Below are 72089 nucleotides of genomic sequence, written 5' to 3'. Positions count from 1 at the left end.
ATACATGCATAATCAAGCAATGAGCTGTAAACCTAGTTTGAAATTGACAACGTCAACAATTTATTATGCTACATTTTGCTCCCACTTTAATAGGGGTAAGAAATTATGTTCATACACATGGTCAAGTATGGAGGAGACAAAGATCATTTCAAGAAAATAGTGAAAAGACAAGATGACTCCAAGATAGGAATGAAGTAGTCCTTAAGACTTAGGGTCTTATCTAAACATAAGTTGAGTTTAGAATAATGCTTCCAATGCTAATCAAATTAGGAACTTAGTACATGAAAAAAATTCATACAAATCCTTAACTATTATAGTTTAGATGCACATTCATAAGAGAATTAACAAAATAAATAAAAATGCAAACCATAACACTAGATTTATGTGGGAAAACCCTTATAGGAAAAAACCCACACTCCAAAATAGAGAACTCAAATATATTGATAGAGAAAAGTGTTTCAATACAATGCACAAAGTCAATGCTCTATAAGAGTAATCACAACAACAAAGAATTCAAGAGAAATTCCAACATCATAACTGCACCTTAGAAAACATTAATCTATCATGCCAAATTTTCTAAGGCACCAAGTATTTACAGAAATCACACATGAAGAGTAGGTTCTAATGGTTAAAAACTTATCTCTAATGCCTAGGTAGTAAAGTGGTTTCTAAAACATAAAACTTTCATTAACAAAGCATATTAAACATAGCAATTTCCAAAACTAACACATTCCTCTTTACCAATGATCAACTTTCCACATGCGAGTCACCATCTACTTAGTGATTCCTAAATTGAATAATAGGTTTCTTTCTTTGTACAAAGCTACTTATCAAAGATGAACTCAACAATAAATGTTAGCTACTAAAATTAACTCCTCTTCACTCTTACAATGAACAAGTTACTATCATAGTCATAATATGAAATTGTCATTATCTCATCATAGTAGCTGACTAGACTTGCAACCTAAAATATAGGTCCTACAAGGTGGTGCCAATTTCTTAGAAAATAGGATCTTTGTCATAGTCATCACTTGCCATGTATGATACCACCTCACTAAGAGGTCCCACAAAGTGATATGACAAAAGGAAGTTAAAACAATTAAGATATAAACAATATATGCATCAAAAAATTACCATCATTAGGATTTTAAGGTTGACAAACCTTAATCCACTTCTTAAGGCTCCAATGCCCATGAAATTAGAACAGTATCTGAACTTATTGGTGCTCACTATGTTTGATAGTGCATCTATAATATTGCCAAAGTATTAACCTTCTATAAATTCACTTTTTCATCTTCTACCATATCACTAACAAAATTAAATTGTACATCGATATGTTTTGTTCTAACATGGAAGGTAGGATTCTTTGCTAAACAATGACACTTTGACTATCATAAGCAATAGTAATATGTCCTACATCAAAACCAATGTCTAGTCACAAATATCTAAGACAAATTACTTCCTTACAAGGATGAGTAGATGCCATGTAATCTACTTCCATAGTGGACACTGGACAAAGTGACTCAGCCTATCACTTGCTCATTTAAATGGAACTAATCACACCATCAAACATTGTAAACAAATAACCACTAGTGGATCTTCTACTATCAATGCCACCCGCCTAATGTAAATCCACGTATCGATGAATGTAAACTAAATGTTGACATCGGATGGGCTAGTTATCTTAAAACACAATTAATACTTGAATTGACTTTATAGATATCTAAACATTCTCTTCATCGCATCCCAAAGGAGGCCCATGAAGGATTAGCCCTAAGTCAGCTAAGGACTCCAATTACTTGGGCAATATCTAGTCTCATATAGATCATAGCATACATCAAAATTCTTACAACACTCCCATTACAAAAAAAAGTCATTTCCTACACCTTAGTAGGATATTTTAAGCAATTCTGAACTGATAATTTTGTTCCTTGTAAAACATTAACTGCTAAGGATCTACAAGATGTCATATTAAATCTCTCAAACATAGAGTTTACATACTTACTCTAGCTTAACCAAAAAAAAATTCTACCTCCATCTTTTTTTATTTCCATTTCCAAAATTTTCTTAGTTCCACCTAGATCTTTCATTTCAAACTATGCTAATAGATAAGATCTTAAGTAAAAGATCATACTTTTACCATTCCCTATAAAGAACAACCATCTACATATAAAACAATAATGAAAAGGAAACCATTCTCAGATTTCAAATAAACACAATTGATAAATTTTGATCTTTGAAATCCCAAACTCAACATGTAGTTATTAAACTTTATGTACCACATTCTAGGAGATAGTTTTAGACCATAAAAAGATGCCTTCAACTTACAAACCATATTTTTGAAGAGAAATGGTAAGAAAATCATATTTAGAGTTGTTGTATATTGAATGTTTAAATATGGTTGTAGGAGAAAATGCATGTTGTGGTTGTTATATCTATTGTTGATAATTGTTACCTACAACGAACAATATATATATACAAAAGTCTCTTATAACTAACAATGCAATAGAAATAGCTATTTTGCTAACATTCCACTCCTTAATACATTATTTCCATAAATTTACTATTGAAATCTCAAAATTCACCTTGCCAAGGTACCCCTCAAAAAAATTACATAACAAAACTTGATGATTACAAAAATGAATACATTTATTTTAGAATATCTTTCCTTGAAGAAACAAATCTTGAATTAATTGGAAATCCATCAGGCTGGCTCATGACCCTCGTAAAAGTGTAGCTTTAAGATAAATTCTTGAGTTCTTAGTCTTCAACCTCAAATCACTGATACTGAATTATTCGACTTGACAATCCATATAAACCACTTACTTGTCTCCAAAAAGAAAACCACATAATACATGTATACTTCAAATCTATTAGTACCTACAAGGAAAACTAAATTGAAAGCAAGAAACCAAAGCCAAAAACTCTTCTCATGCAAAGAATCATGTCAAAGTGAGAAGCTAGCTTGAGATGATGAAAGTTCATCCATCCTCCAGTATAACTAGCCTGCAGATTGACCTTGTTACACTTTTCCCATTTGATGACTCATGTGAGTCCTTAGAGACCTTGTCAAGTGTAGAAAAGCTATCTCTAAATGTCCAATCATAACTGTTTAAATATCTATTTTTATCAATTATAAAATAGATGGATCCAAAAAACATTCCAAAATTTGCCTCTTTATAATCAGATGGTCCAAAAGTCACATATGGTTCAACCTATTGAAACGTGTTCATTGTTTCTTTCTTCATACCATAAAAAATCTACCTCAATCATAGAGGTTGTAAATAAATTATTGTATTTGGATGCATATCATGAATATCAATTTGTGTGGAAGTTTCCATATACTTCAATGGTGGGAGGCATAGGCAACTAATATGTAGATCTTAATAATGCAACCCAAATGTCAAACAAGTCAATTATGAAATGTCTACACACTAATTTTATTCTTTGTACAAAACTCAAGCTTTAGCCACCATTATTATTATTTGCTAAAAAATATAGATTTTCAATAAAAAATTATTTTCTTTCCAACATTTGCTAATTTTAGCTTGCTTTTAATACATGAATTAAAACTTTCTTAATGTTTCTTTTTGCTAAAAAGTTTACTCCAAACTAACGAGAACAAAACTGCACCTTATGTGTATGTGATCTTTTATTACTTTTGCCCAACTACTCAATATTTGATTACTACCAAACAATAATTAGACTTTCCTTACTACTAAAACATTGGTCATTTTTTATTTTTATATCAGCTGAGAGTAGTCGACTCATAACAAGTTGAAAGAATGAGAGAACAATAGTAGCAACAACAATATGCAAGAGGGCACATGGTATTGGAAAGAATCTATAATTTTTTGAAGGTAGACTGAGTAAGATAGAGAACAAATTCCAAAAAATTAATGAAAACCTGATATCTCTAATTACCTTCAATCACGAAGTGGTTAAGAGTTCGGTTGAGAGTATAAATATCATGATTGGAAAGCTTGAAGCCACCCAGTAGGAAGGAGATACAGTGGATGTGGAGGCACTGGATACAAAGATAGAGGATACAGTGGAATCGTGCAAGAGAACTAGGGCTAATCTAAAGAAGAAAACTGCTAATCGGGACATTCAAGAGCTGGAGAAGATTGCATTAAATATGAATCAACTGGAAACAGAGGTCGCTAAGGCTCTTAAGAACTTTTACTAGTTTCTGTCCTTTTGCTATTTATGCTAATTTTTTATTGTCTTTGGGTTACAATAGAATTGTTTATTTTTATGCATCTTTTTGATGTAATTCTCTATTAAAGAATTTGAGATCTCTTCAAAACCTATTTATTCTGTAATAAACAACAAACAAGGACACATATAGTTAACTATAACATTACTGTAGCCAAACTTCCTAGAATACAGTTCCAATGTGCACATAAAAAAATCTATCTTCGTGTATTTTGTTAGCTTGGCTAAGAAAACAATTAATTCTTTGACCTCGTTTCTTCGTCAATGGTAAGCCTTTGAGGAATTGAAAGCAGAAATATGGTGCGTAAACATTGACAAAAGAATAAACTTTTCTATATCTTCCAACGCAAAGATGAAATTTGTAAACATATGCTCTGGCTTTCTGTATGTGGACATTATTTTATCTTGTTTAAGGGTTAATCATCTTGATGGGTTAGAATGTGTCGAAAGTCTCAATAATTTTATTTCTGAACATTGGCCTTAAACAAGAAAATAAATCAGTTGTAAACATCAATATCTCTCATTATGGCTGTATGCCAACACCTGTCAATCATTAAAAGCGACTTTGAGGTTGCCAAGCTGGCCAAGATCAGTGAAGATGAGGAGGGGGTTTATCCGTCTAGTTTCTTCTTACCTCAATGGGGAAGAAGAGAAGATTGAAAGGGAGAAGATAATGACAAATAGACCTGCATCATGATGGATGTAGAAGACTATTTTTCTCTCTATCTACCATGAACTTTCATCTTTCTCATTCATTTAGCATCGATTGTGTTAAAACTATAGTTGCTGGTACGCCAGATTCTATACGCCTATAAAATGGTAGGGGTGAAGTATAGTGCGAATAGTAGGGGTTTCAGATTCTATATGTAACATGCTTCTGTACGGGGTACATTATCTCAACAATCTTGATTGAAACATAAGATTATGAGGGTCGTGCCAATCTCCAAGAACAAGCAACAAACAATCAAAACTCCACTCAAAATTCTAATTGTAAAATTTCTTTGTTGGATTAATATGACCTCTGAGTGGGGATAATATTTGACGAAGTTTTTAGTAAGATATGATTTCTTATATTAAAATTGAGAAAGAGTAAATTTATAGATATTTTTTGTGAAGAAATGAATAGTCAAAGATTAAATTGATGCAATTTGGTTTTAGGGTTATTTATTTTCATTGATAATTAATGCAATCAATTGATTAATCAACTAAATTAATTGACTTGACTTGTTAACACTCTTTATTAGTTATTCAACTAACTTAACTAATTAATTAAAGAGTATGTTTGACTAGTCAAATAACTTGAATGTTAAGCCAACCAAATTGTTATGGGAGAGAAAAAATCATTTTATAAATTTATATTAATGAAATTTGTGCATAGAAGAATTAAGTTAATTGAGAAAATAATTAATCAACTTGTAAAATATGGGGAGCAATTAGGAGGTTTAAGTGGGATAAATTAATAAATTAATCAATATGATGATTTTCATCTCTTTGGAATTCTTTCATCTTGAATCACAGAATGTGATTCAAAACGTTGATGGGAAAAGAATACACACAATCAAATCCATAACATTTCTAAAGAATATAACATGGGTTGTGGAAATCTCATAGCATTAATATTAGAGTGGTGAAATCTAATAGGCTACACTATGAAGGATTGATATGAAACTTGGAATTCCGAGAACAATTAAGAAAATTCCTAAGAAAGAAAACGAATAGCCTACAATAAAAAATAATATAAAAACCTAGGATTATGAATAAGTTAAGATTGATTAATGTATAGAAAGATGGGATTAACTCAAATTGAGAATATGAAATAAGTAAGAAATATTCAAACTAGGGTGTAATTCAAAATGTGATGTTGACTTTGATTCCTTTATTGTATTAAAATTTTGTGCATAAAAATAGAAACTAAACTAAGATAAGTGCTTATAAACTTGTGGTAGTAATGATCCTAACTTTCTATGGCCTAAGAATAAATCACAAATGCAATTTGGTCTTTTGACACTTATATCTATAACATTTATGTTCACTACTAATTTTTATGTTTATGAACTATAGAACCTTGTTGCCTATTTTTGGATTTCCATATGAAAAAATGGTTATGCTGACAAATAGATGTGATGTGTTACTGTAGATGCAAAGAATACTACTCACTTCCTTTTTATAAATCAACCCCCATGGTTGAAGTTAGAAGATTGAATGAATGTTAAATCAAGAATTCTAATACTAATGTAAGTGAGAAAGATTTATGAATAAGGAAAAGTGATGTAATTGAATATAGATGTTTGATTCTCTTAATTTGTGATTAACATGACCTAGGATGGTGTCCTTAGTAGATGTCCTAGACACACAAACCAAGACCTCTTTTTGTAAAAAATTACATGTAACAAGTAGATTCCTAAAACGATAATCTCAAAGGTTAAAGCTTCAAAATTTTGATGTTTAAGAGTTTTTAGCGAGTATGATATTCTTCATGAGATAGAACTGTGTGGGCGACTTAGTCCAAGTGGACATAAACCATTTGAAAATGATGAAGTAAACAACTAAACATGTAGAGTGGTAGTTCATGACTAGGAGCAAGCATTGCACCAAAATGTGTGAATTAAATATCATAATACAATAATGATAGTTTCCATGAATTATGTTGAATAAAAATAAATAAATATTTGAATGCGCATTTTATATCCTACACTTTGAAACAAATTCTTACCACAATATTTTTAGACCATAATCATGACCAAATAATAATAATTTTTTCTTTTATTATTTAACAAACTAATCAATAATAATATCTTTATACTTTTATTTTATGGTCTAAATATTATTGTGTTTCTTCTTATGTTTTCAAATTATTTTTATCTTAAAGAAATAAAAAATTATGGAAGATTTTTCATCCATATTGTTCATACAAGAGCACAACCTTTGAGCTGAACCTTTTCAACTAAGAACCAAAGACTAAGAATATCCATTAAACCAAATTCACCAAGAAGTTCTAAAATTAAGAAACATTTTCTTACAAAAATAACTAATTCTAATCACAATGATAATGTAGAACTAAGAAGCTGAGGATTTAGCTTGATTGGTGAGAACTTCTAGTGGTGAAGCACGAGATCACGAGGTGCTATATCAAATTTTTTTTAAAAGCAACATTGCAAGACAATCGTGATCCGCTTTAAAAAATCACGGGGCGTACACTCAATTGTTCTGTGTTTTGAAACGGAATTCAAAGGCGTTTGGTGAAGGAGCTCACATAATGGATGAGTGTGAGGCCTATATTCATCCTCGAGTCCAGGTCATTCTCACCTGCGAAGGCAATGGAGAATACACAGCCAGCATTAAATGTGATTTCTCATAGATTCCGTAAATAATCCACGCTCCTCTATTCATTTTTCATAAGAAAGATAAGTTGCTCAACAAGTATTTGTTTGGCGCGCAATAGCATATCTTTCTGTGGTGGAAAATCTTGGCTGTAGAATGGCGGCCAGTCGTGCTGGTGCAGTGCTGGGGTTGATAGCCCTTATAGCAATGTTAATGGGCCAATCTAGTGAAGCACTGGTTTTTGCATTTTCTAATCACGCGCAAGGAACCACCGGCGGCAACAGATTCGACCAAGAAATTGGGCAAAGCGGGCCTTTGAAATTATGGACTCTTCAACAAAATTTATCTGGAACACCTTCCACCATCAATCGGCTGCAGATAGGAAAAATATAGAGAGAGTTACTCTGATCGTAGAAAGCATAAACAACCCGGGCATCGCTGCATATACGAGAGAAAACGAAATTCACCTGACTGCACATTATGTGGGCAAATTCCAAAGGGACGCAAAGGCACAGATTCGAGGAGTTTTGTACCACGGAATGACACACGTGTGGCAGTGGAACGGGCAGGGAAAAGCCCCCGGTGGGCTCATTGAAGGTATTGCAGACTATATGCGCCTCAGTGCAGGTTCCTGTTAGTTTAAAATGAGCAAAGAAAACATATAATAATGAACATAAAACAATGGAAAGAATAATAGACACAACAAAGAACTCGAGACACAAGATTAACGTGGTTCACCACTAAGTGGTTACGTTCATAAGAAAGCAGGGAGAATTCTTATTAACCAATATTCAATTACACAGTACATTATGTATGGGCTACACACATCCATTTATATAAACATATCAAATATGAAATGAAGAGTCTTTGGGGAAGACAAACAGCCATGTGACTGTTGGGTTTCATATAACTAGCAATCTCCCCCGTGAAGTCCAACCGGCACAGCCTATAACATTCCCTGCATCTCCATTCCAAGGCTCCTACTACAACCAGCTCTTGAGAAGATTTTAATATCATCAAACTCTGTTCATGAACAGTGCGAATTAATCTTCTCCAAGTCAGATCAGAGTTAAAAACATATTCTCTAACTACTTCATCTGGTAATCCATAATCAGGAACACTACTATCAACAGATGCATAATACACTCCTCCATCAAAATCTCTTGCTTTTGTGCTCCCCCATAATAGAATATCTAGAAGATCACCATTATCATATTTTAATACCCAAATATAAAACTCTTGTATATGTGTGAATAGCCTACAAACATCACTCCCAATTCTCATGGTTGCCTCACTGCCCACATCTGGAACACACCGACTCTCATTCGACCCCACAACATCCAACATAAACAAATCAAATGAATCATTACTACTACCATCAAACTGGCCAGATTGGAACCCATGTTCTCTCTTGATTTGACCAACACCAGATGCAATAATCTTATGCAATTGGGCTACCACGAGATATGATTTTGAGCTTCCAGCTACAGACCTTGCACCAACGGGCTTCATATCAATTGAATTTGTTGTATTTTGTGCAGAAACTTGTGCAGTACCTGCAATTAATGCATTCCACTTCGCCTCTATTTCTGCAATCTGGAGCAATAAATCATCACTCTTTTGTTCTTTTTGAAATTCATTTTCCTGAAAGACCTTATCCTTGGCCTTTCCGAAGTCTTCTGGATCTTACGCAACCTTGAGCCAGAGGATCTCTTCTGCCTTCGTGAGCTCTATAATCCCTACGCTCCTAGGATATTCAATCTCTAGGCACCTCGAATCCTCTTGTGGATTCTTTCCACCAAAGAAAGGCTTTCCTATCAACAAGGCATACATTTTTGTGAGGAAAGAGTCCTCTGTTAGGAGCTTCCCATCACTTTCCTCTTGCCGAAATACGGTCTCTTCAGAAAAATCTCACTCTTTCTCAAAGTTATCTTTTCCAATATTCATGATGCAACACAAAACCATCAACTTCTGGTCCATACAAATCAGTTTGTTGGTGAGTAGGATATTCTCTTCTTTCAACCTCATAAATTTTTCTTTTTCATAATCCTCCCGAGTCTTGGTCTCAACCTCCTCAACTTCATCCTCACTCGCTTTAGCATCCTCCTCTTCAGCATCCTCTTCTTTAGTCGAATCAAGAAAATCTTCAAGCAACGAATACTTCAAACCCTCTTCTTCTTCAACTGAAGTCTCTTCCTTTTTCCAGCCATCCAACCAATGAACATGATGTTTTGTTTTAACTTTTGCTTGCACAATTTTACCCTCCACCGAGTCTAAATTTGCAAGAAAATTTTCTATGACTAAATCGGTGTCTTCATCCTTTGGCTGCCTTTTAGCCTACTCGAGAAACCAACAATTTCTTTTTACATGGCCATGCTTGCCACAATACTAGCAACTGATTTCTCTAACTTCAAACTTTTGCAACTTCTCGAGAATTTTCAATCCTTTATCTATCGAGCTTTCCATTTCTGCTCAATCACTTCACCTAAGCTCTGATACCAATTGCTAGTTTTAAAACGAGCGGAGAAAACACACACTAGTGAACAAAAACTAATAGAAAGAATAATAGACACAACAAAGAACTCAAGACACAAGATTAACGTGGTTCACCACTAAGTGGCTACGACCACCAGAAAGCAGGGAGAATTCTTATTAACCAATATCCAATTACATAGTACATCATGTATTGGCTGCACACAACCATTTATATAAACATATCAAATATGAAATGAAGAGTCCCCTGAGGAAGACAAACAACCATGTGGCTGTTGGGCTTCATATATCCAATAGCTTCTTCCCACTGGTTTAAGCCAAGTAGTGGAGATAAATGGGACCAAGCTTATGATGTTACTGCCTACTTCTTGCAATATTGTGATGGTACTAGATCTAGATTTGTCGCTGACATAAATGCTAAAATGGCTTTCGGATGGGACTTGGGCTTCTTCAATGACCTCACTGGTAAGTTTGTTTATCAGCTTTGGAGTGATTACAAGACCAAGTATGTTTCCCCCGCTTAAAGATCACTATTCTCTGCTCTTATGATCTACCTATTATACATAGCTATGTTAAATAAATGAACTGGAAATGGGAATTATAAATTCGTACCCACCTTAAACTGAGAGTTACGTCTAGAATGCAACCATGAGTGAGTTATATGAGCACTCGTATTCTAAGAAATGTAAACCTTATTTGTTCTGATCGCCAGTTGGTGTTTGTGACTATGTGAAGAGATCTTTTTTGTTTTGTTGATATTTTGCCTTGTTGCTGCAAACTTGGCTTGTTTTGATTCTATTCTATTGCATTCCCATGGAATGACACACGTGTGGCAGTGGAATGGGCAGGGAAAAGCCTCCGGTGGGCTTATTGAAGGTATTGCAGACTATGTGCACCTCAGTGTAGGGTTGGTTCCTGTTAGTTTAAAATGAGCAAAGAAAACATATAATAATGAACAGAAAACAATGGAAAGAATAATAGACACAACAAAGAACTTGAGACACAAGATTAACATGGTTCACCACTAAGTGGCTACGTCCATCAGAAAGCAGGGAGAATTCTTATTAACTAATATCCAATTACACAGCACATCATGTATGGGCTGCACACATCCATTTATATAAACATATCAAATAGGAAATGAAGATTCTTTGGGGAAGACAAACAACCATGTGACTATTGGGTTTCATATAACTAGTAATCTCCCCCGTGAAGTCCAACCGGCATAGCCTGTAACATTCCCTGCATCTCCATTCCAAGGCTCCTACTACAACCAGCTCTTGAGAAGATTTTAATATCATCAAACTCTGTTCATGAACACTGCGAATTAATCTTCTCCAAGTCAGGTCAAAGTTAAAAACATATTCTCTAACTACTTCATCAAGTAATCCATAATCAGGAACACTACTATCAACAGATGCATAATACACTCCTCCATCAAAGTCTCTTGCTTTTGTGCTCCCCCGTAATAGAATATCTAGAAGATCACCATTATCAGATTTTAATACCCAAATATTAAACTCTTGTAGAGGTGTGAATAACCTACAAACATCACTCCCAATTCTCATGGTTGCCTCACTGCCCACATCTAGAACACACCGACTCTCATTCGACCCCATGACATCCAACATAAACAAATCAAATGAATCATTACTACTACCATCCAACTGGCCAGATTGGAACCCATGTTCTCTCTTCATTTGACCAACACTAGATGCAATAATCTTATGCAATTGGGCTGCCACGAGATCTGATTTTGAGCTTCCAGCTACAGACCTTGCACCAACGGGCTTCATATCAAATGAATTTGTTGTATTTTGTGCAGAAACTTGTGCAATACCTGCAATTAATGCATTCCACTCCGCCTCTATTTCTGCAATCTGGAGCAATAAATCATCACTCTTTTGTTCTTTTTGAAATTCATTTTCCTGAAAGACCTTATCCTTAGCCTTTCCGAAGTCTTCTAGATCTTGCGCAACCTTGAGCCAAAGGCTCTCTCCCGCCTCCGTGAGCTCTATAATCCCTACGCTCCAAGGATATTCAATCTCTAGGTACCCTGAATCCTCTTGTGGATTCTTTCCACCAAAGAAAGGCTTTCCTATCAACAAGGCATACATTTATTTGAGGAAAGGGTCGTCTTTTAGGAGCTTCCCATCACTTTCCTCTTGCTGAAATAAGGTCTCTTCAGAAAAATCCCATTCTTTCTCAAAGTTATCTTTTCCAATATTCATGATGCAACACAAAAGTATCAACTTCTGGTCCGTACAAATCAGTTTGTCGGTGAGTAGGATATTCTATTCCTTCAACCTCATAAATTTTTCTTTTTCATAATCCACCTGAGTCTTGGTCTCAACCTCCTCAACTTCATCCTCACTCGCTTCAGCTTCCTTCTCTTCAGCATCCTCTTCTTTAGTCGAATCAAGAAAATCTTCAAACAACAAATACTTCAAACCCTCTTCTTCTTCAGCTGAATTCTCTTCCTTTTTCTAGCCATCCCACTAATGAACATGATGTTTTGTTTTAACTTTTGCTTGCACAATTTCACCCTCCACCAAGTCTAAATTTGCAAGAAAATCTTTGATCACTGAATCGGTGTCTTCATCTTTTGGCTGCCTTTTAGCCTTCTCGAGAAACCAACAATTTCTTTTTACATGGCCACGCTTGCCATAATACTAGCAACTGATTTCTCTAACTTCAAACTTTTGCATCTTCTCAAGAATGTTCAATCCTTTATCTATTGACCTTTCCATCTCTACTCAATCACTTCACCTAAGCTCTGATACCAATTGCTAGTTTTAAAACGAGCGGAGAAAACACACAATAGTGAACAAAAACCAATAGAAATAATAATAGACACAACAAAGAACTCAAGACACAAGATTAACAAGGTTCACCACTAAGTGGATACGACCACCAGAAAGCAGGGAGAATTTTTATTAACCAATATCCAATTACACAGTACATCATGTATGGGCTGCACACAACCATTGATATAAACATATCAAATATGAAATGAAGAGTCTTCTGAGGAAGACAAACAACCATGTGACTGTTGGGCTTCATATACCTAATAGCTCCTTCCCACTGGGTTAAGCCAGGTAGTGGAGATAAATGGGACTAGGATTATGATGTTACTGCCTACTTCTTGCAATATTGTGATAGTACTAGATCTGGATTTGTTGCTAACATAAAAGCTAAAATGGCTTCCAGATGGGACTTGGGCTTCTTCAATGACCTCACTGGTAAGTCTGTTCATCAGCTTTGGAGTGATTACAAGGCCAAGTATGCTTCCCCCGCTTAAAGATCACTATTCTCTACTCTTATGTTCTACCTATTATACATAGCAATGTTAAATAAACGAACTGCAAATGGGAATTATAAATTCGTACCCACCTTAAACTGAGAGTTACGTCTAGAATCCAACCATGAGTGAGTTATATGAGCACTCATATTTTAAGAAATGTAAACCTTATTTGTTCTGATCCCCAGTTGGTGTTTGTGACTATGTGAAGAGATCTTTTTTGTTTTTTTGTTATTTTGCCTTGTTGCTGCAAACTTGGTTTATTTTGCTGCTATTCTATTGTATTCCAAATGTTTGAACAAATATTATTATTACTGGTTGTGGATTCCAAATGTTTGAACAATTATTATTATTACTGGTTGTGGATTCTTTAGCTGTTCTTGCTGCTGTTTTAGTGGACAATTGATTTTGATATTGATGGCACCCTGTATTTATTTTCATTTTTCATTGTTTTCAATAAAAAGAAATATAATGGACGTTTTCGTAATAAATTTTGGGGAATTTATAAATTTATTGTATGTTGTTTTTAAGTAATGGGATTTATTAATTTAAAATATATTAATAATTTTATTTTAATAATGTTTAATTAGTGATAAAAGTTATTTATAAATTATTTTTAAATAAATAAAAGTAATGTGGTTGTAATATTCTTTAACGAAGTAAAGTATGTATATGATTTGACAACTATTTCTACAATAGCTTTTTATAAGTAGATATTTAATAATAGATTTGTATGCATTTGTTTGTTGGATGGATGTTGTTAATTTTTTTTAATATTGAAACATTTCACAATTTTGTATACTTATTATATATAAGCACATTGTTTATAATATGTTAAGGAAAATGCTTATATTTTTTTTACAAATTATTGTTGGATGTTATATAATAGTTCTTTCTATCCATTTGAACCCCTTATCACATTGCTCATCAAAATTTGTTGACCTTACTTCTTTTCAACCTATGTTAAATATTGATGCCAATTATCATGCTTCTTCTTTCATAGACATGGTGGGAATGACTGTGTACACGTAACCTCGTGTACCTTGAGACTAGCCTATTCTCAAACCATTCATTTTTGTATACTAACACTCTCTAGGGTATATAGGATAGACTTCTATACATCCCTACTCTTGTTAATTGAAAACTCATTCATGGTATTCTCATTAACCATTTACTCATGGTGAATGTGGCTATGGGGTGTTATTATATATTCATGAGTTGTATAGAGATGAGTATTAAAAATTAGATAAATTATATCTACACATGATGGTTTCTCGTTTCCTACTCTAGGTTCAGTTATCCTTATTGTTTTTATGGGACCTATGATATTCAGTTTTCTTTCTCAATTAATTCTAGTTTAGATCACATCCACATAAAGAAGACCTACCCATAGCACACTATAATATGAACCTTTTTTTTTTCTATTTTCCATAAGTTTCTTAAGTTTGTGCATAGTAATGTAGGCCAAAAAATCACCACAATGGAAATTTAAGCCTCTCACTATGGACAAAAACTTCTCTTTAGACTATTTTGGGCTAACACCAACGAAACCTTTTCAATATTATATTAAATTTCTCTTCAAATCATGTCAAAATTTTATGTCAAACTAGGTGAATATTTTTTTGAGTGACACTTCTTCATGTTCCATGCACCTTCTATTCTCCTAGCCTTCAATAATTTCTCATATTCCTTTTTCTACCAATGTTTCTAGTTTAAGAAAGAAATCTATGCTACACCAACCTCCTATTATTGAAGTAGTTTTATAGTCTTTAGTATTTTATCATCCTCCTCCTCTTAGCTCTTTTTTATTAGAGGAAAGAAACCCAAATTGTATAAATATTTTCTTATGGTCACTTATCATGTACTCATTTTTCTTGGTCCTACTCATACCTCTTTTGTATCTAGTGAGAGGAAACCCATATTATATAACCCTGCCCCATTATTCCATGGTTTTCTAGTATTGAGTGGCTTCTTTTAATTCTTCTTCAATCCAAGTAACTAAGAACAAAAATTAGTCCATATTTTAAGACCTTCTCACTCCATTAGTAAAGTCTATATCTTATATAAGATAAAATAATATTATGCAAGATCAAAACTATCATTGATGTGTTGTAGGTACAAATCACATTACCTAGCTCCTAATTTCATTTCTACGTTGCCACCTCTAATCTATCCACCTTGAAATCTAAAACCTCCTTCTATGATTTATCCACCCTTTTTGACCATTAATGTCTCCCTACACTAATCTCTCTTTTCCTATCCAATAGATTGAAATGAATGGAACTAAATAAGAGCTTAGGTTGTCTTGGCCTCATCCATTAATGCTTCATTCATGACTATGATCTTAGACCTACATACCCTTTTATCACATATTCATCACATCCAATTTCATATTCATTTCTACCAAAAATATTACTTTACTTTTACCCTTCTATCTTCCTCATCACTATATCTTTTCCAATGTACTTTATTCAATAACTATTGTTGTATGTTATCCCTTATCATTCATCTAATAATAAACTTGATAATTGATGCAAGAGCATCAAGATGTGTATATGGAAATCCTACATCACCCAAAAATATTGTTATTTTAATTTTGTAATAGGTTAGGTGAATAAAAATAAAGTAAAACATCTATAGGTCTCCATCTACCTAGGAAAGTATCCAAAAAGACTTAGAAGGTTGAAATTATTTAATATTTGTGGCCAATGTTAAAGGGAAATTGTAATTTTCAAGATGGGACACCTTTCTCTATCATTTAAAATGATAAAATCATATAAATACCCTTCTTAGAATGGGAGCAAGTAAGAGGAAAAGTCATACTCTCATATATTATTGAATGGTTACATAAAATTGGGAAAAGACACCTTTTTAGGCACCCACTTGGGAAAATTGAAAAGACATCCCTTTAGGTGGCTCCCTAGGGAAGTTTAAAGGTCATCTATTGGATATGTGTTGCATTTTTTAATTGTCGTGTGTTTCTCTCTTAGAAGGGGCATGAGAATCACAAGAGACATAATAATTATATATAGGGGTTTGGGATAGTGGTTTAGGCATTCATAGTTGAGTACTCCAGTGTAGAGTAGGAGTGAGAAGCCTTGTAGCTCCAACTTGCAGATTTTTAAAGTCAATTATGCTAATATTCTATAGTGTTCGGAATATTGTATTTCTTTATTCTATTAGAGTAATAAAAATTGAGTATTTTCTCTTTCTTTTCCTTTTGTTGGTTTTGTTGTTGTTGTGTTGTTACTATAGGGTGGAGTGGACTATTATCAACGATTCCCTAACACTACCTTTCTATAATGCTTATAACAAGCCACCCTCACTCAAAATACTTTAAACATCTACATCACTTTCTATAAAGTGGAGGCCCTACCTCCATGTATGATATTCATAGTTTACATTCATGTTGATAATATTGATAAACTATGACTTATTTCATATTTTTATAGTGATTCACCTAACCCTTGTCTTAAAGAGTGCATGTTTATATCTTAGAAAAATATTTCATGATTCTTTAATCTTCAGAAATATTTCATGATCATCAAAGATAGAGCTTGCAGAAAGCTTTGGATGAGCTAGATTGAGTATGTGAACTCTATGTTGAAGAGATTTAGCATCTCAACTTGCAAGTAGTTGGTTGTTCCACTGTTATAGGGGATGAAGCTTTATGTAGAAAATTGTCCAAAATCTCCTACTAAGATGGAGAAAATGTCTAGAGTAGCTTAAGTGAGTGTTGTTCGTAGCTTGATGTATGCTATCATTTGTACTACATTAGATATTGCCAAAGTAGTAGGAATCTTATGTTAGTATATGGCTAATCCTAGTAGAGTGAATTAGGATGTAGTTAAGAGGGTATTTAGGTATTTAAAGGGTACTTTTGAGTATTCATTATGTTTTCATAGTTATCCTTCTAGACCTCAAAATTTATTTTGCATTCGTGGATATGTGGATTTAGATTGGGTAGGTGACATTGACATCAAAGGATCCATGACTAGATATATTTTCATGATGTTTGATTGTGCTATTAGTTGGATGAGTAGGTGGTAGGCTATAGTCACTTTGTGCACTATACAAATAGAGTACATGGTAGCTACTAATGCTTGTAAGGAATCCATTTGGATTAAGTGATTATAGTCTGATGTTGATTTTGATGCAAGGTAGATTAGTATTTGTCATGACAACCCAAATGTTGTTTCTCTAGCAAAAAATTATACTTTTCATGTCAAAACAAAGCACATTGATATAGAGTTTCACTTTGTTCATGATATGGTGGAAGATTGAAAGGTGAGATTGAAAAAGGTGATACTTTGTGGAATGTTGTGGATGCACTGACGAAAGTAGTGAGTACTAGGAAGTTTAGATGGTGTGTCGAATCTATGGGCCTTGGGGCCTTGAGAATATCAGAGAGTCTAGACTTTTGATAGGTCTTTGACAAGTGGAAGAATGTTGAGATTAAAATGTCTCAACTTTAGAGTCCAAACATATTTATTTTATCTTACATCCACTTTGAAAGTCCTAAAGTTTAGGGGACTAGTGTTATAGGTTGCTATGTTGGAACTATGAAAATTTTCTATTATGATTATGATAGTTACTAGTTTGATAGAAGACTCATGGAGAGTTATTTTTTTGTAGATGGCATTTATGCTTTGAGTTCACTTTTAACAATTGGTATGAGGTATAAGTGGCAGAAAAATAAGGAGGTCTAGGAGGAAATCTTAGACGGTGGGATGGTTCCCTATCTGGCGAGACTTCATGGTAACTCTCCCCTAGTTACTGAAAGCTTTATCAAAGGATAGAATAAGGGTTTGTTGTCTATGTATGGGGCAGAATTCTAGGTTGACGAAACCCTAGTTACCATTATTATTGATCTTGATATGGAGAGCAAGAAATTTTATAGAGAAAGGAAATTAGATGAGGAGGCCATTTCTGCATTTTTTGACAAGGGCAAGGGAAAGGAATGATAGAGGGTGACAAAAATGGCAGATGATGGCTATAACAGGAAATAACTGAATTCCCTCTAGGCTAACATGATAGAATTCAGCATGAGGTATATCACTCTTGATGGCAGATATGCTAGTATTTTCTCGTATCATTTTACAATCTTAAGTCATTTTAGGCATGGTAAACTTATTTCCATCCCCTTTTATTTGGTTTTGTCCTTGGAGAATAGCATAGCTAGAGATGCTGAGAACCAAGATAATCCAATGCTTCATGAGGGGCTTATCATGTTAATCATGGAGTATGTCAAAGCCCATGAAGTGAAACCCTTCCCCATGGATAAAACCCACATTTCTTCTTCTAACCCTAAGGTGCAATTTGTTTCTGACATGGAGATGGAAGAGGATGACAGTGGCACTACCCTAAATTGCCATGATATCAAGGATTTAGAGGACCCTGAGTATAGATCGAAGAAAGAAGGGGAACCTATATGGTGACCTTAGGAACTAACAGTAGGAGAAAAACCAACCCTCCAAGGTGGGCGGCAAGCAAATTTAAATTAGCAGCAGGAAAAGGCAAGACCTGGATTACCCCATCAGAAAGAATACAAAATTGACCAGGTAAAGTGGGTCCAAAGACAAGGACCATGAGATTAGGTTAGACATTCCCTTCAATGTGGATATTGAGAAACATGGGACCGTGAATAAGGAGAAAGAAGGGGAGAAAAAGGGGGAGAAGAAGTTCGAAGACCTAATTTTGGAGGACACTAGAGGCCAGGAAAAATGTTGGAAGTGGGTGGATAGGGAAATTGGAACTCTGAAAGATGGAATTAAAGAAATTATTGAAACCTTCACGGACTCCCCTGGGCCTAGTAAAATTGAGAAAATCATGAGCATAATTTAGAAGATATCTCAAGATGTTGAAACTATGAAGATCTTCCATGAACACATAATTGATAAGCTGGAGGCGTATGTGTATGACATCAAAGACAACTTGAATAATATGGTGGAAATCATTTGGGTGGAAATGAGTAACAACGCTAAAGGTTGGGAGAAAATCAATGTCATGATGGCCGACTATAGGACCAAACACATAACCAGTGAACCTCCCTTGGAGGAAAACATAAAAAAGAATGCTTCAGAGGGTGGTTAGAGTGCTGCTGGTGGGAAGACTAGTTTGGGTCCCTGTACTAAGACTAGGAGCCAGAACCAAGAACAGGGTACCTCCAGATTCATCATGGAGGATCTGGAGAAATCAACAAGAAGATTATTCAGAAGAACACTGAACTGGTGCAGTCTCTCAGTTGAGTGTTTTTCCCTATGTTTTTGGGTCTTTTCGTTTTGTTTTTTGGCGTTAGGTCTATGTGGGGTTTATCCCCTGTTTCTCTTTTATTTAGTGTCTTTTTGGCTATAGGCCTTGCTCTGTAAAACTTTGAGTTTCAGGTCCCTGTAAAACCTTTTTATCTCTATCGAAAAAAATGGTGTGGGGTAAGAAAAGCACCTATTCTTGGTCATGGGAATTTTTATGTTGTTCTTACTTTGTATTTGGCAAGCTGACTGTTATGGATGAGATAGGTGTTGTTGTCTTGGAAGTTACTATGTGCAATGTGTCGTAGCATTAGCAGTATGTTGTTTATGACATATCTTACCTCTTAGGTGTTTAAGAGGGTTTTGGAAACCATAAGTGGATTTCTCTTTGTGTTGATCTCTCTCTCTCTCTCTCTCTCTGCATTGTATTGTAACAGTTTGTTGTTGTTGATAACACAATTGAAACTAGCTTTCAAAGTGAGTTATTTTCTATAAGGATTTTCCCACATATATCTTGTCTTATAGTTTTATTTGTTTAAAACTAAATTTATATATGTTTATCTAATCTATAACTGTTAAAATGTTTGTAAGAATTTTTTTTCATATCTCTCATATTAGATTTAGTATTTGAAAGCATTATTTCATACTTTGCTTCGTTTTCTTTGTAAACAGTACAGCTCTTGAGGAATGGAGAGTAAATATGGTGCGCAAACTTTTATTTGACTTTGATTTCTGATTTTCTTATTGAATAGCATGTTTGGTATACCTTATATTTTTTTTGTTATGCTTTTCTCACAGAGTAGGCGCATTATCAAAATTCCAGTTTATTTTAATCAAACGTGGACAACAACCAGTAATTTTTTATATTATAATGAATAAAAAGATGCATATGGTTTACTATAATATGAATGCAACCAAATTTTTGGAATAAAGTTTCAATATGGACTATAACAACCATACTCATATTTTGATATCTTAGGCACGAAAATAATTTAGTCTCTGTTCTAGTTTCTTTTTCAACTATATAACTCTAGAGGGATGGAGAGCAGAGGTATGGTGTGCTGATTTTGACAAAAGAGAAAACTTTTATGTATCTACGCAAAGATGAGATTGGTAAACATATACACTTGCTTTCTGTATGTGGATATTATTTTATCTTGTTAAACAGTCAATCTTCTTGAGATGATATTGTGACTATCTATTTGTCAGAATACGTCGAAAGTCTCCATAACTTTATATCCAAACGATGACCTTATAGAGGGAAACAAATAAGCTGTAAATATTATTTGTTTCATTATAGCTAAATGCCAACACATTTCAATCGCTAAAAAAAACTTTGAGGTTTCCAAGTTTGCAAAGATCAGTGCAGATGGAGGAGTGGGGGTTATCCGTCTAGATTCTTCTTACCTCAGTGGGGAAGAGGAGAAGATTGAAAGGGTGAAGATAATGAAAAATAGACATGCATCACGATGGATCTAGAAGACAATCTTTCAATCTACCACAAACTTTCATCTTCCTCATTCATTCATTATCTCAGCAGTCTCCATTGAATCATACCCTTACGAGGATTTGTGTCGAAAATAAGCACTATTCAATCAAAATTCTAATAATAAGATTTCTTTCTCAAATTAATCTGACCTGTCATTGAGCACTATTCAATCAAAATTCTAATTGTCAGATTTCTTTGATGGATAACATGACCTGAGAGTCAGGTCATGCCAATCTCAAAGAAAAGCACTTTCCAATCAAAATTCTAATGGCCAGATTTTTTTTTTAATTGAGACTTCTTTGTTGGATTAACAAAGACCTTAGAGTGGAATCGTGTTAATCTAAAAAACAAACTCTTTCCAATCAAAATTCTAATTGTCAGATTTCTTTCTTGAATCAACATGACCTCTTATGGAGTACTATCAAATAAAAAATATTATTATCATATTTCTTTGTTGAATTAAAATAACCTCAAAATGGAGATGGTATTTGACAAAGTTTTTAGCATGTTATGATTTCTTATATTCAGATTTTGGAAGAGTAGATTTATATTTTTTTTTAATGAAGACATGAATAGAGAGAGATTAATTTGATCTAGAGATATTATTTAGAATTATTTATTTTGATTGATAATAAACATAAAAAATTGATTAGTTAATTAAATTAATTGATTTGTTAATCTCTTTATTTATTGAGTGACTTGAATGCTAACTCAACTAATTTGATATGAAATGGAATGTGGGAGAGAAAACTTAAATCTATCTATCTATTTATGTTTTTTCTTAGATTAGCAAGGAGGCGGCCCTAAACTAGAGAAACAACAACCAACTTACAAGATCATACAACCATCAGCATACAAAAACTGATCTCACTTCAAAAATAATCAAAAACTTTCATCACCCTATAGCTATTTCTACTAATATGAAGAAGCTTCCAGTTGGTAAACCAAATAACAGTAGCTAACCTATTAACCTTCTCCTTAGAGCTAATAATCATAGAGTTCATATTAGCATTAAACCTATCATAAACATTTCTAGAAAATTCATAAACTAAACAGTTAATCGAAAGGGGTTCCTTGACCCCACAATTATTCTCAAAACAACAAGTCAAAACCATAAAAGCATTAATAGAAACATAACCAGGAATAGCTAATCTTTCTTGAGTAGGTTCCATTTTTTCTTTAACCTTCCCAGATTTTGAATCCATGTATCCTCCTGGTCTGTGTCCTCCTCCTCATTTAGCTCGTACTTGCCTGTCTTAGCCTTCTTTTTATTCCTCTGAATTTTTCCATGACAAGAGATCGTTCCCATAACAACATTGTCCATGATCCCATTAGTAATTTGGCAAAGTGATTTGACAACGTCGCATAATTCATTAATCTTCCTGTCCTGCTCCTCATTTTTTTGCTCCAGAGCAAACAATCTTTCTTTCATTTCTATTAACTGCCCCTTCATCTTATAACTTTCATCATGATTGGTTGACATGGGAGATCGCTTAACCATTTCATCTTCTTCCAAGTTGTAAGGGTCCATTGGGCTTCTAAGTAGAGAATCGTGTTCAGTTTTCGTTTCACTACTCTCATCCTTCCTTTCCTCTTCATCCTCAGGTTCACTTTCAAAATTTCTACTCTCATTTCTCAACTCTTCTTCTTCCTTCATATCCTTATTGGGGTTATCCTTCTTCTCTTCATCCTCCACCTAGATATCATCATCTTTAGGGTTAACCTTCAAATCCTCATCCTCATCAAGTTCATAGATTTCCTGGAGGGGGGAATTAATCTGTTTAAACTCATTTTTCTCATAATTAATTCTCCCTTTATCCCGAAGATGGGCCAACCTTCTTTCCCCCAAGCCATGGTTGTACTTTTCCTAATTCTCATCTTTTTTCTCTTCTTTCTCTGAGTTATGCAACTCTAAGTCAATGGTGATATTTGGCCCAACTAAGTCACTACTGGTATTCTTCTCTGTTCTCGAGGGGTTTTTTAGGGTTTCATGCTTTCGTTTATTAGGGTTAGTATCAAGTAGGGCGAATTCCAAGGAGTCCTTTTCAAGGACCACAACCGAACCATTATAAATGGTTAACCTAGAGTCAACATGGCTGAGATAGTTGTGGATTTGCAGAATTGAGGATGGAAGATTAGGGGTTTTAGCATAAAACTTGGAGCTACCAACACTACCAGAATTCGGGGAAAGACCACTAATAGTAGGGGAATGATCAACTTCAAATTTGTACATCAAGTAAATGAGACCTTGATGGAGCAGGGGATTCGTCCCATTTTGAAAATAGGTTTTTAGGGACGAAAAGAGAAAAAAAAGGCATATGAATTTTATGCATATTCCTAACACGGTTGAGGATGGGGAAGTAATACCCATGCATAGTTTGGTACCGCCCCTCAAGAGTAAAATATCTCATAACCTAATAACTAACCATCGGATAGGGTTGAGGTAAAGAAAAACAATCATACCCATTTTGTAGATGCACTGGTTTCTCGCCCTTCTTGAAGAATCTCCTCATGAACTTCTTGTAATCCCCCACACTATTCCTTTCCACCAGATTTCCATCATTTTGAAGACCAGTAACCTCCACAATGTATTCAGGAGTAATTGTGAAGGAGATTCTACCAACTGTGACCTTCCCATTCCACCAGGAGTTGCAGACCCTGGTAGAGAGCTCCTTGTTATAGCCTTTAATTGCTAAGAAGAAAGGGGTAAAACCTGCTTCATGAAAAATATCCCACAACTCCTTATTATCTCTAAGTCCATCACAATTTTTAGGTTCAGTGCATTTCAGAGGGCTTCCCATTTCAAAATTGGTATGAGCAGTGGGAACAAAGATTCTTTAAACGTGACTAGACAAAAGAATACAAGTTTTCCTTCTCTTGCTACTTTTGGGAGATAAGTTTTTAAAATTATCAAACCATAATTTAATTTTTCTGAGGTTCTTGCATGTGCGACACCCGTTGAAATCATTAATCATAAAGGTGGCATAAAAATCTAAGTTTCTCCTTGTCTTTATCATGAAATCCAACACTTTCCTAAATGAAGAGTAATCATCAATCAAAGCCATCGTACTCACTTTGGGAAAGTTCTTATCCAAATCATGGACCACGCAGGTCATCTGACTAGAAAGAAAACCCATGGGGTCATGATGCTGAGTCATCTCCAGCCTACATAAGCTTATGTAGGGGTCCACCATATACAAACCATATCGAAAAAAGTTCGTCAAGGTACACAATTTGAAAAATCTAATACTTCAGCCAAGAATATCCTCATCCCGCTCTTTTTTTTGACTTTGAATTTTCCTATGAAGGAAAAGGCCCCCCACCTTGGTGGGCCTAATGAGCCTTATAAAAAAAAGTAGTGCACACATAAAACAATTTGAAGAAATTCAAATCAGCATCTCAATTCCATTTCCCGCCATCTTTCAAGTTCTTCTTTCCTGAGCGAGGATTTCTTTCAGCTCTTTAGAGCTATTCTCAAATTTGAAAACATGCCAATCCAACATATTGAGACTTTGATTTTCTATAAGGTTTTCTGACCTATTACCTTCTCTGTAGACATGTTGTATTCTAATTTCATCAAACAGCCCTATCAGCCATTTACATCTACAAATAATCTCTTTGATTTCCATAGAGGAGGGGTGACATTATCGAGATAGTTGACTATGAGTTTTGAATCTCCTTCCAGAATGAAATTTCTTTTGGTGATGTCAAAAAGACATTGTAGACTCATCCAAGCCACCTAAGCTTCCGCCTTGTTGTTAGTAGTAGTACCTAGACTTGATCCATACCCCACAACTAAGAAACCTTCATGATCATGGATCAATCCTCCTACCCTCGGGATTCCTGGATTACCTTTAGAGAAACCATCAAAGTTGCATTTAATCCATCCAACATCTAGGGAAGCCACCAGCATGAGGTTCAAAAAACTATGTTGAATTCCCCAAATCTATTTTGGTCTTAGATCCAGCAGAGAGGGGAGGGTTTTGGTTAAGCCAATAGCATTCGCATTCACATTTTCTTTAATATGCTATATGATTATATTGGCAATAATTTTGATACTTCTCTTCTCTTCTCTAAATATCATGTTGTTGTGTTCTTTCCAGATGTTCCAAGCAAGAAAGGGAGGGGTTTGCTGCCATGTGTTCTTAACAATCTGGTGTGAATAGGGGAAAATTTTTCATGCCTCGTTGAATTCTTTGAGAGATTTAAGTTGCACCCAGTAAGTGTTAATCTTTCTCTAGATTTCCTCGCATATTTCACGAGAAAAGTTACAATGTAGGAAGATGTGATCAATACTTTCCTAGTCCATATAACAAAGTTCACACCTATTGACCAAAGAAAACCCCCTTTTATTTAGGTTATCTATAGTAAGAATTCGACCATGAGCACTCTCCCACCAGAAACAATTATTTTAGGAATTAACCCCTTTATCCATATAGCTCTCCATAAATCTTATTTGTTATTGTTATCCTCCAAAAGGTGATAGACAAACTTAACAATGAACTTACCAGAATTACTCCATTTCCAAATCCAATCATCGCCCCCCTTAGGAGTGTAGAGAGAGCAGTTCGGTAGCATGGCAAAGAGATCAACAACTTCCTTCTACATTATACTTTTGAAGGATGGGTGGGCATCTGGATCAGAGGAGATGAGTCTACTCGGATCAATCTAGGATGTGAGACCTTGGTTTCAAGTTAGGAATTCATTCACCTATCCCCCCAAATGATATTTTAGAAACTTCTTGATATTGTTAAGATGTAGGTGAGAATCCAGAGGCTATCCCTGTACCCAATTTTCTTTCCAGAACTTAGTATTTCTTCCATTACCTATAATTACCTTCCCATTTCTTCTTTTGCCCTATCTTGTTTTAGCCATGTTGTTCCAAATGGTTGAGCCCATGGGAAGCTCCTCTTGATAAATAAAATTTTCCCCACTGTTACTTGAGAAATATTTAGCTTTCAAGATCTCTATCAAGTCTTTTTGTTCTTAGATAATTGCCAGCCTATCTTAGCAATAAGAGCTTTGTTAAATTTTTTAATCTTTCTAATTCCCAATCCTCCACAATTCTAGGGTATGCACACTTTGTTCCAAGAGACCAAGGAGAGTCTTCTTTTTTCTTCCATACTGGAGCAAAGGAACCTTTTTTGTATCCTTTCAATTTTCTCCACCACCACACCGGGTAAGATGAAAAGATAAAGGAAATAAATAGGCACATTTTGAAGGTAATATTTAACAAGTTGAATTTTACCTGCTAAACTAAGAAGTTTCCCTTTCTAACTAGCCAACTTCTTTTGAAATCTCTATCAAAAGCCATTCCAAAAGTTCTGACAAGGGCACTTAGAGAACAGGGGTAAACCAAGATAGGCATCTGAGAGAGTATCAATTTGGGCACCTATAATGGAAGATATTTTAGCTTAGAGAGGGAGTTTGACATTTAGAAAAAATAGTTTTCTTTTAACAAAGTTGATGCATTGACCAGAGATGGAAGCATAACTGTCCAAGGTCTTTTTTCAAAGTTTAGCCTCAGAGATAAAAGCCACCCCAAAGATGATAGTATCATCAATAAATTACTAATGAGTGATAGGGTTTAGGGAAGAAGCAGCTTTGAATCCTTTGAGAGCACCCTCAAATTTAAGTTTTTTGAAATTCCTCCGTAGCACTTCAACAAAAATAATGAATAGGTAGGGTGAGAGTGGGTAACCCTGTCTTAGCCCTTTAACATAGGAGAAGTAACCCTTGGGACACCCATCGAAAAGGATTGAGAGCCTGGGGGTACAAACACATTGCTCAATCAAATATAATAATTTACCCTTAAACTGTATCTCCTAAGAACTTCAAGAAGAAAGTCCTAGGAAACATTGTCATAGGCTTTAGAAACATTAAGTTTTAGAGCCATCGAAGGTTTCTTACTGAAATCCATAGAATGAACCATTTCATGAGCCACCATGACTGCATCAAGAATATGTCTTCCTTCCACAAAGCCTTTCTAGTTCTTAAAGATCATTTTATCAAGTAAAGGTTTTAATCTATTGACCATAGTTTTGGAAATAACTTTATACACAGTATTACATAAACTAATAGGCCTAAAATCTTTGGTGGAAATCGTATTGTCATTCTTCAAAATATGAGCAACAAAGGTGGCATTAAGTTGTTTAAGGAGATTACCTGATCTATAGAAGTCTCTAACAACATTAAATAGGTCATTCCTGATAATATCCCAAAAGTCTTGAAAGAAAGTAGGAGGGAAGCCATCCGGGCCTGGGGCCTTGTTAGGAGAGAAAGAGAAAAAAATAGTCTTGACCTCCTGCATAGAACTTATTTTGTTCAGGTCTAGGAGATTCAAAACTTCAATAGCTTTAGGTATAATTTTCAACATGTTGCTCAAATCCTGATTCATGCCTTGGGACATAGAAATATTATTTTTGAAATAATCAATGAAGAGATTTGGCATCTCCTCATCATAATCCACCTTAGATCAATCCTCTCTTATAAGATATCTAATTTTATTTCGGCTTTTTTGTTTCAGAGTTCACTGATGAAAAAATTCATGTTTTTTATTCCCATCCAAGAGCCATTGGATCCTCGAATTCTATTTCCAGAAAACTTCTTCTTTTATGTTGAGTCTAAGCTAGTTAATCCTGATATCCAATTCCTCCTTAGAATTTTCTTCTAAATCTTATTTTTCTTCCATTTTAAATTGGATAGCTTGTAGATCACTGATTAAGGTCTTCTTCTCCTCAAAGATATTACCAAAAGAATATATGTTCCAACCCTTAACTTTTTCTTTGAGAATCTTAAGCTTTTGGGTAATGTTAAACATGAGTGTGCCCACAATAGGAGTGTTCTACCATTCTTCAACCAATCATCTAAAGTCTTTATGTTGAGCCCATGTCATTTCATACATAAGAGGGTAGGGATTTATAGTCCCTAGTTCATCCATTCTTAGGATGATAGCATCGTGATCAAATCCCGAGCGAGGAGAAGATCTGAGGTAGAAAGAGTCTAGGCAGTTCCAATTTGAAGAAATCAGGAATATGTCAAGCCTTATACCTGAATAAGATGATCTCCATGTCTTCGATTAGTCTAGGTAAATTTAGAATCACTAAGAGGTATATCCAAGAGACTAGATGAGGCTATGAAGTCAGCTAGATCACTCATACTATCCGAAAAATATTCATTACCACAAGCTTTCTCTGAGGGATAGAGGGGAGAATTGAGATCTCTAGCAAACATCCATAAGTCAACAGATCCAATATCAATCTGGGAATTTATGGATCTCCATAACTGGGTCCTAATACTGTGAACATTAGAAGCATAGACATTAACCAAGGTCCATTGTAAATTAGACTTCCAAGGTCCATTGTAAATTAGACTTGATTTTCTTAATTTGGACAATAAAAGAGTTCCTTTCAAAAGAGACCAAGATGCCATCCAAAAGATTGGGATTCCAGAGGGTAGCCACTCCCTCAAGGCACCAAAAGAGTCACTATTCAAGAAATGGGCCAAGGGCTAGAAAGAGTTTAGGGCTCTCTGAAAAATTCTATTTATTCATCTTAGTCTCCTGAATCATAAGGATATCCACCTTATGTCCAACAAAAGAAATTTGAGCATATGCTATTTTATGGGGATATTAAGGCTCCTCATATTCTAGGAGATAATAATCATGGAAAAATAGATCTTAGAAGCCCTACTCACCTGAATAGGGATGAATCCCATCAGATTGGGATTAGTTTCCATTTTTCTTGTTATCTGGGACTCCATCCAAGGTTGTTTTCTTGCCTATAGCTACCTCTTGTTCCACTTCCTTCTGTTTGGAGTCCAACTTAGAGGGTCAACCTTGTTTACTATTACCCCCCACATCAACTTTCTTCTTCTTCTTCTTCTTGGTGGGAACCTGTTCTGAACCCTTGTCTTCTATCTCATCCTCTTCTGATCAATGTTTTGACTTTGTTGGTGGTGGAGTAGTAGAAAAACCTAGCATCTGTAGATTTTATTTTAGGTTACCAAAGTCACTATTTAACATTTTCTTGGGAGTTACCATCAAGGTATTCCTAGCCCTTGAACTTACAGTCGATAAGATTGGAGGAACATTTTATTTTTGTATATTTTCCTTTATTCATTCCTTCTCTAGTATTTTGTTCTATGTTCTTTTGATCCTTATTTTCTAGTTGATTTAAGTCAATAAAAAACTCCTTGGCACTTGGGGAGATCGAATTCCTGGGATCTTCAGAGTTAAGATGAAGAGATGGACACATAAAATTCATCTCAGAGCCAGAGGTAGAAGTCAAGAGATCATCTACATTATTTTTCTTGTCTTTGTGATGATTAGAAATAACCTTCTCTCGAGAGGGGGCTTCATCATTTTGAAGAACAATAATTGAGGATGGGACATCATTAGGAGAAGGAGACTCCTTATTTTCATTCACTCTTTGAAGAGCCTTTGCAAAGTTGGAAGACATTTGTTGTTTCTTGTTTGGGTTTGTTTTACATACTGAAATCAGATGTTCGTATCTTCCATAGCTTTGGCAAAAGGCTTTAGCATTCTCATATTAAATTTATTGCACCCAAGACCCAATTTTGGACTGTAACATAATATTTGTTGGTAAGACCGTATTAATGGCAACATTAACTCAAATATGGGCAAACAAAAGCCTGGATTTACTCTGTGTTATACTATCAATAGCAAGGTATATACCAAATGAGTTTGCAATCCCTTTAAGAATCTCAATATTCCAGAACTCTAGACGGAGACCCGATAGACAAATCCAAGTCAGAGCCATAGTGCCAATCTCCGAGGATGGGTCGAAGTTTAGTTTTCATTTGCATAGAGAGAGGTAGTTTGAAGAGAAAAAAACCCAGGGTCCCTCCATGAGGACATGAGCCTGATTGGCTTGATTTGTGAAGCTGAAGAGGAAAATTCCATTGGCCATGGTAGTAGAAGAGACATTCCCGTTCAACTTCCAGTTAGAGGAAACCCATTTTTTCACCAAGTCAAGGGCTAGACGAAAAGCAATAAACTTGCACACCAAGGATAGGCTTAGTTCAACAATAGTTGTGTTCACCAAAACATCAGGCACTTCCACTTTATTCTCACTAACAACACATTTCGTTAGGGGAGAAATACCTTCTAGAATATTCTCCATTTTTGCAAATCTTTCAGCTTTAAGTTTATCTGCATAAGTCCCTGATTCTAGTTCTGCAAAAACATCATGATGGTACAGAGGAGCCACGATGCGATAAGATTAATTTTCTGCCAGGGGGTGTACTGAAAAAGAGGAATCAACATATGGGCCATGAGAAAGGGGACCCAAATGGGCCCCATTCCCAACCATAGGCAAAACAATCCATAGCCCCCAAGGAGGGAAAACTAAGGGAACGAGCTCAAAAAAGGGGAGGGAAGTCAGGGACCCGCCATGGAAGTTGCAGAGATAGAGATTTTGGAATCTTACTTAGTGTGGGACTTGTTTTATTATTTATTTATGTTAATAAAATATGTGTATAGATTAATTGAAAAAGTAATTAAGTAATAATGATTAATCAATTAGCGAAATATGAGATTAATTAATTAATTAATTAATCAATATGATGATTTCATAACTATCATGATAAAATTAATAAGTCAATGAGATAAGAGTAACCTAAGAACAATATTAGAGTAGTGAAATCTAGGTGTCTACACTATGAAGAATAGGCATGAAACTTGGACTTCCCAAAAAAATAAGAAAATGCCTGATAAATAATGAGTAGTCTATAAGAAAAAAAAAAAAAATAGAATAAAACCATAGATTAAATTTAGATTATGAATGAGTTAAGATTGATTAATGTATAAAAAATTGGGAGTAACTAAGAATATATAGTCATTAAGGAATAGTATTCCTTTCTAATTCAAAATGTGATGTTGAATTTGACCCCTTTATTTATTGAGAAGTTGTACTTATAATTAAAAACTAATCTTAGATAAGTGATAATAAACATGTTTTAGTAATGATATTATCTTTATATGGTCTAACACCATGGGATCACAGACTAACCACTTAGTCGAGGCCATGGCTTCTTACCAAACTCTTGCCCTAGTTAAATCTACGGAATTTACTAAAGTTTGGCTTGAGGGAGGTTCAAATAATATAGTTCAATGTCTAAAAGGCCTATCCTCCTCTTCATGGACCTTAAAAAATATTATATCTCAAGCTAAGGAGATAATCAACTCTTTCGAGCTATGTGTTGTGTCTCATAATTATAGAGAAACCAACACTATTGCTGATTGGGCTGCCAACATGGCCGTCCATGCTGATCATACTATGAGCTAGAGAGGTGAGCTGGATCTTCTTCATGAGGCGCATGCGCTCCTCATTTATGATAGAGTGCATGGTTACGAGGGAATGATGAGTAATTATGACAATGCACTTATCAATGAAAAAGGCCATAATGAATCAGAAAGAGAGGCGCTCAAAGATTAAGCTTGCGTTTAATGTGGACAAGACTTCACATGTTTTGTGGGTGTCCACTATTTTCAAGACCTTCCTACTCTACACCTTAGTCTCTGTTTTTGCCCTATTTTGTATAGGGAAGGATAAGAATTATCTGTTTGCGGACGCCATGGGAGGTAATAAGAAAATAATTGAGTTGCTTTCCAATGATGAATGGAAAGACAAGCCAAAAGCCTGGGCTATTCTGGAAATGACTATGATGATAGGGTATATGGAGAGAATTGTAAGGAAAAACCCTATCGTGACCAGAATTTTCAAAAAGAATTGGAAAGATAGTAAAATTGCCATAGGAAGAAGAAAGGTTGAAATTGACAAAGGGATGATCGCGGAAGTTACAGGTATGCCAATAGAAGGCATAAAGTTTTACAGAGACATGAAGCTCACTGAAGCTGCTATCAAGCAATTCACGAAGGAGGAGTCTGAGAAAAGCAAGTTGGTGAAATTTGGAAAAACCTACTACTCATCAAAAGTGATAAAGAAGGTATGGAGATGAATTCTGTTTATTGCCATGCAATATGTTAAACTTGATGGTAGATACTCTCGTGTCTATAGTTATCACTTTATGCTTCTGAATCATTTTTAACATAAAGACCTGGTGTCTATTCGTTTCTATTTATTTAGCTCCTTTAACACTAGCATTAAGGATTTTAGGCATAACCCGGAGAATAACCCTCCCATGCATGAAGGGTTAATGTTTCTATTATACAACCATGTAAAGGCTTCCTCTGTGTAGCATTCTATCATTGAGCTCTAAGATTTAGATGATGAGTTTGAGAACTCTGATGACAGTGAAGACAGTAGGTCTAATACTGAGTGGGAAGATGATGTTGATAGGACTACCCCTGCTAAGGGTTCTAGCAAGGAAAAGGACAAAGATTTAGCTTCTGGGTTCAGAAATAAGAAAGCTAGAAAAGGGGTGAAAGGAAAAAGAAGTAAGATTCAGGAGGAGGAAAGTTGGCTTGAATATGATGAAGAGGATGATGAGGGGATGAGGATTGATAGTGATTATGTCACCCCTCCACCAAAAAAAAAAAACAAGCGGAGCCCTGTCATCACTGAAATCAGCCCAGATAAAGGGAATGATTATCTTAATGTTCAACCCAATCCTCAGGACCCCAATAAATCTACAGATGATGTGGAAGAAGATGGGAAGATGGTGAAGGAAGGTGATACTCTGCCTCCCAATGCTATAGATGTTCTTGTGGAGACCCTGGATAATTTTTCCCCTAAGATCAACATTGACTGCAGAAACTTCCATTTAACCTTGCTGAATGCCGCAAAGAGTGGGATTATGGAGGTCTGAAAGGTCATTGATTAGATCTATTTGAAGATCAACAATTTTTAGAATGAGTTGGAGGATTCATTTAGGAAAGTGACTACCCTTGAAGTTGTTGGTACTGGTAAGCTCAATACCCTTCCTAACTACCTGAATGAATTGACTAAAGCCATCAACGATGCAGAGGCTATCACTGGAGCATATGGCTCTCAATTTAAGGCTATGGAGGATAGATTCAATGATCTAGAGAAGCGGGTTCTCAATCATGAGAATACCCTGAAGAAGATTAGAGAACAAAGCCAAAAAAAATTGAAAGCCTCTGTCGATAGCTTTAGTATGATGATCAGTGAGCTGGAACAGGTCCAATAGGATAAGAACACTATTGATACTACCGAGGATAAGGTGCTGAATCTTGAAGGGGGGACTACTGGTCATGGTAAAAGAACTCGTGCTAGTACTAGGAAGATGACCCAACATGCTAAGGAGCTGGAGGATTCGAAGAGTGGTGTTGCCTCTATGGTCCTGCTGGAGCAATAAGCGGCGAAGCTTATCATAAACCTTTCTTAGGGTCTGTTTCTCATGGCTATCCCTTAGTTTTCTTTGTGTTGTCCCTCTGCCTCTTTTGGCTTCTTGCTGGCTTTTTATCTTTTCCTGTTGTTTCTTTGTTGTGTTTTGATCTTTCTAGCTAGTCTTTAGTGCCCTATCTTTTGATTATCTTTCTATAAAAGGGTTTCGAGGCCCCTTCAAAACCTGCTTTTCACTTAATCGAAAACTTTATATGATCTAAGAATCAATCACACATGTAATTTGGTCTTGTGCCACTTATATCAGCAACATATATGTGTACTACGAATTTTCATGTTCATGAACTATATATCTCATTTGCCTATTTTTGGACTTGCTTGTATAAGGACCTACCTAAGTGAAACCCTATATTGGTGTTGCTACCTCTACTACACCAATGATTGACAAGAAGAGAGATTATCCTTAGAAAGGACAAAGTTTGAAACCTTAATAGAAATGATTAAATTGAAAAATATTACCTTAGGTATAAAACCCTTGCCTTAAAGTCTTAAATAATGCTTGATGTTGCTTGAATGTTATTAATGCATGCCTTCATCATGGAGGAACACAATATGTTTGTTCTTGATTATTGAAACTTGAATGATTGGCTCCTTGATTGCATATGTCTACTCAAGTATGCTTGATTAAAGCACATAGGATGTAATGAACTACTTAGGAGACTTAGAGTTTGAAGGCGAGAGGAATTTGTATTTATATGCAACTCATACCTTTACAAATTTCATTTTATTAGGAAGGTTGACATCGAGGAGAAATTTCCTACTACCTGAAAAGTTGGCTATTATAATTTAAAATTTGGGGACAAACTACTTGTATAGGGACAATGACTGTCTTATTCTTGACAGTTTGAGCTAGAAAAAGTTCACGAGTAGGGGATCACATCAAGTATCAAGAAATGGTCCCAAAACTAAGCATAATTAGACATGAATTAGGTACAATAGGTGCAATAACCAAAGTGTTTTCAAAGTGAGTTTGAAATTGTAAAGGGATACAATTTGCTACTATACACACTCAAATTCATTATTGGACATTTGAAGGTATTTTGGTAATGATTTGCACTATGAATAATAATGAATATTTTAATTGTTTTGTTGTCATAAATCTCATCATTAAGCTCAATTTTTTTGTTTGATAAATGCATCAAATAGGCAAATCCCCACGTGGCCTTATTGATGGCATTGCAGACTATGTGCACCTCAATGTCAGGCTAGTTGCTCCTTATTGGAATAAGCACGACAATTAAGACAGATGGGACCAGGGTAATGAAGTTACTGCCTATTTTTTGCAGTATTGTGACACTATTAGCTTTGCATTTGTTGCCAAACTCAATGGCAAATTGGCTTCTGGATGGAACGTGGGATTTTTTAATGACCTCAGTAGAAAATCTATTGATTAGCTTTGGAGCGACTACATGGCCAAGTATGGTGCTTCTTCTTAAAGGATAATTTTCTCTGCCTTTACAATCTACCTATTATAGTTAACTAAGCGAAATAAATGATTCGATCGGGAGATCGGTGGCCAAGCCATTGACATTATCGTGTCCTCCACCGAATTTATCTGGGATACCTTCGACCAGCAAATGGCTGAAAATATGAAGTATGTGGAGAATGTTACTCTCATGCTCGAAAACTTGAACGGCGTTGCGTATACGTGTGAGGACATAATTCACCTCAGTGCAGATTATGTGGGCAACTTCGAAGGGTAGAAATTACAGGAGTTTTGTACCATGAGATGACACGCAAGCGTCAATGGGACGGCCAAGGCATAACCCCGCGTAACCTTATTGATGGCATTGCAGATTTTGTGCGCCTCAGTGCCCGGTTGGCTAATGCTCCTTACTGGAATAAGTGTGGGAGCGGAGACAGATGGGACCAGGGTAATGAATTTACTGCCTATTTTTTGCAGTATTGTGAAAGCATAAGCTCTGGATTTGTTGCCAAGCTCAAGACCAAATTGGCTTCTGGATGGGACGTAGGATTTTTGAGTGACCTCACTGGAAAATCTGTTGATCAGCTTTGGAGCGACTACAAGACCAAGTATGGTGCTTCTGCTTAAACGACAATTTTCTCGGCCTTCACGATCTACCTATTATAGTTAACTAGCGAAATAAGTGAACTCCAAAAGAGAATTGTAAATTCGTTGCCCAAATCAGTTAATTGGGGTTCTGATTTCTAATAAATAAATTTGAAAGTTATCTGGTTCTAATTTAGAGTTAGTTGATGTCTACATGTTGAGAATATTATTTCTCTCCACTGCTTTGCAGACTGTTTTGTCTTATTTCATTTTTGAAGGCATGGTGTTTATCTGGTGGATTAAAACACATCGATATTGGAAGGAAATGAAGAGGTGTAACAATTAACACTGTTTTCAATAATGGACAGGTAGCAAAGAGTGGAGAAGCCCAGACACCAAAGTTTCATTAACCAGATCAATGAAATTTGAATGAGATTTCTGGGTTTAATCAGAAAATGCATTAGTTGCACCACCAACCTTCTGCAGCTGCTTAGATTCTTCTCCTTTTAAAATTCAAAATTTATTGAAATCTGATGCTCCGATTTGCTGACTTTCATTCTAATGATTCTCGATTGATGAGTATTGCCTAAACCAGGATTTTTTTTTGGTTAGATGTAGATTGATGGGCATATTCTATTATGAGCAAATTTATGATCTGGGTTGTTTTGGGGCGGGGAGCAACTTCAAGCTCTAGCATATTTCAAGAATGGTCAATAAGAAAGGCATAGTTATAGGAATGCTTTCATGCAATGGAAAAGAACACAACAGTTTTATATTTTAAAATTTAGGTTACAGTAAATATCAGCTCACTTACTCTGTTTAATATTATGAATGGAAATATATTATTTCAATGAATTTAGTAGTTTATATGTTTTAAAATAAAATACTGTAAAAAATAGTAATCACAGTGGTTAGTATTAATTTGATATCAACAATTTTTTCTTTGTATAGAATGATAAAACATAAAACTTATGTCTTTTTGTTTAGATATTGTTGCCTACATAGAATGTCAATATTGTTAAGCATTTTTTTGTAGAAAAATTAAGAGCAGTGGATACTTATATGACTTGAACAAATTTTGAGGAATAATTAAAATAAAAATAAGATTTGGATAGAAAAATAAAGGAAATAATCTTTTTTTTTTCAATTTAGAAAGATTAAAAAAAAATTATGTTTGTAAATCTTAACATAAAAATATAATTTTAAACTTCAAATATCAAAATGAATTTCTATGTTGCTAAATTTTAATCATGAATATATAATATTTCTAAATTCAAAAATATAGATTTGATTTTTCTATTTATATCTTGTTTATCTCTTAATGAAGTTACACAAATATATAAAAAATTAAATATAGTTTCTTATATTCAATTCACAAAGATCAAAAATAATTTTATGTTTCTAAATTTAAATAATTTAGGTACATACAATAATATTTCATAAATAATATCAATTGTTTAAGATACAAAACAATATTTATTATCAAAAGTAATTTCTATACGTGATTTTTCTATTTGTACCTTAATTATTTTTAAATTTTTTTAATTATATATTTTATGTTTCTAAATTTTAAACATAAAAAACTAATTTTAAACTCAAAAAATTAAAATTACATGCTATACTAATTTAAATTTAGAAAGATCAAAATAAATTGTTTATATTTCTAATTTTAAATCATAAATTTTATTAATTTTTATTTTTTAAATTATAGGTAATTGCAAAGGGATTTCATTCACTTCATTTCAATAAAATAAAATAAAAAATGTAAATAAATAATCAAAGTATTTCAATTACAAGAAGTACACAACAAATATTTCTATTAAAAAAATAAACCAAAAATATGTATCTTTAATAATTATAATTTTCTGTAGGTACAACCTCAGTTGGCCTAGTGGTGGAGAACTTGTGCTCTTGAAAGAGAGGTCACAAGTTCAAATCTCATAGGGGTTAGGGTATGTAGATCTTATCGGCTTTGGCCTATTAGTTGTAATTAATATTACATAAATATAATTAAAATGATATATTATCTTAAATTAATAATTATGTTTTATATTAATTTTATTATTATAATTATATAGATTTTATAGTTAAATTAAGATTATATTCTTAAGAAAAGTGTATATTTTCACTAAAATATTTATATTATATCATAATTATTAAATTTATTTTATTGATAGTTATAGTTAATATTACAAAATATAATTAAAATAAAATAATTTAAAATAACAATAATTAAAAATTACAACAAATATTTTTATAACAATACCATAAAAGAAAGTACTCACCACTGCGTGGCACTTAATATATATTAATAAATTTTAAAATGTATTTATATGAAAATTTAAAAAATTAGTTATATAAAAAAAAATTCTATGTCAACTTCTAAAAAAAAGGGTAAAAGAATGGTAATGTATATCATAAATTTCATACTTGTTATTTTTATCATTATTCAAATAATTTTTAAAGATTGTTTAAAATTATTTCATTAACATTAAACTCTCATTTCAAAATTTGGTTTAAATATAGTTAGTGTTAGGGTGGTATTAGGGATATCTTTAGGATTTGAATTTTTTGAAGGTTTGGGTTAGAATAAATGATATCATTAAGAAAAATTTAATTAGAATAAAGTTTAAGCTATTTTAAAATGTTATTTTATTAGAACAAATTTTAAAGGTATTTATTTCATAAGAATTGAAATAAGGAAAAATAATTATAAGAAAAGTATATATTAATAAAGTTTTTTATTATTTTATAAAAATATTATAATAAGAATTATGAATGAATTATCTTAAAATTTGTTTGATTAAGGGTCAAATAGGTTTTGAGGAGACTCGAAACCCTTTACAATAGGTTTTGAAGGGAATCAAAACCCTCTAGAATTAAAAGGATTTCAGAACTCACAAGAAGAACATTACAAGATGATATAATCAAAGATTAACAATAACCCACCATCAATCAACCATCAATAAGATAGCTAAGAATAGGAAAAATCCACCTGTCAAGCCTAAACCATTAGACAAAAGATGTCAACAACAAAAGAGATAAGGGTTTTACAAGGCTCCCTTAACTTGAAACATGGGTTTTGGCAAGACTCAGGCCATAAACATATTACAAAGGATTTAACCATGCAACCCACAAACATCTTACACCAAAAAATGAAGGCATCCAAAGAATAGGAATCCACCTCTTCTGAAGAACTCCTCTCCACCTCAATAGAAGAGGATCCCCCCTCAATAGAAATAGTAGAGGAGGAAACTATGAAAAGGAGAAACCACACCTCAGTCTTCTCCAAAACTAAGCATCCAAGGTAGAGACCAACCACCAATAGAGAAATTCCAACCTCTTCCCCATAGAATATCACCACCTTCATTGGGAAAGCTACCACATCTATAGGACCAATAGAAGAATAAGAAGACAACACAAGAAGCCAACCCTAACCATGACCATTAAAAATGTCCCACCTGAAGAAAATATGACTTCAACTCCAAGGGAAACAACTAAATAAGGAACAGGGGAAGAGAAACAAAAACCCTCAATCATAGGGTATCAACATACACAAGAATGACACAAAAAATAGAGAGACCCTAAAGCAAAAAATTGAAAGAAGGGCTAGCACAAACCCTAAGAGGGGAAGCCCTCAAGATAACAAGGGAAAAAAGATAGGCCCCCACAACCCCCAAAAAGGCCAAGTTGTATAACTCCAAGCCACACCAGTGGTCAAAGAAATAACACCCAATAACTAGAAGAAGGAAAGCCTGGAAAGCACAACACATGAAGAAGAACTCCCACCTACTGCACAAGACCAAATCTTTTACCCCAAACTGCCCCATAGTAGGCATAATCAAGAAATATCTTCCATCAATTGCTTGAATAGAAGGAAAAGAAAGCCTCACAATCATATGGAAGAAAAAAATAGCTCTATCCACATAGCACACATTGGGATCAACATTGAGATTAGAGATGAGAGGAGCCAAAATTGCTATAACAAAAGCAAAAGAAGGGCGCCACAACAACATAAACCCCCAAAAAAAGAGACTACCCAAAACATGGGTCAAAAAGAGGACCACAAGATATCCACCATTTGGAGCCTTGCCATCATCTTCTTCATCATCATTTGTGTCTTCTACCACATCACCATCTCCTTCTCCACTACCTACAAAAACCCTCATTCTTTCTCCTCGACACGCCTCCCTCATTATTCTTAAATGTTAACCCTAATTGCAACATATCTTTAACCTTAAACTTAATATTACATGAATTGAAACCTAACCCTTAACTTAACTCTAACCCTAGAATTAACCCCTACCTACAACTTGAACCCTAATCTAACCATAATTGAACACTAATCCTAAATCAAACCTAAACTCTATTTGAATCCTAACACTATCCCTAACCCTAATTAGAGCCTAAATGAATTATAATGCTAGTTGTATTCCTAATTGAACCCTACTCCTAACCCTCACACTAATTATAATTGAATCCCAATGCAACCCCAAGTACCATCCTACAATAGTAACCATAATTGTAACCAAACCTTAATCCTTAACCCAGTCTTACCATAATTGAAACCTAATTATAACCTAAGCCCAAATTTAACCATAACTTTAAAATTAAATACTACCTATAATTGAACCCTAATCTAATCATATTTAATCATAACTGTAAAATGCACCCTTTAACCCTAATTGAACCTTAATCCTAATTTAATTATAGCCCAAACCCTAAGCCTACTTCAATGCTTATCCTAATTTAACCCAAACCTTATTGTAATCGAATCATAATCCTAACCCTCATACCTTGTTTTATCCATAAATTGTGATTATATTTGAATCCCAACACTAACTCTAAACCCAAATAAATCCTAAATGAATTGTGATACTAACCTTGTTCTTAATTGATTCTTATCGCTGACCTGAACACTAATTCTAATTGAACCCCAACCCTTACCCAAGCATTATCCTACAATAGTAACACTCTAGCATCACCTTAACCCTTAACCTAATCTTACCATAATTGAAACCTAACCATAACCTACCCTAGACATAAATATAGCTCTAGAATTGAACCCTACCTCCAACTTGAACCCTAATCTAGCCATAATTATGCCCTAATAATCATCAAACCATACTACTAACACTATCGCAAACCCTAATCCTAATTTAAATTCAATCATAATTTAACCCTAACCCTAATGTAATTGAATCATAACCCTAACTGTAGCCCTAATTGAACTCTAATACTAACCCTATCTAGAATTAAAACCATACCATAATAAAAACTGAACCTTCACAATAACCCTAATCTAGATCTAAATGAATCCCAGCCCTAATTGAACCTTTATGGTAACATAACAACAATCATAATTAAACCTTAAACCTCATCCTAAAATCAATATTTATTATATAATCGTAAACCTCATGCCATACTTTATCTATACAACTTAACCTTATTTAAATCCTAACACTAACTCTAACCCTAATTAAATCCTAACTGACTTGTGATACTAACATTCTTCTTGATTGAACCCTAAAACTAAATCTAATTGAACTTCAACCCTTACCCCAAATATTATCCTATAATAGTAAACATAATTGTTATGTAACCTTAACCCTAAATGTAATCTTAACCTTAACCCTAACACTAATTCTAATTGAAGCCCAACCCTCATGTGGGAAAGCATTATCCTAGAATAGTAAACCCAATTGTAGTGTAACCTTAACCCTAAACCTAATCTTTCCATTATTGAAACCTAACCATAACTTACCCTAAACTTAACTCTAACCCTAAAACTAAACCCTAACTACAACTTGCAACCTGATCTAACCATTATTGAACCTTAATTCTAAACTTTGCCCTAACCCTAATTGAGTTGTAATCCTTATTGAATCCTATCCCTAAACTTAAACATAACCCTAATTGAAATCTAATCCAAATCTAATCGTAACCCTAATATAGCCCAAACCCTAATCTTAATTGAACTCTAATATTGATTTAGCCCTAACCTTGATGTAATTGAACCATAACCATAATTCTAATCCTAATTGGACTTTATCTCTAACTATAATTGAACCCTTATAATAACCTAATCTTAAAATTGATCCTAACCATAACTAAACCTTATCTTAAATGTGAACCCTAAACCTATAGTAGGCTTAACCCTAAACCCCCCAAAACCTTGATCCTATCTCTAATATAAACCTAATTGAACCATGACTGTAATTGAATCATTATGTTAACATAACCCAAAACCCTAGTTAAACCTTAACTTTTACATTAAAACCAATCTTTATTAATAAATCCTAACACTAACACCATGTTTTATCATTAAAACCTAATGCTTTTTGAATGCTAACACTAACTATAACACTAACAAAACCCTAATTTAATTGTTATACTAACCCTAATTGTAATATAATCATAGCCCTAACCCTAAAACTAATTCTAATTAAGCTTCAACCCTTAGCCCAAGCATTATCCTAAAATAATAACCCTAACTATACCCTAACCTTGACCTTAAACCTAATCTTACCATAATTTAAACCTAACAATAAACTAACCCTAAAATAAAATTACAACAAAACTTTAGAATTTAGATGGCCAAGTTCGCTCAATTCAAAAGCAAGAAACTTACCAACCAACATATCTCTTATCACAGTTGTCATAGTTTGGATCTCATCAATAGCGGCAACTTTGTGTTTATAAGAAGGAGGAAAAGATCTCAACACTTTAGCCATAATCTCATCTTCTTCAAGGACTCCACTGATACATTTGATGTTCAGCACAAGATCATTCACTTTATCTATAAAGGATGAAATATTCTCATCTCCTTCCATTTTTAGTATCTCATGTTTATCTCTTTCAAACAAGGTTTCTAGCTTCTCCCAAATATCTTTTGCAGTCTTCAATCTCATCACATTAGTCATCTCTGCATTAGTCAAGGCACTCATCAATGGTTCTTTATCTCTTATATTATGTTCAAAATCTTTGATCTTAGTTGAAGTAATAGAACCATTCAGAGGAAAATTGTATGCATTGTTTGTGATCTTCCAATAATCTTCATCAAGACAATTTAAGTGAACTTCCATCGAGTTCTTCCATATAGAATAATTAGTTCCATCAAATCTCAAACTCTCCTTCCTGAAAACAACAACTACCATCTTGGATCTCCTCAAGCGGTCAAGCTCTTTCTAGAGGATCTAGCTCTGATACCAATTGTTGACAACAACAATGCAAGAAAACTGAGAGGGGGGGCTAATCAATTTTCACCGAACTCAAAAAATTTAATCTTAACTTTAGATCTGATCAGGAACAACAATAACAAAAATAAACACCACATCAACAACACACATAAAACATGGATTTTTGACGTGGAAAACCCGGTCAAGGAAAAAACCATGGTGGGAACCTACCCACAATATGATGATACTCTACAGTAGTATGTGCAATTATTAGAATGGGGAATGCACATGCATTCAGGCACACTACCTAGAGCTCACTGCTAAAAAAAAACAAAGGGCTCCAACCCTGGGAAGGCTCACTACCTTACAAAGATCAAACAACAATTTGGATTACATTAACTGAAGGAATAGCATCTCCAAATGCCTGATTACAGTTTCGGTTAAGCACATTGTCTGTACAATAATACTTCCCTTCTCTTCTCCACCACCGAAGAATAAATTCACTTGTTCACACATATAATACTCTCACAGATCATAGATACAACCGCAAACATACATCTTACATGATTACAACACTTATTTATACAAATCATCAACCTTAACCTCAAAGTCAACTCAACACATAAGACCTAATTAAAAATTACACCACATAATACATAAATCCATATGTGGACCAATACAATGTCTGTAAGGGCAAAGCATGGACCCAAATCAAGTCCTCAAACATGCAACACCACCAAATAGTTCGCCAAGATCATCTGCAACATGCAACAACCATCGGGTTGGTCAAAAGTCATATAACATGAAGTATATCATCGAACCAATAAAATATTCAATAGCACGCACCACGATCAATGCTGACCACCAAAACACATAAAACACAATTAGAGAACATCAACAAGCAACGTGAATTTTACTGTAATAACCGCAACAACTCAGATAACTAGAATCATCATTATTTCATCATAGAAGCTTAAGAACACTAACAACAAATTGAAATATACACTTTTCAAGTTCCAAATCACGAACCATTCAAGCTAAGGACACACATGAATGTCCCAAACACTGTCCAAAATATGCACAACATGATGAATCGATTCTGGAAAAATACAATCCAAAAATAACATCTCTACACTATCGAACCAATAGAAAAACCAACCATCACACTGGATCACATAACTCGACCAAATCACCTTTTAGAACACTAAAAATCATACTAAATTAGCTAGAGATAAGTATCTCGATACCCATCAATCCGCATCAGCACATCTGCAACCAAACTAGCTCAACTCTCTGCAACACACCAATTCTCTACAATAAAACAAGAATATGTTGACATCAACAACAACAACACATTCCAACAACTCTAATATCTAACATGAACCAAGCTACACAAAACTAGGCAGCTAAGAACACTCTGGAAGCCCAATCTTTGTTTCGATTCCACTTATTACAAAAAATGACTTTGTTGATTTGGCACAAAATCATCATTGATATTCACCTATTGGAAGTGAGCAAGATTTTCTACATCTCTTCATGTCAATTCACACAAGTGTATTGGGAATATTTCCCCTGCTATCCACTACTTAATTTAATCATAACCCACTCCTAAATTGGTCATGTAATCTGTAGGCATATTGCCTTCTCGAAAAACATGGGTTATGCGAATATCTTCCAATTTGGAAATCATTACAAAGTAATCTTGAATTAAATGCTTCATAGTCCAACTAGGAGGCATCTTTTCAATTAGGCAATTGATAATATTTAGTGTATCACTTTCAAGCCACACCTTTTTAATGCCCTCCATGGATAACGAGTTGAAGCCCAATGTAGGCTACATTTGCCTCAACAATGTGATTTTTCTGAGTACCCAGTGGGAGTGCCACTATAGAGACAAGCCTACCATTGTGATCACATGCAACTCCCCACAACTTGTTGGTGCAGGATTCACCTTAGCCATCCCATCAACATTAATTTTGATCCATCCTCTGGGAGGTGTAGCCCAAGTAATGTTAGGTCTGGTTTGCTTTTACTTTACAGTAGTTTAGAAATGTCCCGATCCAAAGCAGGAGTAGGAATAGAAATGTTGAGCTTTTGAGAAGGACTAAAGGAAACAAAATTATCCATAATGGAGTTTTGAATATGATGAGACACAGAAAAAGAAGAGGACTCTTTATCCCTAAAGATACGATTTGTTATTTCCTTCTAGATACCCTAGGGAATATGAAGGAGCATGAAACTCCATAAAACCTTAAGGGAGAGATTATTAGAAGGGAAAATCCATTGGATCCAACAGTCGAAAAGACAGAGAGGAAAGCACCACATAATCCTCCAAAGGTCAAGAAAATAGGCCCAAATCTGAGCAAAGGAACAATGAATTAATAAATGAGAAACATCTTCAACAACTTTCTTACAAAGAAAGAATCTATTTGGAATTGACATCCCTCTCTTGCACAAATTATTAATATAAAGCACCTTATTCTGCATGAAAAGCCAGAAAGAGGTATTAATCTTAGGAGCCAACAAACTATTCCAGATGAAGGACCAAAAAGGAGCAGGAGCAAAGGATCTCAACTGCATGGCAAAAGCTTGGGAAACTGAAAAACCTCTAGAGGAAGATCCACCCCAAACCAAGGAATCCTCGGCAGGGGAGACAGGGATATGGATCAAAGAGAGCTAGCTCTTAAGAAGTTTTAACAAAGGATCAAGTCTAGTAAGATCCAGATACTGGCCTTCCCAAATATAAACCACAACCCAAAGGCCAAACTGTTCCACACACAAATCTTTGAACTAAATAGCCCAATGACTACCATTCAGAGGGCCCTCACTTGCCCACCAATCTTCCCAAAATCGAATTTTCTGTCCATTTCCGAGGCACCATCTCGAGCCTTTTAAGATTATGGATTTTTTAGTTAGAATATTCGTCGAGAGGGCCGAAACAACCTGGAAAAGAAGGATCTTCTAACACATGATGAAGAATTTGTTTTGTTTTACATTCTAACTTTTGAAGAATATTTTTAATTTATTTATATTATTTATTCAAGAATTATTTCATTCCATAAAAAAATATTTTTTTTTAACTTAAAAAATATTTTATTTACCTAAACTAACTCTTTTTGCAAACAAAACATTTATAATAAATATCTTAAATATATTTTAAAAATTCCAAAGTAAATTAAAATAATTCTCAAACGAATAAAAAGGTTGTTTTAATATAAATACAATTTTGTTTTTATTTTTGAAAATATAAACATTTTTCTAAATGCAATTATAATTAGATTCATAATAAATTTTTGAAATCAAAATTATTTCGAAGTAATAACAAAACTACATTATAAAAATTGCAGTCTTATTTAATATTTAATATGGTTATTGACCATTTCTTCTATGGGCATCGGGCGATTATACGTGTCCTTCCTTTCCCATTATTTTATTATTCGACAAAGCCCTGCAGATTAGGACAATTTTGTGAACACCCCATAAAGAAAAAATATAAAATATATTTGGAATTTCGTTTGGACTAACATTTTTGCAACTCTTAATCGAATGTCTTCCTATGAAGGAAAAAAAATAGAGTTTGTAAAATTTCTTCTCGGCATACAGACGGTTTAAATCTCACACACTGAGTTTTGATTTCTAAACTTAAAACTTTTAAATACTCAGACTGTGTGAGATTTAAAACCGTCTCTCTGCATGTATTTTTTAATTCAATGCTCCCGACCTGAGCTGATTGAGACATTATTACTAAAACAAAGAAAATGTATTTTACTATTCGCCTATAGCCTATGGGCTAATAAACTATACTTTTCTTGTTGCATAGGAAAAAATAGCCCACTTACCAATTTTATTACTGGCCTGCTGTATTTCATGATAGGAAGTGCAAGTTATGATGGTACTCCACTAAATAAAATTCAAGATACGATGTTATTGCACTAAACAAAACTGAATATTTTATTATTAGTCTGCTGCCTCTTATCCTAAAGGTGGAAGTTATGATTGCATTCCACTAAAAACAGTTCAAAAGTTGAAGTGCCATTTCGGAAAGCTAAAGTTTCAATTCGTATACTTCCAGATTAATTTGAACTCTGAAGTGGATAACATGCAGCGATGTGGAAAGTAGAGTCCAGACAAAAACATGAAGAAAAGGGTGTAGACTGTGAGATTAAATTAGATTTTTAAAAGTGCACATTAATCCACAATTTTGGTGATAGCGATTTAAAGTAATGGAATCTGATTAATATTTCCACTGATAAGGTGGCTAGTGCGCCCGAACTGCAACGGCCATTCCATAAAAGGCTTTGACTTGGATTTACATCAGTATATCCAATCTGAGGAAAAAGTTTGTGCTCACAAGCACAGCCCTATATAATTTCCACTTCACCCCTTATCGGTAATATAATCTTGTTATAATAATTTTTCTTGCGCTCTTACAAATTTTAGTGAATTTGCAAAAATGGCCGCTCCCTCGGCTGCACTGTTTCGTTTCATGGTCGTCCTGCTGGGCGTCACATTATTAATTGAGCACAGTGCTGAAGCAGTTGCATTCGAATTCGCATTCGAATTCACCAATTCTGCGCAAGGAACTTCAGGTGGTGATCGATTTGATAAAGAGATCGGCAAGGGGGGAGCACTGGAAATAATGAACTCCTCCACTAAATTTATCTGGAAAACCTTCCGTCAGCAATCACCTGCAAGTAGGAAGAAGGTGAATACAGTTTCTCTGATTGTGGAAAGCATGAACGGAATAGCGTATACGAATGGAGATGAAATCCACTTTAGCGCAGAATATGTTGCAGACTACACGAAAGACGTGAAGGCAGAAATAAGAGGAGTTATGTACCATGAGATGACACGCGTGTGGCAGTGGGACGGGCATGGAAATGCACCAGGTGGGCTCATCGAAGGGTTTGCAGATTATGTTCGGCTCACTGCTGGGTTGGCACCTTCTCACTGGGTTAAGCCCGGAAGTGGAGATAGATGGGACCATGGCTATGAGGTTACGGCATATTTCTTGCAGTACTGTGAGAGCATTAGGCCTGGCTTTGTTGCCAAGATGAACGCTAAGTTGGCGTCTGGATGGGACCTTGGATACTTTAATGCTCTCACAGGGAAATCTGTTGATCAGCTCTGGAAGGACTACAAGGCTAAGTATTCATCTGGCACTTAACTGCTGGTTTTCTTACAGATCTCACTTAGAAAAAGTAAATAAAAACTCCTGTAACTTGTATGGCTGATTATCATACAAGATCCATTTGTATAACACTACTCCTATTACAAGTGTAATATGCAAAGACTTTACTGGAGTTGCTGGCAGATGTCCAGCAACTTTTTTGTATTCTCTGTGTGATAGCTGAAATGGGTTCATCATTTAAAAAAAAATGGTTTTAGCCTTGTTCACAATAATTTTTATGTTCGAGTACTTGTGAGCTGTCAATCATTGCCAAAATACAAAATTGGGTTATTAAAACTGCTTAACTTGAAGTTGTGGACTTCAACTTTGATTGGATATGTGTACTGTTGGGTTTTAATAGGTGGAATTAAGATTTGCGTTATTTAAGGGGTGATTCATGTAGTTCAGCAGTTAAAACATTTGTTTGGTGAAACCATCACTCAGGTTCAAATTTCTGTTAGGTTGCTTTGTTGGCAGGTTTGATATTTTTACTGAGTATTTTGTGAATTTAAACATGTAGTATACAGCTAAAAATGGTTGCTCTATTTATAAATATCTATTATATATAATCTTGTGAATTTAAACATGTAGTATACAGCTAAAAATGATTGCTCTATTTATAAATATCTATTATATACAATTTTGATAAAAAAACATTTGGAAATTTGGAAAAAAGATCATTTGAGGGATCAAGATTACAAAATATTATCCACTGAAGGGAAATACGTGGATTTTATTTTGTAGAGATTTAGGATAAAAGACCCCAAGGTAATCAGTGTTCTTATTTCTATGAGAATAATTATTCTATTTAAATCATTCCATTTGACACTTAATAGGATTCAGAACATGAGCTATGTCCCTTCAATGAGTACATTTGGTAAAACCGTGTATGTTATATTTTGTACCATGCCAAACATTTTTGAAGTAGTGGGGGAATCTTAAGAAAGCAATTGTCTAATCCAAACAAAGAGAAAATGGGAATGTAACAAGGAGGGATTTAATATATCTTTGTTGCACTTTAGTGTATACTATTGACTATTATTTAAATTAAAATAATAGTTATATAAGGATTTGGCTATATTGATTAGGTTGCAGATATCAGAATTGAAAGGTCTACTTGTTATGTCTTTAGTCCATTTAGAGATGTAGTGAGTTTTTTATGAGAAAAAAATAAAGTGTGTTTTTTTTTTTTAAAATAGGGGTAGACTGCATTGTGACTACTTATACTTACATCTAACAAATTAGAATTCATATATAGATTTTAAGTAGTAATTATATTTTCATCAATCTAGTAGGTGAATCTTATTTTTATGTATAGAATAATCACATGGATGCTTTCTAAGATGATAAACGATGAAAGAGTTATGACTAGAAAAAATGGATATTTTAGCCAATGCTTCATATATATTGGAAAAACATGTGAACACAATCATGATTATCTTTCAATCATGATCAAGAAGTATATTTTTGCGAATTCTAAAAGCGGAGGAAGGGTTCGATAAAAAAAGCACAGGAGCTTTCCATTATGTGCGACGTGGATGTAGGGCTCATCATTTTTTCTGCAACAGGGAAGCTCTTCGAGTACTCCAATTCCAGTGTCATCGTAGCTTGAACCCATTGATGCTTCTTGTATGGCAAGGATGTATTGAGCTGGAGTTAAGGTTCTTGCATACATCAGTATTTGAATATGTCAACATGCTTCCATAGCGCCACATTGATCACCTCAGATGAAAGATCCAGAAGATGTGTCGAAGGAGAAATTGCCGGAAATAGCTACTAGGGTTTTAGCTGTAAATTTCAGTGCTCGAAATTACAAGGGAACGCTCGAAGCTTGCGATGGTCTGGCAGTTGAGATAACAAAAGATAAGCTTTGTATAATAGCCTTTCTCAATGACCTCGATCATTATGAAGACTTACTTTTAGTGCAGGAAGGAATAATATATTTGGAATCTGCAGATCTGAGTTAATTTTTCGCATAAATAGAGTGTGGGAATCGGAAGGGCAACCTTGGTGTTCAGATCGATTACAATACTTCATCCATTGCAGATCTGAGTTGCAATCTTATTATGAGTGTAGATCCGAATCTAGAAACTGGGAACCCGCCCCAACCTGGAGGTTGTCAACACCACCTGAAGGTCTGCAATATGGAAACAAAGTATTGAGGGTACAGATTATGTTTAATAGCATCAGGAGGATTGTAGTTCACTATTTGTTCATAGCAGTCCAGAGGGTTTGAAGACCACAGTTTTAGTCATTGAAAATAGAGGTCGCAGTCTATAAGATCAAGAGTTTATTGTTGTTAATACAGTGATTGGATATGGCTGATAGAGGATATTTGGGTTCATGGGCGGATGTGGGCTGGGAAGACCCGCCTCATGTTTCGCAGTGGGTCTACACGAATGGAAGATGGAAGGACATGGCGATACAGGTAAACCAGAGTAGAAATAACAAGGTTTTTCGGCCAGCTTCAAAATACTTTCAAGGCTTCTTTGGGAACAAATGAAGTGTGGCATGGAGGTAGAATAACAATGGAAGGAGATTCACTCAAGGGCGTTTTAATAATGGTGCGAATCAAGGGAATTCTGAGAAGCAATTCAAAGGCTTTTCAAGGAAATGGTCTTTGGATCTGGGTAATCAGCAAACTTTTGCTAGGGTTGTTGGCTTGGCAAATAAGGAGACTGCAGCTAGGGTTTTTGTTTCTTCACAGTAGGTGGGAAATAAGGTAAATGTGAACCTCAAGGAAGCTAGTTTGAAAAAGGTAAGTAAGATACCTTCTGATCCTATTCTGCCGGGGGTTTCTTCATCACGGGTTTGGGCTCCTATCCCTTGTATTAATATTTTAGATTCCTATGTCGATAAGAAAGCAAATTGTTTGCATACGAATGCTATTTCTGGGGAAATTTGGGGTGATAAAATTAGTTTGTTAAAGCTTTATCATAAATTGCAGAAAAGATGGGGGGATATGCATTATTTTCAATTATTGTCTATGAATGCTTTTATTATTGTCTTTGGTTCTCCTTCTTTCAGAGATGAGGTATTAAGAACTTCACATCATTGGTTTGGAAAAGATTTAATTTCAATTGTGGCTTGGAAACCTTTTTTTGTTCCTTCTTGGTCTAGTTCAAAACTTATTCCTTTCTGATTTGGTTTACCTAAAATTCCTTTTGAATTTATAGATCCAGATGTTCTTGAGAAAATTGGAAATACTATTGGAACTTTTTTAACATCTAAAATGGACTTTGTGGATGGGGAGGTTCTGGTAAAAGTTTGTGTTCTTATTAACCCTAACAATGTTTGCCCCCGTACTTGTAATATCAAGTCTCATGATGGTATTTGGCACCAATCAATTGAGAAATTAGATACAAAGCTTCTTAAGTCTCCTTTACTTTTGGATGCTCCGTTACTTATGGATTTTAAGAAAAACCAGCAAGTTGTTGGCTCTATCCCTAAATCCCTTAATAAAGATAGTTTGTCGGTGGGACCTTTGGTTGAAAGATGTGGAAATGTCTCTTCGCATAAATTGGTAGAAATAGGTCACATTAATCTTGAAAACAATTCATTGTGTCGTAGTTCCAGGAAACCTAATGGTCACACTTTGGGTTCGGTCTCACTTTCGTCTTTACTGAACACATTTTCTAATAACGGGGGTATAGTGGATGGTAATCCCTTGATGATTGGAGTAGATCATCCATTGATGATAGATTTCCCTAAGATGCCAAATAATCACACAAAGGGTAAGGGCAACAATTTGTCTTCATGCACTCAAAAGGAGGTTTTCGATTCTTCAAAGAATGTGAATTTAGATAAAAATGCAGTGGTTGATAGGGAAACTATTAAACAGGTACCTGCCATAGGTTTTTCTAATGATGCTTCCTTAGTTCAGGAAATTAAGAATTTGGTGTCTAATAATTCCCCTCTGAATGTTGAAATTAATATGGCTAATGAATCTTCCTTAGGGAATAGTAATCCATCAGAGGTTGTCCCTGTTATTATGCCAGATGAGAATCTGGTTCAGCAAGTAAATGATATTTTTAACAATCATGCACACCAAATGGATGAGGGTATCACTGATAGAGTTGTTTGTTCAATTGAGAATGATTTGGGGAGTATAAACTTGACCCTTCCAATTTTTGTATCTGCTAATCCTTTTGTGGTTTTGGCTACAACAGAGTTGGGTTTTGAAGATAATCCATTTATCCTGGCTTCTCCAAAGTCATGCAAGAGTTTACCAATTGTCCAAACAACTCTGGTTTTTTCACCATCGATGGTTTCTCCTAGGAGAGGTAGGCCTCCAAATAATCTTAAGACTCAAATGGAAATTGATGCTGGAATTCAAAAGACTTTGTCCCTTTCTCCTACTGGTGGGCAAGGAGGCATTCGGTCTCTCTTGGTAGGCCGAAGAAAACATGCCTAACTCCAATAAGTGTAAAAAGAAAGAGGAGTAAAAGATTTGTGACTAGTCCTCCTCTCACAAGATCAGGGGCTGTGAAACGTAATTTGTAAGGTTGCTTTCAGGAAAGCAAAAATTCTCCAATTAATGGGAAGAGGGGAGCTTCGGCATCCTCTCGAGGACAATGAGAATTATTGCTTGGAATGTTAGGGGCTTAAATGCCCCTAACAAGAGATGCTTAATTAAGTCCCAGATGGACTTAATTAAGTGTGATATTTTTATGTTGCAAGAAACAAAGTTGTCAAAGGAGTCTGTTGATTTGGTTTTTTCATCTTGGAGATACTAGAATTTTCTTTCTTCTCCAACTTGTGGTGCTTCAGGAAGTTTGGTACTGCTTTGGAATAATTATAATATTGAGGTATAGTTAGTGGCATCTACTACAAATTGGATGTTGGCTTTAGTTATAAGCAAGATTTCGAAGGTTAAATTCTGGCTTTTTAACATTTATGCTCCATCAAGTATTCAAGGGAAGTGTAAGTTATGGGGTGAATTAAAGAGGATTTCTTCTCTCTTAAAACATGGTTCCTTTATTATCTTCGGGGGCGATTTTAATGCTATCACTGATTCAGATGAGAAAAGAGGAGGTGTTTTCCCTAATAAAAGGATTATGGATGACTTTGGGGATTTTATTTCTGATATGACCCTTTTTTATTGTAAGTCTCAAAATGGAGTTTTCACATGGACAAACATGAGAAGGGATTTTTCTCAGATTGTTGAGAGATTAGATCGGTTTTTGCTATCTGAGAATTGGATTGATTCAGATTTTGAATTCTTTTCCTCTATTCTACCGGTCTTGGGTTTTGATCATTTTCCAATTTCCCTTTCAGTTATTGAGGATAAAAACTTTTTTTAAGTCTCCATTTAAATTTGAGCCCATGTGGTTTATGGATTCTTCCTTTTTGCCTCTGCTTATGAAATGGTGGAATTCTGCTCCTTTTTGTTCTAGGTCCTGTATGTTTCAGATTACTAAGAAGCTAAGTTATTTGAAATTGAATATTAGGGAATGGAATATCTCGCATTTTAAGAACATTTTCAGTAGAAACAAAGGATTCAAGATATGATTGAGTGTCTTAATACTCATGTGCTTCAACATGGTATGGTGCCACAGGTTTTTGATGAATTGAAGTCACTAAAATTATAGCTTGAGGAGGTGTTAGCTAGAGAGGAAATCTATTGGACACAGAAATCTACAGAGTTATGGCTTTCAAATGGTGACAGGAACACAAAATTTTTTCATTCTTCAACTAATATTAAAAGATGTAAGAATAGAATATCTTGTATTCAGTGTCAGAATGGGAATTTATTGATAGAGCCAAAGGACATTGATTCAGAGGCAGTTAGGTTTTTTAAGTCATTATTATCTTCGGAAAATGGAAATTTCAGCAATGATATTATATCTAATAATCATCCTTTAGTATCTTTGGAAGACAATAAGATGTTGATGTCTCCCTTTTCCTTAGAAGAAGTTAAGAGTGTTGTCTTTGCCATGAATCCGGATAAAGCTGTGGGACCAGATGGTTTTACTGCTTTATTTTTTCAGAAATGTTGGGATTGTGTGGGAAATGATGTTTTATTGGCTCTCGAGGAAGCTAGGAGAAATAGGTCTATTTTAAAAGAACTTAATACTACAATGATTGCAATTATTCCTAAAAAAGAGGATACTAAGACTTTTGCTGACTTTCGCCCCATTGCTTTATGTAACACTTTGTATAAGATATTTACGAAGGCAATTTCCCTGAGGTTGGCAAAAATTCTACCTGGGATCATTTCATTGGAGCAAGGTGGTTTTGTTCCCAAAAGGGAGACGACAGAGGGTGCAATTGTAGCACATGAGGTGTTGCATTCTATTTCCACCCAGAGAACCCTGGCCATGATACTTAAACTAGACATGATGAAGGCTTATGATAGAGTAGAGTGGGGGGTTTTATGTGTTGTTCTTGAAAAGTTAGGTTTTTCCAAGGCCTAGGTCAAATGGATTCATGCATGTATTTCTTCTACAAGATTCTTGGTTTTAATTAATGGTTGTCCTTGTGATTTTTTAACTTCCTTTAGGGGTTTGAGATAGGGAGATCCTCTTTCTCCCTTTTTGTTTATTCTCCTAGCTGTAACCTTTAGTTGGGCTATTAGGGATGCTAATGTGGGGGGGCTTTGGAAAGGTATAAGGATTCAGAATATTCCCCAAAGTATTTCTCATTGTCTCTTTGTAGATGATACTCTGTTATTTGTACATGCTTCGTTAGTAGAGGCAAAAGTGGTTAAAGGAATAATACAAAATTATGCATCGTTTTTTGGTCAGAAAGTGAATGGTGATAAATCAAAGATTTTTTTCCTTAATACATCACAACTGGTTCAGCATAGGTTGCAATCCTTTTGGGGATTTGAGACTAAAAATCTTCCATGTACTTACCTTGGGATTCCTTTCTTTGTCAAATAGGATAAGATTGGTTTTTGGGATAAGATTATTTCAGTCATTTCTAAAAGAATTCTCTCATGGAATCATAGATGGTTAACTTTGGCGAGGAAAATTGTTCTCATCAAGTCTATTTTGAATGTTGTTCCCATATATCTCATGTCTATTTTGAAGTCTCCAAAAGCAGCTATTGTTAGTTTATAGGATACTCTTAGAGATTTTCTTTGGAACAATAATAAAGATGGCAAGAAGAAACTCCCTTTAGTTGCATGGGATAAGGTATGTTTGCCCAAGGAACTTTGGGGGAACAGGAATTCGGAGTTTGGAAAATCAAAATTTAACCTTAGGTGCTAAGTTGGTTTGGAAATTATATGACAAGCCTAGCTCCTTATGGACACAGATTATGTTTGCCAAATATTTAAATAATGGACCGACAAAGTACATTTTTAAAGTCTCAAATTTGCCTTCAGGTTCTACTATTTGGAATTTCCTTTGTAAATGTAGATCAGTTATTTTGCCTCATCTCTCATGGATTGTTCATAATGGTAGTAAGGTTAGATTCTGGGATGAAGTATGGAATGGACACACACCTTTGGTGAATATTAGGGATTGGTCTCCTCTAATCACTGTTCTTTCCTCCCTTTGGGGTGTTTTTGTAGCAGATTATTTTGGAATTGTGACTAGTGGGCCCCTTAAGCTAGCTAGATGGAAGTTGATTGATTTCTTAGATGTTGATCAAAGCATGAATTAGATTTTGAGAAGATTTTGGGGGATAGAATTGTATTTCTTTCTGATTTTGAGGATGAACTTATTTGGACAAAGAATATTTCTAGTAAGTACATTGTTAAAGATGGTTACAACTCTCTTATGATTGTTAATGATTTATCATGTTGGCCTTATAAGTTGTTTTGGCATTCGGCTTGTCTTCCTAAAGCTGGAGCCTTTGCTTGGTTGGCAGTTCAAGATAGAGTCCTTACAGGTATGAGACTAGACAAGCTTGGTATTATTACTATTTTCCCTTGTGTCCTTTGTAACAAAAAATTAGAATCTTCTTTACACCCGTTCCTACATTATGATTATGCTTTTGAATATTGGCAATGGTTGTTTGAGAAGTTAAATATATCCTTTGTTATTGGTAAGGATCTCATTTCCCATTTTACTTCTTGTCCCTTTATGTTTGCCTCATCTTTTTATGCATGCCTTTGGATCATATCTCCATCTATTGTGATTTGGAATGTTTGGCTAGAGAGAACAACATGATATTTAAAAAAACAAGGTCTCTTGTGTCTGAGGTTCTATTAAAAAATGAGTCTACAATCTCTGAGGTTGCTTTGTCATTTATTTATAAGAATTTGGAAAATCTTACTTCTTTTTCACACTCGGATAGTAGAGTTACTAGAGTTTGGAAGCTGCTATCAGTTTCACCCTCTCATGGCTCAATTTTAAAAAAGAATGATGCAATAGGTAAGAGATGCTCTGCTAGATGGAAACATCCTCTGCAGGAGCACTTTAAACTGAATTTTGATGGAGCCTCTCATGGTAACCCTGGGCCGGCTGGGGTAGGCATGGTAATTTATGATCACAATGCAAATTTTATTCGAGCTAAGTGTCATGCTATTGGTTTTAAAATTAACAATTATGTGGAATTTCATGCTTTGTCTTTTGGATTGGATATGGCAATCTCTTTGAAAATTAATGACTTAATAATTGAAGGAGATTCTATGGTGATTATTCAATGTGTTACGAAAAAGAAATCGAATTGTTGGAATTTGCAGTATATACTTGATCCCATTTTACAAAAAATAGAATTATTTGAATCTTTCTTGGTATCCCATTGTTATAGAGAAGTTAATAAGATTGTGGATTATTTGGCAAATTTAGCCATTGATAGCAATGCTAATCAACGAGAGTTGGGTTTTGAGGAAATTCCTTCTAGGGTATGGGAAGGTTTGCAGCAATAGTTATATGATTTTCTTGAGTAATGTTGATGTAAAATTTTATGATGATAATTATTCCCGCTTTCCCCTTTCATTTCAAGTATTCATGTTTGTTGTCTAGAGGAGAGTTCAAGCTCATGGTATTTGATACAATAGTGTTTTTCCAAAGGTTTTTTGATACTTTCTTTTTTGGTAGGAAGGTTTTTAGCTCATGGGATTTGGCACAGGGCTTTGGAAAATTTTGTCTTCTTCCATTGGTAGCAGCTGTGGAGTCTACATTTGAAAATTATCCAATGGGTTTTTTTGGCAAATTGTCATATGGGCTCTATGCAAAACTGATATTATATGTGTTGTGACCACATTTTGTATGTGGTTTTTGGCGGGGTGCATAAACTGATCTGTCAGATACTATAGGTTTATTTTATGGGTTGTGACCAGAGGTCTTCTTCCTAGGGTTCTTTCCTCTAGTATGCTCTTTGAATCCTGTGTAAAAAATAAAAAATATTAATAAAAAAGTTTAGTGGAATAATCCACTTTTATTGAAAAAAAAAATCATGATTGTCTGGTATTTTAGGCAAGATGGGATTATGGGAATATTTCTCTACCAAGCTCCTGGGTGAGAATAAGTTAAAATGTAATTCAGGCTCAACACCATTGTTGCAGGTCACAATAGTGATTACGCAAACATGGTCTACCAAAGACATTACGACTGTGAAGGAAGAAAAATGTTGTAGTTTCTAGAAAAAATGAAAATCAATCCAACACTGTGTTAATCAGCTAAGGTGCAGTAATTATGAGTTTGAAAATAGTGGATAAATCTTCCATCATTCCAATTTTGAGTTAGATTTCTTCGAAATATGCCCCTATAAAAATGGTCTCTGCTTGGCTTTTCACGGCATGTGCAGGGCAATTAAATACGGTCAATGAGTTGCTTCAGCTAATGTTTTATCAATTATGTTTGATGCCTCAAAGTTTGAATCCAAAAATGTGCCCGCTGATGGGAGAAGTTTGCCTTGGTCTCACAAGGTTGTGAGCCAAGAAGAAGAGGAGGAAGAAAGAAGAGTATGATTTGGTGAAGAAGATTCAGATGTGGATGAAATTTTGATGGGTTTTGAAGATGCTTTAAATGATATTGAAGGTTTCGAGTCTACAGATTCGGATAGTGATTGAAGAGGTATATTTATTTAGATATTAATTGGTGAGATTGCTATTAAAGCTAGATGTTAATTTAAGATTTTTATTTGAGTGCCACTATTTTTAAAGTTATTCTCATCTATATCAAATGATAATGAAGGCTACTACACCCAGAAATATGTAGACATAAATGGCCTTAATTCTACATTAATGTTCGTTTTCTTCTGTTGACCTTTGGCACCACAAAATGTGCAGACGTCTAAATTTGATAGTTAAAAATTCTCAACCAGAAATGAGTGGGCTAGCGTCGGATATTTTCACAAGCAATCATGAAATTTTTCAGCGAACTCATCCCAAATGCAGTTCAATGCCCATCTTTTTGCTCTGGAAAATGACTTGTGCTCCACAAAACATTCACAACATAGACTCGTACATAAATCTTGAACACAGCAAGAAATGTCAATGAATGCAATCGGTGCAGACTTGGAGGACTTGTTAATGCATGGTAGCTATGGTAAGATAAATGATTGAATGAGAGATAAATGAAGTCTCTCATTCAATCATTTATCCTATTGATTAAACCATTAAAAAAAAATTCAAGCTATTTTTTTTTATGATTATTCCTCATGTATATCAATATCGATAATCATATCATGACATATTGGTAATCAACGATAGTTATCTAATTAACCATCTATCATGATCTATATCGGATGTGTTCTCAACAAGAGATTATTATATTGCTATCGGGTGGCATAGTAATGCACCGGTTAATGAATATAACCCTTAGTTAGTGATCGGTGTCGGTTAACATAGACACCGATTCACTTCGGTTAATTTGCAATGCCAAACGCCATCATTAATATCGATTGGCATATCAGTTAATATGTTAATATGTTACGTGAGTCCTGATTAGTATCAGGTTGGTAAATATGTTATATGTTACGTGAATTCCGATTAATATTGGGCTGACAAATATGTTTAACACCGGCTGATATTATATACCAAAGGGTGCAATCAAGTAGTGTCTTGATCGGTCAGGTCCATAAGACATAACTGATCAAGGCAATGCTTGATCCTCTCCTCTTATATATATATATATATATATATATATATATATATATATATATATCATTTGGCATTTGAGAAAGAGGATATCAAAATCAATAAATACTCCTCTTACCTGCCAAACAAAGAAGATAGTCAGAATTACAATTGAGATAAAATACATAGATATATAAAAAATAGAATCAGAATACATCTTGCATATTGAATTGTAAATTGAACAAACATTCACATGGTATCAGAGCTATAGTTAAACTGAACCTGAGGCTATTCAATTTTACGTAAAATTAAAATCAAGCATATAATCAACATCACAATCCCATCAATGGCTAGCGCTATCAGATTTGAAGATAGACTCGCAGAGGTGATGACTTCTCTGCATGGAAATTTAGAATTCAAATGATTCTAAGAGAAAATAAAGTTGAATCATTTGTAAAGACAAAAACTGAAGAACTTGAGACCGAACCTGACAAAGCAATTTGGAGAGAAGGAAATGATAAGGCTATCAAAATCAAAGTTGATGGGGTAAGTAATAACATTATGCCCATTATAAGGAAACATTTAACAGCCTTCAACATGTTCAAAGCACTTGAACATGCTTTTGAGATATCTAATGGTAGTAGAACCTTGGCTCTAAAAAGAGAAATAAATCACATAGCCATGATAAAAGGAGAATCAGTCAATGCCTACTTCATGCAAAAATCTGCCCTAAGGGATGAACTAGCAACCCTTGGATATGAGATCCAAAGAAAAGAATTAACCCTCATTGCTTTAGATGGGTTGCCTAGCATATGGGAAACATTCATCCAAGGTATCAGTGCAAGGGATAACTTTCTGAAATTCGATAGGCTAAAGGCTGACTGTCTCCAAGAGGAATAAAGGCAAAATAAGAAAGGGATCACACAAAAGAATATAGATGAGGATATTCAAGTTCTTAATATGAACACAAATAACAAAGGCAAGCCAAAGCAATTCAGGAAGAGAAAAGGTCGTCACGACAAGAACTCCTTCAAAAAGGACCTCTCTCAGATTCAGTGTTATAGATGTGACAAATTTGGGCACTATGTTGCCAAATGTCCAGAAAGAGATAAACAGGCCACATTTGCCAAAATAGGAAAATCCAAAAGAGAAGAGGACTCTGAGAAGTATGTACTCTATTCAGAACTCACAAATCAAGCATCGAATAAAGTGAACTCCTAGGTGATCGACAGTGGCTCATCCAGACATATCACAGGATTTCGAGAAGTACTAGACTCAATGAAAGAGGAAAATGATGAGGAAGTAACTATTGGAGATGACTCTACACACCCTGTCAAAGGAGTTGGAACCTGCACCATCAAACTAAAGTTGGGTGTATCATTACAACTTAGAGGAGTCCTATATGTTCCAGGTATCAAGAGAAATCTAGTCTCAATATCAGCACTGGAGGACAATGGATATAGAGTAACCTTCATAGACAACAAAGTATTGGCTTGGCCAAAGAATTCATCCATCAAGAAGGATAAAACAATTGGTCAAAGACAAGGCTATTTGTATGAGCTATGTACAGAGTCCAACTTAGCCCTAATTCATGAAACCACATATGCCAATGAAATCTAGCATAGAAGACTAGGCCTCCTAAATTTTAGAGCTTTATCATCAATAGGAGACCTTGTCATAGGTCTACCCAAGTTAAAGAAATATCATTCAGGGGCATGGACATGATGTGCTCTAGGTAAAAATACTAAGGGTGCTTTTCAGAATAGTACTAAGAAAACAAGAAAAATTTTAGAGTTAGTTCATTCAGATGTATGTGGACCTATGTCCATGCCTTCATTGGGGGGATTTCTGTATTATGTAATATTTGTTGGTGACTACTCTAGGAAAACTTGGATCTACTTTCTAAAATGTAAAGAATCGGAAGAGATCCTTAATAGGTTTAAAGAATTCAAATCACTAACAGAGAACTACTCAGGAAATAAAATTAAAACCCTAAGAACTGACAATGGGGGGGAATACACATCAGAAATATTTAAAGAGTTTTGTAAAAAATCAGTGATTAAGAGGGAGTTAACAATACCTTATAACCCCCAACAAAATGGGATAGCTGAAAGGAAAAATAGGAAAATAGTTGAAGCTGCCAAAGCTATGATTCTTGATCAGAATCTAAATATCAATCTTTGGGTAGAAGCAACTAGCACTGCTGTATATATTCAAAACAGATGTCCCCACTCTAATCTTGAAGATAAGACCCCTGAGGAAGCCTTTACTAAATCAAAACCTGATATTAGCCACCTTAGGATATTTGGATGCCCTGTCTATATTCATGTACCTAAGGAGAAACGATTAAAACTAGAACCTTCTGGGAAAAGGGGAATCTTTGTAGGATATAGTGAAACCTCCAAGGCTTACATGATCTATATACTTGGTCAAAAGAATATGAACTAAGCAGGGATGTGATCTTTGAAGAAGACTTAGCCTTCAAAAGAGCCCAAATCTCTCTAGACCCTGAAGTCTATATCCCCAACTCTAGCATAGATAGAGATCCTACTCCTGAGCTTCAGAGGGATAATCCCAAGGAAACTATAAGTGAAACTCAAAGTCCACCTAGAGAAAACCTCAAGAAAAGACTACTATGGGCCACCAAAACTGTAGCAAAAGCTCAAAAGTTTGTGGCTCCTCCAGGAACCTTTAGGGAAAGCAAAAGGCCTAACAAATTCACTAGCTACATTTCCCTTATGAATGATCTCTCTAAAGTCGAACCAAACAATGTATCAGAGGCTCTTGAGCATCAAGTATGGAAGGATGCAATGTCTGAAGAGTATCAGTCCATTATGAAAAATGATGTTTGGGAGATTGTTTCTAGGCCAACTAAGAAATCAATTGTTTCATCTAAATGAATTTTTAAGATCAAACATGCTGCAGATGGTAGTATTGAAAAACACAAGGCCAGGTTTGTAGCTAGATTGTTCTCTTGAAGAAAATGAATAGATTATGAAGAAATTTTTGCACTTGTTGCCAGATATACATCAGCAAGAGTTGTATTAGCCATTGCAGCAGCTAAGGGGTGGAAGGTACACCAGATGGATGTTAAGACAAAATTTCTAAATGATGAGATCTCAGAAGAAGTCTATCTAGAGCAACCTAAAGGGTTTGAAATTCATGATGCAGAGTCTCATGTGTGCAAACTCAAGAAAGCTCTTTATGGGCTTAAACAGGCTCCCAGGGCTTGGTATGAAAGAATTGACACCTATCTCTTAGGACTAGGCTTCTCTAAAAATGATGCAGATCCTAATCTATACTACAAAAGAAACATAAGTGATATGCTAATGTTGATTTTATATGTTGATGACTTATTAATCACAGGAAATGATCATCTTATAGATCAATTCAAGAAAGATCTATCCAAAGAATTTGATATGAAGGACATAGGACTCCTTCATTACTTCCTAGGATTGAAAGTATGGCAGAATTTAGACAACATTATACTAAACCAAGGAAAGTATACCTTGGATATGTTGAAGAGATTCAGAATGCTAAACTGTAGACCCATGACCTCTCATATGGAAACCAATTTACATAAACTTAAAGAAGCAATAGTAGAGTCACAACCCACTGACTCTACTCAATACAGATAGATGGTTGGGTCCTTGATGTACTTGGTGAATACAAGGCCAGATATTTGTTATGCAGTTAATGCCTTAAGTCAATTCATGTGTGAACCTAAGGAGATACATCTGGTTGCAGTAAAATGCATCATGAGATACCTACAAGGTACAGTAAACCTTGGTCTCAAATATGAGAAAGTTGACATAAACCTACATGGATTTACATTCAAATTGGGTTGGAAGTGTAACTAAGAGAAAAAGAACCTCAAGGTGTTGCTTCAATCTAGGTTCACTCATGATATCTTGGATCAACAGGAAGCAATCCTCTGTAGCACAAAGCTCCACCGACGCAAAATACATTGCAGCTTCTATGGCAGCTCGAGAGGCAGTATGGCTTAGAAAGTTGCTTGTGGGGTTGTCTGGAGAACCTATGAAACCCACTATTATACACTGTGACAATTAGAGCTGCATAAAACTTTCAGTTAACCCAGTGTTTCATGACAGATCCAAGCATATTGAGATCTCATACCACTATGTGAGAGATATGGTAGACAAAAATGTAATTCAATTAGAATATACTTGTACAGGAGATCAAACGGCAAATATTCTGACCAAACCTCTTTCCAGGGTGAAGGTTGATCACTTCATAAAAGATTTAGGTGTGATAGAAAGGTAATTTTCTTTGTAATCTATATTTACATACCAATAAGATGTTTAATGTGTAAAATTCTGTGTCATGATAGGAAATTTTGGATTTTTATCCCCTGAGTTCATATCTAAGAGGTGACGATCTCTCAAGATAATGAGCACTTTTACAGAGATATTATAAGGTGACGATCTTATGATATCCAAACCAGTTATCATGTTGGATCTTTGGTGTATCATGGATGAGCCATGATTGTGTTGTGGTAAAAAATTTATATGAAATGTTAGTGCACATACCTCAACTTGGATAAAGATGAGAATGGAATATTTTCTCATATGATTATCCATAAGTATTGCATGCTTAGGCAATACTGATATCACATGCTAAGGTGATATCCTGTCATCACAAGATTGATGTGATGGTCTTTTGTATCATGTATTTAGGTGATACTTCATATCATGTGATTAGGTGATATGATTTCCTAGATAGTTAGATTGTGTAAAGAATGCTAACTATCATTTAAAATTGTGATGCTTGATACACTGCTCTCATTTATCTTACCTAGCTAAGAGGGAGTATTAATGCATGGTAGCTACGGTAAGATAAATAATTGAATGAGAGATAAATGAAGTCTCTCATTCAATCATTTATCCTATCGATTAAACCATTAATAAAAACTTCAAACTATTTTTTTTTATGATTATTCCTCATGTATATCAATATTGATAATTATATCATGGCAAATTTGTAATCAACGATAGTTATCTAATTAACCATCTATCTCGATCTATATCGGATGTGTTCTCAACAAGAGATTATTATATTGTTATCGAGTGGCATAGTAATGCACCGGTTAATGAATATAACCCTTAGTTAGTGATTGGTATTGGTTAACATAGACACTGATTCACTTCGCTTAATTTGCAATACCAAACACCATCATTAATACCGATTCACATATCAGTTAATATGTTACATGAGTCCCGATTAATATCAGGTTGGTAAATATGTTATATGCTACGTGAACTCCGATTAATATCGGGCTGACAAATATGTTTAACACCAGTTGATATTATATACCAAATGGTGTGATCAAGTAGTGTCTTGATTGGTCATGTCCATTAGACATGACTAGTCAAGGCACTGCTTGATCCTCCCCTCTCATATATATATATATATATCATTTGGCATTTGAGAAAGAGGATATCAAAATCAATAAATACTCCTCTTACTTGCAAAACAAAGAAGATAGTCAGAATTATAATTGAGATAAAATACATAGATATATAAAGAATAAAATTAGAATACATCTTGCCCATTGAATTGTAAATTGAACAAACATTTACAGGACTCAACATAGCTAGTGGTTACATGATTGGAGAGAAGAAATAATGTTGGCTGCTACCAATGAGCTGTTAAGAGGTTTATTATGCAGATTGAAAAGACTGAAAATTATTTTTCATTTATATAATTGTAATATAATAATTCTTTGTAACTGGAAAAATGGTGTTTTCTCTTTGATGCAATATGAATTTTGGAGATCTCATGTATGGATTCATTATTGGTGGAACTCACATCCAATGAGTTTTGTAATTGAAGGGGCCTAGGGGGGTAATCATAAATTTTTCTATGTTAGCACTAAAGGGGTGTGTTAGAAAATAGTGTTTAACATAAGATTATTTACTAGTTAAGTCTTAGTTTTTAGTTAATTTTTTGGTAGTTTGAAGTTAGATGGCTTTATAAAGTCATGGAAATGTAATAGCTTACTTCATTATGATAAATGAATATTTGTTGTATAGTTAATATTTTCTCTATTCTTCAACATTCTCAACTCACAAATTGTTGAAGACCTTCTAACTCCATGTGAGCTTCATTAATTGTTCATTATACACTTGTACTAAATGGTTATCCTCGTCATGAGAAGAACAAGGGGAATGATTGTCTAATATTTTAGTCAAGATGTGTGTTGGATTATTGGAAGATTTATCTCCCAATCTCTTTGGTGAGAATAAGTTAACATGTAAATCAGGCTCAACATTATTACTAGTTAAAGGATGGAAGGCCATAAAAAAAATTCCTCTCATATGAATCATAGATTCATAATGATGGATTATGAAACTCATAAACAAGTATAACATCCAATAGTACACAATTGCTCCTATAAAGCAATAAATGATTTTTTTTTTTCAAAATGGTCCCAAAACTTTGAACAATCAAACAAGAATTAAGAACATCATGCACAAAAGCTAAAGTGAGTCCAAAGTAACTATGAAATTGTAAAGGTATACAATTTACTAAACTATAGACTACTGGAGTCCTTAATTGTAAATATATAATTCATCACATTTGATTGCATGCTAAATTATAATACTTAGATTTGATAGGAGTTTGAAGTCAAACAAGGAGTTACATTTATATGCAACTTACACCTTTTCAAATTTAGTTTTTAGGGAATGCCAATTTCAAAAGAATATTTTTGGTTCCTTGCAAAGTTGACATTTGTAATAGATTTGGGGCCAAACTTTTTGGATAGGGACATTGTGCAATATAGTCTAGGATAGGGGACTAGGCAATCTAGTCAATCACAGGGGCATTAGACACCCTAGTACTAGTACTTTAGGATAGGAAAAAGGTTGTGAAAAAGTGAATGCACTATTTTACCAAAAACTATCCTCAAACTTACCAAAATTAGACAAGAATTAGGTACACATTGGGTTCATCTACCAAGGTAGGTCCAAAGTAAGTGTGAAATTCTAAAGGGATTCAATTTATGACATACATTTAACTATATTTCATCAAGACATCAAAGAGACAAGACAACATCAAAGAATCTCACTAGATAAAAATATCTAGATAAAAGACAAGTACAAAGTGAGCATATGATCAACATTGGTAATGTACATGGAGCATGCAAAATATAAAGGTATTGCATCTAGGGCAAGTAAGATGCTTTGATACTTACTAGGAGCCCTATAAAAACCACAAGGCATGACATCAAGGGATACAAAGATCCTCAGATTCTTATTAGGAGTTATTTTCCAAACACATAAAGCATGGTCTCTAGGGCTAGTAAAATATTTAAAAACTTTAAAGGATCCCTTTCCACATGTAGTAACAGGGTTAGCAAGATAATCTTAGAGGGCACCCAATTCTAAGGGTCTTTGTGCTAATAGAAAATTTCAAATTCATGATTATGAGGTCCTCTAGGGATGTCTCTATAAAATTTACCCAAATTTTTTTTGATATGGTTAGAAGGTGCCATAGTCTAGTTGTTTCCACCTGTTTGAGATTTGAGACTATATGTCACAATCTTCTTTATGCACCTATGACACTCTCTATAGTTAGACTTGAATTTGCAAACACAAAAATGGGAGAAATATATTTTGTTATATAAGGGCTTACTTAAGTCAAATCATGTGTTTTTGTTCACTCCTCCACTACAAAAAGATTGATAAAAAAGAGATATTTTTCTTATAAGGGCAAAGGATGAAACAATAATGAAAATGCTTGAATTGACAAAAGTAACCTTAGATATGAAACCCTTAGCATGAAGTCTCACATGAGGCTTTTTCTAGGAAATATCAATGAATGGCTTCATCATGGAGGAACACGTCATAATTGATCATGATTGCCTAAAGAAAATGTAGACTCAAATGATTGATAACTTGATTGCAGATTCATACTAAATTATGCATGATTGAATGCTTAATTATAATCTACTTGGTGTTGATAAGAGTTAGAAATTAGAGAGGGACTTGTTTTTAAATGCAAATTATGTCTTTTTAAATTTAAATTTTAGGGAAGTTTTATATCAACCCATGACATGCAAAATTAACATTCACAAATTAATATATTGGGTTAAGCTGTTGGGATCAAGGAACACTGAGAGGAGGGGAGGTGAATAAGTGTTTTGCAATCTTTAACTTTATTAAACTATTCACTCAACCACTTAATGCATATGAGAAAAAGAAAGATGGAAGAATATAAATCAAATAACCACAACACCATAGCACCAAGATTTTTGTATGTGGAAACCCTGTTAAGGGAAAAATAATGGTGGTGATGAACCCACAATATAAATATACTCTACATAAGTATAGCAATATTACAAAGGGGAATGCACATGCATTCAGGCACACTACCTGGAGCTCACTACTCAAAGAAAGAAGGCTCACTACTTAAAAATATATTACAATAGATTACTGAAGTATATGAACTAAAAAGTAGCATCTAGAAATGCTTGATAATAGTCCAGTTAAGCTCAATAATCACTTTTTTCACACTTATCTCATTCTGCTCTATTTCACAGTTTTGTTATAAATCTCGTGCATAGATCTCTATCCTACACAAGAGAAAATATGCATAATCAATTGCTAACACATTTTATATACTCAAAACGATCAATTAAATCAATCTTATATATCCACAACATGAAATCATATCCATTTCTAGTCAGCTCATCAAGAATTAACACATTTTCCAAATGTGTACACCCTGTTGGCAAAATCCGATCTCAAATACTAATGCAGACCAAAAAGAATTATCCACATGCTTCCCAAATGTTGGCTAAACATCTTGGATCACCGAAAACAATCACCAAAACTACTCCATCAAATCTGCATAATGATCAACTACACAAGTTGGCCATACTTTACTGTTCAACCCAAAAACCAATACACCAGATCTTCTAACTTGCACAACAATTATCACCGGATACCAAAACTATGGAAATAAAATGATCTGAACATCCAAATAACTTCCCTTAGATTCACAAACCAATATATTAACCTGAAGAGAAATGCTAATAAAAATAGTGAACTTTGCCAGATACTCTGTTCTAGTTTGTCGGACTTAACCAAATCTTCACTCAGACTTCTGATATAAGGTAATCATGTACTACAGATGAGATTCCATCAATGAAAATATCAGATGACCTATGCAGTGCCTCTTGCCAACAATCTCCCCCTTTGGCATTGATGGCAACACACTAAAAAATGGCTAAGTGTAAGAATATGTACCGACATATGTACACACTGCAAAACTTTAAAATTCAAAGATTCTGGAACTCCTCCTGAGATGAACATAACATTTTTCACTTCCTTACACTCCTTTGACATCAATGGCAAAGGTATGGATTTGCAAGCAAAGAATTTACACAAAACTCTATATAAGTAGCATATGTACACACAGGCCTTACTAACTTACATAAGCTTGAAGATATCTGCAGAATTGTTTTTCAATGAGCTCAAATAGCTATCATGACCTCTCTTGAGACACTCTAATAATGAGATGAGACCACTTAAAAGGAATGTCTGCATGTCTCTCGATTGAAGATCTTAAGGTTCATTTGTGGTTACGACATCCTCAACTTCCTTCAAAGAACTGAGCATTGTGTCCATCTTGGGAGAAATTAGAGTCTGAATTTCACTAACTCTACTAACAACCTTATTCCTATCATGGCTCAAGTTCTTCATTTTTCCTAGCAATGATATGAGCTGAGCTTCTTGACTAGTCATAGAGATAGAGAATGGATCAAAAGACTAAGAAATCCTTGCCAATTGCTTCTCACTTTCCTTTATTTGATTATGAATGTATTCAATAAATTTAGAATATGACAAACAAGACTTGTAGACACTGCCTCCCTCAAATAAGGCATCTTAAATTCTTGTTACACAAGTGTCTAACAAACTTCTATCATGGGCAATCATTTTCTTCAATTCACCGAATCTCTTGTCATTGAATTCATTTCGGACCTTGACTTTGGCTGACTTCTCTAAAGATTCAAAATGAGTACTTGTAGAGTTAATGAGGCTCTTGAACTATCCCAAGGGAGAATCTTATGCATCCTTTACAAATGTAGACATTATCTTTTTTAGGACACCAGAAGAAAGATTTAATAGTTCACTATCCTCAATTTGATATTTCAAGATCTCCTCTCCTGCCTTTGCCTATGCAAAATATGATAGCTTCAATTTATGAATGGGAGAGAGAGTATTCAAGTTGATTGGCCCTTGGGACAGTGTCAGATCATCAAAGATCAGTTTATCTTTTTCAAGAAAGTCCTTTACATCCTTAGTAGTGTCTCTTGCCTCAGAGACAATACTAATCATTTCAACCTTTTTGTCCTTTATGTTAGTTTCTACCTTGACCTCTTTCGGATCTTCATTATCAATCAAAGCTTGAGTCTCCACATATGACATGGTGTCCATTGGCTGATCTGGAGGATTCTGAGTATCCTCAACTGACTCTCCTTTTCCTGTCTCTTTTCCACCATTATTCATCATATCTTCCTTATCTTTGTATGTACCTTCCTCTTTTGGAACAGAGGATACATTTACTTCAACTTGATCAAATTTTGATTGTACTTTTTACACTTCTAGACTAGATAAGAAAACATCATATTCACTCTTTTCCAACATTGGCTTCAAAATCTTCTCAATGTCTTTAATTACTTCATCATTTTGCCCAATCATGAGCTTATTGATTCTAGTTTTGCTTCTAAAATTCTTTTGGGCTTATTTAAGTATTCTATTTACTTTTGTATACACATAAAAATGGCTATGAGCAATTAAATAAGTATTCAATATCTATTTAATAATTATTCTTCTATTAAATAGTTAATTTGAAAAGATTATTTTATTTTATTCATTTCATGTCCTTCTGTTAATTAATTTAATTAAAATATTTTATTAATTAATTTGTTATATCCTTTTCTTCTAATTAATCAATTAAATATCTAATATTTAATGGTTATTCTTCTATCCTATAGTCTCATTAATTAAATAATTTCTTAATTATTTAATCCCTTTTCCAACTCACCTTCCATCTCCACTTCATCTTTCCTTTGCTAACTCATCCATCATGTGGCTAAATTAATTCAACAAAATAAAATCATTTATTAGCCACTTATCTCCAACTTCCAAAATAAATGAAATATGTGTACGTACACATATTTCCTAACCTTCTTCTATATTCTCTCCAACATCCCTATATATTAGGAGGAGTTGATTCCTATTGTCCTCTCATTCCTACATCTTCTCCAACTATCTTATAGCCTCTCAAGTCTTCAACTCAGTCAAGGTGAGATGAGTGACACTTGTCTTCTCCTTCCCCCTTTCTCTCAACCTTCAACTTCTTTCTCATAGCCATCCAATTTGCAAGATTGGATCATGACCGTTGATCTCTACCACCTAAGCTCATGCACTCAAAAGTTTATAAAAAGAGGTCTCCTAAGCCATTTTGAAACTAATAGACTAATAGATAATCAAATAGTCATTATAGGAGCCTTTATCTTGCATCTGTGAGGTTGAGTTTGAAGCAATTAGAAATTTTAGAATTCTTATCATAGCTTAATATCATGTTAGTTTAATATCATTTGCATATGCATATCATAGTATCAGTTAACTATCAGTCCATTATTCATATGCCATCTTGGAAGCTACCAGTACTTGTCTAAGAGAAAATAATCTGCAATTAGGAATAGTGGAGCGAGGATACAATGAGGTGTAAATCATGGAAGGTATAATTTTGTTTATTTAATTTACTTCATGTTACTTCATTGGTTGAAGTTAAGTTTCCTGTAGCTTTCATTTTTATATTTTATGATGGACTAACAAGTTTTAAGACATTTCTTTGGAGTTCAACTTTAACCTCAACATTTTTGGCGCCCACTGTGGGGTTCAGGCCTCGAACTTATCTTTCTAATATCTTGTCTTACTCTCGTAGAGCTAGTTTAACACTTTTGTAAATCAGTTTCACGCATTTGTAAAATTTTATAGCACTTTTGTTAGATAGGTTAGTAGCTACTTTCAATAAAATAACATATTTAGACATGAATTCACACAATTATGAAATAGGATAGCGCTTTTGTTGCATAGGTTAGCACTTTTGTTATTTAGGATAGCGCTTTTTCCTTTCTGGTTAGGCTTTTGCTTATTAGGATAGCGCTTTTGCAGTTTTAGCGCTTATGTCCTGATAGTGCTTAAAATTTGGATTTTTACAAATTGAAAACTAACAATCTTTGTAGGTCCGAATGTCCAAGAGATAAAATATTGTAAAGTACTGACATTTGTGTGTGGAGGGTTATCTTTGAAGCAAATTTTATGCATTTATTCACATCTAGTTAAATAGGAATATTTTGGAAAGTAAAACATCATATCTTTCTCATCTAGCTTAACTAGGAGGATAAATCAATAGCATGCAACTTGTATATGAGTAATTTCCTTAAAGTAGTTACACATAGATTATTAGAAGGCTTAAAATAAACTTTTGTCTTCCATGCTTGTTGAAGTAGTAGGCAAGTATTCTCTCACCCTCATATGGTGATCAGATAATTAGACCTACTTTGTTTTTTGTGTAAGCTTTAAAGGGTCTGCCTTCCCAAGCTACCTTGAGGGGGCCAGTGAGAGGGGAACAACCCAAGTGAAAATGGGCTAATACTAAGTCCTTTCGATCCACTATAAATAAATCATGTTTGTGACGAAAGTCATAAACAACAGGTGCTGAATAGTTCATACCGACACTATGTTTCCCCATAAACCCTATGGAGCGTAACCTCTATAGGCTGGGAACCTTTTGTATTTATAGAGTGTAGAGTGTTGCATGTATGGCCACATGACCAGAAGCCTTTACTAAAAACCACCTGTACTAGTTGCCAAAATCCTTCTAATTATTGGCGCAGGAGGTTGGACCTCTGAAGTGACTCACACACATACAGTTCTTAGTAGAGATATGAAGTTTTCCATGGGGATTTTCATGGAAACTAGTGCTTGGCAGTCCCAAAGAAGTGAGTGCCGAGGGTGGAGCCAGTGGGGTCAAGCATCTAAATATCTACTTTGAATAGCGTAGCCTCGGGGGAAACCCCATGTGAGATTCAACAATTATTGTCTCAACCTACCATAGGATTCGTGCTTTCTTGTGCATTTTATTTTTCAAACAATGTGTCTCTTATGTCTATAACATGCTCAACATGGTCAAAAATTTGAAAAAACTCATTTGGAAATGAGCAAAAATCTAACAAGTTGCTGGAAAAATTGAAAAATACCTGTAAAATAGTCATAATAGTGCTTTGTTGTGCAGAACCAC

The 72089-nt window shown here is 34.5% G+C and overlaps 2 protein-coding genes and 1 pseudogene across 2 annotated transcripts; all 3 read left to right on the top strand.

Annotated features, from left to right (window-relative positions):
• Window positions 1–7474: 7474 nt before the first annotated feature.
• On the top strand, window positions 7475–8177 carry LOC131875770 (uncharacterized). Its single transcript, XM_059220440.1, has 3 exons — window positions 7475–7562; window positions 7661–7846; window positions 7918–8177. The coding sequence occupies exons 1-3, from the start codon at window positions 7475–7477 to the stop codon at window positions 8175–8177; spliced, it is 534 nt and encodes a 177-aa protein (XP_059076423.1).
• A 26817-nt stretch (window positions 8178–34994) lies between these two features.
• Window positions 34995–35470, top strand: LOC131072740 (uncharacterized; annotated as a pseudogene).
• An 11573-nt stretch (window positions 35471–47043) lies between these two features.
• LOC131875600 (uncharacterized) lies at window positions 47044–47974 on the top strand. The gene has a single exon (XM_059220190.1). It carries the CDS (start codon window positions 47060–47062, stop codon window positions 47771–47773), a length of 714 nt encoding a protein of 237 aa, XP_059076173.1. The 5' UTR covers window positions 47044–47059; the 3' UTR covers window positions 47774–47974.
• Window positions 47975–72089: the final 24115 nt, after the last annotated feature.

Source organism: Cryptomeria japonica, chromosome 5 (genome assembly GCF_030272615.1).
Source record: "Cryptomeria japonica chromosome 5, Sugi_1.0, whole genome shotgun sequence".
NCBI lineage: Eukaryota > Viridiplantae > Streptophyta > Pinopsida > Cupressales > Cupressaceae > Cryptomeria > Cryptomeria japonica.
The sequence above is the reverse complement of the archived record's forward strand: the minus strand, read 5'-3'. Positions and strand labels throughout refer to the sequence as shown.

Bases quoted from the DNA above. Each gene is read 5' to 3' on its own strand.
- LOC131875770 (XM_059220440.1), top strand. From the start codon at position 7,475: ATGGATGAGTGTGAGGCCTATATTCATCCTCGAGTCCAGGTCATTCTC. The intron at 7,563-7,660 runs GTGATTTCTCAT...GGCGCGCAATAG, and splicing joins ATACACAGCCAGCATTAAAT to CATATCTTTCTGTGGTGGAA. The intron at 7,847-7,917 runs GCGGGCCTTTGA...AATCGGCTGCAG, and splicing joins CGACCAAGAAATTGGGCAAA to ATAGGAAAAATATAGAGAGA.
- LOC131875600 (XM_059220190.1), top strand. From the start codon at position 47,060: ATGGCCGCTCCCTCGGCTGCACTGTTTCGTTTCATGGTCGTCCTGCTG.